Below are 52867 nucleotides of genomic sequence, written 5' to 3' on the forward strand. Positions count from 1 at the left end.
GGTGGAAGGCTCCCCCTCCTCATGCCATCTCAGGGCCCCTTCCCACCGCCACTGCACTTGCCCTTGCTGCCTGCCTCTCCACCGCACTCCCCTGCCTCACTCCCTACCAGGAGCGCAGCAGGCAAACAGGGGCACAAGGGGCAGTGGGTGCAGTAGGAGCCTGTCCTCTCCTACTGTGGAAGGCTTCTAAGGGCAAGGGAGGGCAGGCTCCACCCCCGCCAAGCCACCCCCATCCCCCACCCAGCCTTCCCAGGTCTGTGCTTCCAGCAGATGCTTTTTGTACTTACCTACGAGTCTATGTTAAGGCCCAAAAAGAAACTGAAAGCCTTTCTTCAGATTAAAACAGTGAAATCCTAAACACAGGTACACTCTAAAACCACTGAAGCAATGTACTTAGAAGGGTGCAACTTGGCTTAGAAAGTTCCCAGCACTGATGCCGCAAAACAATAGCAACTCATACTCCATTAAAAGCATGCAAGCAGAAATTCTTAACACTGATGTTCTGCAGTATTTGCCACTAAAAAAACACTTTTAACTTTACTCCCTTCTTGCAAAGGTCAAAGGATCAAGGCCCCATCACAATCTCATGTATAGAATAGGAATTTGAGAAGCTGTTTGGCAAGAAACTTATGCTGAGACAATGTATGTTAACAATTACACATTTATAGATCTATAGCTAACAAAATTGGCAACCAATTTGTTTTAAAAGAATTATAATCCTTTTGTTTCTATAATTTTGATCTCATTGATCAAAGATTTGCTTTCAGGTAATTCAATGGTCAATTCAATATGAATGTTACTTCGGTCCAAGTAGGAGTGCGAGGCAAACAAAATTCCTTAAAAATTCTGTGCCATTATTTTATTAAAACATACCCTTTTCTCAGTTTTAACACCTAAGAATCCAAACCAGCAATGCAAGGCTGCAGTCTAGCACACTAATCTGGAAGCAAGCTGCACTGAGCATAATGGAATGTACAGGTAAATATGCATAAATATTTACAAGCAAACATATATATTTACTGTGGAGGAAGTCCAGTTGAAAGTGATTTACATTTGAATAGCCTTGCATAATATCTGTCAGCACACTACAGAACTAGTGTCTGCACATCACTAGCCTATTCTTTTTAAAACCAAGCAATTGGAACTACGAACTTCCATGAAACTTTATCTTGAAATCTTTTTAAAGAGCACATTATGAAACAAACTAGAAAGACATATTTGGAGTAAATAAGTACTTGGTGGTTAAAAACATAGGCTAATGAATGGCTTAAATAATGCAAACTGTAATAAAACACAACTACCTCTATCCTTTAAAAGTAACTCAACTAGAAATGACGGTAACCTCAGGCAGTATGTGTTTATGTAGTGGAAAAACTAGAATACCACCTGTTAAAATACCACCTCTCTTTAAGTTTTACCATAAGTAAAGATGCAATCCTATGCAAATTTACCTGGGAGTAAATTCTACTGAACAAAGTGGAATTTATTCCTGAGAAACCACTTAACAAAGGAGGGTTTTAGTTCTCCAGCCTGGACTGTGGAATAACTTTGATGTTTACATGTACACATACTATCTTAAATAAAATTCAGTCTCCAGTAACTGCTTCCAGTACATCCTTAGACTTTTATAAAGCCCTTGCTTGGTACTGATGCAGAGCTAGCAAATTCTGTTTGAGCCACCACAAGATAGAATGAAAAATTAGAACTAATGATCAATGCCTGCCCCCTAAGTACGTAGCTAAACTTTCACAGCAGGGGCAGACATGGCTACCATTTAGGGTTCTAGCACCCTGAAGCTATCGCCAACGTTCACAGAAAAATCTAAAATGGTCTTCAATAAGGCACTATAGAAGAATTTAATTCCAGTTCCTAACCCCAACTCTTATTATCAAGATCTGGATATGAGAACGTAATTCAAATTCCTAACCGGAACTATCAGAATATGTATTCAAAAAGTATTGCAAAATTATCAGAATTTGTATGATTAAGAGACAGATTATTTAAAACGCATACTTTTACAACAACTGGAAATCTTTATGATTTTTGGGGGAAAAAAATTAAATTGACTTGTGCAATTGTGCCAATTTTATATTGAACAGGACAATTGAATTGAGTAAATAGTTAAGAACTGAGTGATTAGTTGGAAAAGCATTTGACTAATCAACTTTAAAGATGCAATTGTAATATTTCAATTATGGTTTATTTTTAATCCTTCTTGAGGGTGAATTGTCTCATAATGAACAGAATGTGATCAATATTGTTGTAAATTGCACACTTTTGTTTTGGAAATATGTTTTTAAAGGAATTTCAATGTGACGTCAAAAATTTAAAAATTCTGTGTCCAAAAATCAGCTAGCACCATTAATAGCTGTAGCAAATACAATGTTGTCTGGAGATCTGGCACAAGGCCTCAGAGGCAGAAATAACCAGGACAAAGAGCAACTCAGGGGAGACAAGAGGGCAAAATCAGATTCCTCATTCTAATGTACCATTGCAGGTAGGGCTGTCAGCCATGAAGAAAGTCTGGAGCAGTGTTCCATCTAAGCTGAGTTAATGTGAGTTAGCTCACAATTTTTTAGCCTCCAGCTCACACATTTTTGTCTCAGTTCAGGAAAAATGGCCCTAGAGCAAACTAATTTATGCAGTAGCTCACAACCTTAATATCAGTAATGCCAGTAGCTCACAAAGTAGAATTTTTGCTCACAAGACTCCACAGTTTAGAGGGAACATTGGTCTGGAGATGTGTTTGTATTCTTTTGGGACTTGCTTTGTATTTCATACAGTGATCCTGGAATCAGTAAATTCTGTTACAACAATTTGAGCACCACACAAACAAAGCACTTTAGTAAAATTAGTGCCAACTAGTATTGAGGATTTCACACTGATGGATGATATACAGTCAGGCAATATGGTTCCATCTCGAGACAAGGTGAAAATGAAGGTCAGAATTCTGTTATCTCTCTTCAACAGAAACACTGTGATCAGTTTAAAAAAACACAGATTCTTCAAGACTAGCAAATTAATTATTATAAGAACTGTATTGATATTCATTCCCCTTTCAAACAAAAAAGGACTTGTCATAAAATTTTAAAATAAAAAATAGGAAGCTGAGGACTATTTTATTAAAAACATGAGCTTACTTTGTCACTTTCCAAAAACCTTAAATCCCTTTTTGCAAACATTTTTAAATGCTTAGGTGTTTTTTTATTAAACGGGGGGGGGGGGGGTATAAATAAGTTTTTATTATTATTATTATTATTAAAAACTCTTGTTACTGATCAATGAATTAACCGGACCTCAGAGATGAGGGTTCAAACCCCAACTCAGTTGTTGTATGGGCTTCAGTAAGGCATTCTTTTTTAGCCTTAGTTCTCTGGGCTGTGACCTACCTCATAAGATCTTAGATAAATAATAAGCTATGTATGAATTGCAGTTAACATGAATATAGTTAATAGAATAAATAAATAATGCCAAAGCAGAAGGGCACTACGCCTGTTCAGAATAGGACAACGGCCACTCACTCTATCATAGCCACTGTACCTAAAGAGAATTATTCCAGTCAAGCTGTGGTTGCACACAACAGTTAAGGGCTTTGGATGGGGATGTGCATCCCCTCCTGTATAATAAGACATGCACAGCTAGCTTAACAGGGTCTAGCTTAAGCACAGTAATTACCTTGAGATGCCACACCAATCCCTTCTAGGATTGAAGTGTCTCTTTCAGGAGCACATAGTACCTCAGAACTTCAGTATTTCAACAGAAGACTGTTAAACAACTAGGATCATAACACTGTGTGACTGGAGAGGAAAGACCCATCCAAGCATCAAGCTCCAAAAAACAACTTAAGGACAATGCAATTCAGTCAACAGCCATTATAGTACACTCAGGGTGAAATATTTTATTAAAAAGCTATGACCATCACCACCACAAACTCTTAGTCTTGGTTTTTGTTTGTAGTGCTCCAGAGAGTCAGCATGTCCAGTCTTTCAGTGCTTAAACATCAGTCATTTGCATGGAAATTAAGCACAGTTTGGGAAAAGCCAGTAAGATAACTGGTCAGTCTTTTAATTTTGAGGTATCAGTGCATCCAAGGTTGTTCATCCTTGCTGTTTCTTAATGGGTGACTTCAGTATCCCTTTCTTCCTCTGAATCTTGCTCTGTTATCTATCTTTAAAAATAAATAAATAAGTTAGAATACTGCATTCCTATACGACAACTTCCAGTTTAACTACAGGTGCTTTATTAAAAAAATAACTTTTCTATATCCGTATTATGACAAATAGAGTAGTACCTAATTTTACCTCTTTCCCCAAGCTTAAGACAGTTTACAAAACAGCAATAAAACATAAAAGTATAAACAACATTAACAGACCATCAGCCAGCAACACTGATCTGGAACACTGGGGTATGAGTTGCTTTCAGTGCATCTGGCCAGTTAAAACTCTCATATCTCCTCCCCCCGCTTTATTTGCCAGCATGTCCACAGGTAGATGCTAACAAGGACCCAGGCACAAGATCAGCAGATTCACAGGATGTATGTGCTGCTGAACGATTACTTCAGGTGGCAAATGGGAAATCAAATGTTTAATTGCTCTTCATATAGGGTTCTTAATTCACAACATCAGGATTTTCCCCCTGTAGGATAGATAGCATATTGTCAAATGACCAGTCAACTGATCCCCTATTATTTGACCAGTCAAATATTCTACTGAACAGTGCAAGTTTAATCTGTTATTTCCTTATGATATCAGTTGTTAGCAAGAAGGGGGGTGAGGGCTGCTACTAATGGCACTTTGCACAAGGCATAACAAAACTTCTTCTACTGGCCACCTGTTGTAACTGCAAGCATCTCCAAACTTTTTTTTTGCTTTTAAGTAGGTGCACCTACATTGCTTTATTTCTCTTTCAAGCTCTTTCTTTCTTTCTCTCTCTCTCTTTTGAATTTGTCACAGGACCTCAAAGGCAGAGACAACCAGGACAATGTGAGCTGTTTTTGATGTTCCAGGATAAACCCCCAGAGAAACCTTATCCCACACTGTTAACAGTTGTCATAATTAATTAAGTTAATGTCATAATTTCACAATAACAGAACTTACTTTGTTATTAAAATAAATGTTAAGCTTGTTGGTGGTGATACTCACTGTGGTTGGCCTTAGTAACATTAATGCTTTAAAAATATTGGATCAGGCGATCGACCAAATATTTTTTTACTAGTTAAATTTCAGGAGGAACATACAAGTATTTGGTTCCTCCATCTGCAACATTAAGCAGTATACAGTGCAGCCCTAAATGGAGTTACACCTTTCTAAACCCACTGAAGTCAATGGGCTTAGAACATAAGAAGAGTCCCGGTGGATCAGTCTAATGGTTCATTTAGCCCAGCATCCTGTCTCACACAGTAGCTAACCAGTTCCTCTAGAAGTCCAACAACTGGGCACAGAGGGTGAGTTTAGTGCCTCTGAATGTGAAGGTTTCCCTAAGCCACCATGGCTAGTAGCCACTGATAAGACCAATTCTCCATGAATCTATTCAATTCCCTTTTAAAGCTGTGTATTCCTGTGGCCATCATTACATCCTCCAGCAGCAAATTTCACATTTTAACCACTACCTGTGTAAAGAAATATTTCCTTGGGTCTGTCCTCAATCTACTGCCCATCAGTTTCAATGGGTGCCCTCAAGTTCTAGCATTTTGGGTGAGGAAGAAAAATTTCTCTTGGTCAATTCTCTCCACTCCATGCATAATTTTATAAACTTTTAATATGTTCCCCTTTAGCCATCTCTTTTCTAAACTGAAATGTCCCAGACTCTTCAGCCTTTCCTCATAGGGAAGATGCTTCAACACCCTAATCACCTTAGTTGCCCTCCGTTGTACTTTTTCCATCTCTGCGATGTCTTTTCCAAGATACAGTGACCAGAACTGTACGCAGTATTCCAAGTGAGGCCTAAGCAAAGATTTATACAGGGGTAGTATAATATTGGCTGTTTTATTTTTAATCCCTTTCCTACTTAATTCTAACATAGAGTTTGCCTTTTTCACTGCTGCAGCACACTGAGTTGACACTTCAATACGCTATCCACTATGATTCCAAAATCTTTTTTCTCAGTCTCGGCAAGTTCAGACTCCATTAGCCAATGCCTGAAGTTGGGATTTTCTGTCCCAGTGTGCATCACCTTACACTTAGAAGCATCTAACTCTGTTTAGTCTAGGCATTCAGTCTAGCAACAGCATGTAGCTCCACTAACTATGCATTTTTAAGGCACAGAACCCATCATTAGTTTATTTCTCTCCAGCAGCTACTGAATTACAACCAAACAGCTACACCAGTGCAAATAATGCAAAGGTTATAAACAAACACCTCTAATCTCAAAATGAACATGTTCATGATGCACTGTGAACTGGTAGGTCTAAATATTGCAAAGTTGTAACTATAGCCTTGATATCTGAATTGTTTTTATGCATTCTTTTGCCTGTATTCTATTTTTTAAAAATAAAGCCCTCCTATACCAGGTATCATAGTAAATGAAGTTTATAGCAGCTCCTAAAAACTTACCACAAGTAACCCCAAATTAGTACAGAATAGCAGTTTGGCATAAAACAATGATAACAGAATGCAGCATTAGCATGTAATTATAAAAATATACAAACTAAGCCACATTGGCACCAAGCAGTCAGATCACTAGAAAGGAGTCACAGAAACATAGAACTGAAAGGAACCCCAAAGGTCATCTAAGTCCAACCCCCTGCACAATGCTGGAAAATTCAGTTACTGGCCCCCATTGATCCCTGTTCACAAAAACACAAGAGAAGTCATGTTGGATCAGGCCAGTGGCCCATCCAGTTCAACACTCCATGTCACACAGTGGCCAAAAAACCCAGGTGCCATCAGGAGGTCCATCAGTGGGGCCAGGACACTAGAAGCCCTCCCACTGTGCTCCCCCAAGCACCAAGAATACAGAGCATCACTGCCCCAAACAGAGTTTCAGCAATACAGAGGAAGATTTTAAAAACCTCCATAACCCCTGGGCCAATCTAGCTTGGAGAAAAATTCCTTCCTTATCTCAAAATGGTGATCAACACTGTCATGGTCATATAAAAAAGGGCCACAAGAGTCAAGCACTGGCTTATCTCTTCTTGCCCTCCCACTCTAAATCTGACTAAATTCATACTGAGTCACTGAGTCAGCATTCAGAAAGCCATCTAGCCTCTGCTTTAAAATCTCCAAAAAACAAGAGCTCACCGCCTCCTGCGGAATCCTGTTCCACTAAAAAAACACTCTGTCAGGAAGTTCTTCCTAATGTTTAGCCAAAACCCCTTTTTAATTTCAATTGCTGTTTCCGATTCAACCTTCTGGGGCAACAGAAAACAATTACTTGGAGATGGCTATCATATCACCTCTCAGTAGTCTCCTCTCAAGGCTAAACAAACCCACCTTCTTCAATCTTTCCTCACAGGGCAAACTCCAGACCCCTCACCTTCTTTGTTGCCCTCCTCTGGACACATCCCAGACTCTAAACATTCTTCTTACTGTGGTGTCCAAAACTGAACATCGTACTCAAAGTGAGGTCTAACCAGAGTACAGTAAAATGATACTACCACTTTGCATGATCTGGACACTATATTTCTGTTGATGGAGCTCAAAAGCACATTTGCCTTTTAGCTACTGCATCACACTGATGACTCATGTTCAGTGTACAATCTACTAAAACCATTAGATCCTTTTTGTACGTACTACTGCCAATACAAGTGTCCCTATCCTATAATTATGCATTTGATTTTTCCATTATGTCGACACTACTGTGTAACTGTTAAGCTCTGTGCACCTGTAGAATAAAACTATTGTCAGGGCAGAATCCCAAGGAAGGCCTCTTCAGGAGGTCTCAGTACATCTTGATAACTAACTCCTGAATTCTATTTCCCTGTCACACTTCAATGCAACTTCTGGCAGAACCAGCCCACTCTGACCAACAGACCCCATTCCACCCTGCTCTCCAAGGTTTTTTCCTCAACACCTGGAGAGGCTTTTCTCTCTCTCTCTCTGGTAATCCACTGCCACCACCTGACTTTATAGAATTACCTGCTGGAAGGGTCAAGACTCCCCGCTTCCCTTCCTGAGACCTTGCCTCTGAGTCTCCTGCTGCCCAGTACCTGGTCACCACAGGGACATTTTACTGCCTTGTGCATCCCTGGAAGAATAGTCGCTTGCCAACTGCCTGCCTTCCCCTGGCACTCCTTTTTATATAGCATATCCGAAGTCTATGTGGTACAGAGAACCACTGCCAGCATCCAAAGTTATAACTTATTAAAAAGAAAATGTTCACAAGGATATTTTTAGCATAGCCCCAGACTGAGCAAGGGATTAAAAAGAAATAAGTAAAATACAATTCCTCTGTCCTTCTCTCTATTCATGCCGTATCAGATGTTAAAATATAGGACAGGCCCCTTAGCTTAAGAAGTTACAGATCTCTACAGAGTTACCATTAGCTTGAAGATCCCTCCATCTTTAGATCCAGGCCTGCAGTTTGAATTCAACTCATTAATATTATTTGTACACACAATAAATATTTTAAAGATTTAGCAAAATCAAAATACAATTTTCCATAATATTTCTTCAATTTTTTATTGTTTTAAAGGAAAAACACTGTAGAATATTGCTACTTACCATTGATCTTTTGCATTCAAAAAATGTAACCCAAAAACCTTTGCAGTATCCTTCCCTCAGGCACTGCTTGACACTTTTCCCTTCCTGTATAAAAATACAGTAAAGTAAGCAACTAACATATTTATTCAGCAGGCAAGGAAGTTATTTCACAAGCATGCTCTTTTCAAAGAGGCCATACTTAATACCATAGTCTCTGAAAGAAAATAGTTTGTAAATTCTTTGCTACAGAGCAATCTCAAAGCAAACAGACAAGACAGAAAAGTATTTATTTCCAAACTATAAAAAACAATTTATATTGTGTCAAATTCTTAAACACATCCCATGTGAAATAATATCTTATTGTATGAATGCCAGAAAGGAATTTTAAGGTAGACTGTTTTGTTACTCTAGTGCTTGGTGACAGCCTTCTTATTGCAATGATGCAAAATGAAGACTTCATCCCATGCTCTGCAACTCTAGCAGGTTATAGTTTAACTGTATGTACTCAAAATCAGGCTGCAAACCAGAATTATTCGGTGGCAAGCCTTACTGCAGTCCCTGAAAATCATTTCTTAGCAAATACTAACACAATCAGGATATGGGCCTGTAATTCTAAATGCAACTACAAAGGATTAAGTCCCAGGTAGTTTAATGGGACAGTTCTGAATAAACGATCATGTGCTCCAATTAATTGTATAATTACTCAGAAACGCTCCTCTGAGTTCAGTGGGATTCATAGGAACGAGAAACCTGCTAGGGTCAGGATTTAACAACCCCTCCCACAGGCGTGTTGTCTAAAAGGCCTCCTAAATTTCACCCTCCTCCGCCCGCTTTCCCCACCTGGACGATGCAGAAACTCTCCAACAAGCAGTCCCTCAGATCTTCGCGGACGCCAGCGCATGCGCGCTCGTCCTTCTCTTTATCTTCGTAATACTTGGGCATCGCGGCCGCCGATTTTTCACTTCCCTTCTTTCTGTATCCCACAACTACCCACTGCCGCTCTACGCAGCGTCGCCGGTAAGAGGTTTGCCCCACCTTCCTACAGCCAAGACAACCGCCATCTTCCAATGACCCCTGTAGTCAACACCAGGCACCGTCATTATCACGTGTAGAGGGATTTACCCACCATGCACCGGTCTTGCCCAGGATTGGTAATGCACCTGCGCAGTACTGCAGTTTTACCGGAAGTTGGGGAAAGGGGAAAAGCTACTCAGCTGTTGTGAGCTGGCAACGGCGACCTGAGCGGCGCTGAGGAAGGGCTCTCCTGCAGGCGCCCCTTGCTCGGAGGGGACCAAGAAAAGACCGGAGGAGAAGGGGTGGAGCGGGGGGCCTCCTCGGTGGGTGAGTAGAAGTGGGCGGAACGTCCCGGGAGTTCTGTGCTCGTGTTCTGGAATGGTGAATCCTCTCGTAGCTCCGCCCTAAAACACCTGCCCACGAATCGCACTCCCCCCCCCCCCCGCCGCCTGTGGTGTCACTAACAGGTGATTGTCTGTTTCTTACGTAGAGCGGTTTTATGATTTATTAAGAAAATTTGTATGGCGGTTGTCAAGTAAAACTACAGTAAAGTCATAAAAACGCCAGCGTGGAAACAAGCGCCAGTAACTGCGAGTTGCTTGTTTGCAACCCCATGTGTTGTATTTTAGGAACAAGCGTCATTGAATCCGGTGGAGTTTACTGGGGCAAGAACGTGCATAGGTTCAGCCTTTCTGTTGGCGATCCGCTTTGCTTTGCTAGAAGGCCCTTGCTGGATATTTGTTCAAGGTATGGCTTAGTGGGTGTTTTCCCAAGGGAGGATTTGCTGCGTTTCTCTACACTTGTACATCCTGAACGCTGTAGGCAAAGCACTTCTGCATTATAATAATCTATTTTCTGTTTCTGTCTTCAGGTTGCCTTTATTGATAAGTTGTTTGCCTTTATTTTGCCATTTTCCTTTCATTGCAGCTTGTTAGTGTGTTTCCGTCACAGCCTGTGTGGTTGGGGTTTAGGCCTGCCTTAGTGGCATTCTGTTCATGGAGGTCTTGGAAAAGAAGCAGAGAGTTACAAGATCCAGTGTTATGTTAGACCTTTGGACTAGAATCTGGGAGATGCTGGTTTGAATCCCCTTGGAAGCTTGCTGGCTAACCTTTGCTGGTCCCACACATATCCTAACCTGCCTTACAGGGTGGTTGTAAGGATAAAATGGCGGAGAGGAGAATGATGTAAGATGCTTTGATTCACATTGGGAAGAAAGGAAGGGTAGAAATGAAGTTAAATAAATGTTCAAAGGGACATTTTTTCCATTTAATTCTTCGGCATTTCATATTTTTATTCTTGGTAGCCTTTGTATGGTGGTGAAAGTTGACACTTTAGGGCTGCATTAAGTCTTTACTTAAGCCTAGTTCTATCAAAGGCAGAAAATTTGCATCTCGGCTGTGGCACTTCAGCGTCTAGGAGGAGTTTGAATTTATACTTCACCCTTCACTTGGTGTCTCAGAGTGGCTTACAATCTCCTTTCCTTTCTTCTCCCCACAACAGACACCCTGTGAGGTAGGTAGGGATGATAGAGCTCTGAAAGAACTGTCCTTGAGAGAACTGTGACTCAGCAGCTACATGTGAAGGAGTGGGGAATCAAACATGGTTCTCCCAGATTAGTCTACTGCTCTTAGGTGAACCCTGATGTAATCCTGCGTTTCTCCATATGAAAGAAAACACTTTCACACCAAAACTGATGCTTCCTACATGGAAGGATTTTTTGTATGGAAGAGTGTTCAAATCTCCCCCTTCACCCTACAACTCAGATATCAGTTACTATACAAGTGAAAACTAGGCTCCTCTCAAAGTCAGTAAAAGAGAGGAGAATAGTTGAGGTATCTATATAAAAACAACTATGATGTGTTTTGCACAAAGCTTCACAAGAGTCTTGATGAGAGGTGCGTGGAGGGTAGAAGGTTCAGCTACAAAAACCAGGTTTTAAATCATTAGGTGGTCTTGAACAAGTTACTTATCTCTCAATTTCGCATGGCTTTATAGAGGACAAAATGGGATAATCCCATGCATGCCCAATGTCAGCCAGGGCTTCTTAAAAAGGAGGAGGGGCTGCAAATGTGGTAAAGAAATTTTTTAAATCCACATAAGATGCAGCATGTTAGGATTTAGCATACCTGTGCTGGTGCATGTATTTTGGAAAAAAAACTAGAAGCACATATTGTAAGAAGTCAAAGCATATAAAAGAAAAGCAAGCCTTTGTTATATTAGTCAAACAAGCATCTGATATTGGCAGAAACTAGTGGGCACATGCATGTATGCTATTGCTGTTGGCATTTGAAACAGAATTGGCTGCAGTAGGGCAAAGCTAACAGTATGCAGTCCTAGGCACTTACACTCCAGTATTTAAACATGATTGTTGAGATATATAGATTACAGTACTTTTTTGTAAGTATTATTATATTTACAGTCCACTGCAATCCTGGTATTCATGTCCTTTCTACTCACATGCATCAATCTCTCCCTGCCATCCCACTAACTGCAGCCCTCCCTTACTCTCTGCTGGCCTTTTGTAGATAGAAGAGGGGAGTTCTAATCCAGTGTGCAATCCATTCAGTACTATGTCAGGTTCTCATTGCTAGTCGCCTCCATCCCATTCCTGATTATGAAAAATTAGGAACTCTGAGACTAGAGAAGAGAGTTTTACAGGACTAGTTCTGTGTATGGTTCAGTTTTGTCCTCTGTATGAGTGCAGATCTGCATGCCATTTGTATGTTCAGTTGGGTCATGAACTTTAAAGTGGCATCACCAAGCTTATGTGGCTAATGGTAGATTTCAGTTATGAAGTGTTGGCTTGGAAAGTTAAGATTAGACCATACAGTTACATTATTTTGTTTTCAGGCAGGATTTTTTAAAAAAAAGTTCTACAATTTTATTATTGTTATTTGGTTATAAGCGCAACAAAATGAATTTTTTTTCAAGTAAGCATGTTTAAGATTAGGTTCAAAGAGACCTCAAGTGTTCTTGATTAGCTTTGTTGCACAGGTAATTATACTGACACTCATCTGGCTCCTTGCAAAGGATAAGCTTAATGGTTCAGTTCTGTACAGTGTTTTGATTTATTAGGCCGCCCATTCCCTGCAAGCAAGGCTAAGGGCAACTTGAATCAGCTTGTTAAAATACCATACATAGTATTAAAATACATTAAAACAATTCATCAAAAAAAAAGAGTACCAAACATTATATCCTATGTCCAAGTTGACAGATAGGTTCAGTATCCACCAGCCCACTGGGTGGAGGGAATATGGAGAGGAGAAGGAGGTGGCAGTATGAGACTGCCAGATTGTTGCTGTCCTCAACCAAATGCCTGGCTTACTCCTATCTAAACCCACTGAAACAGTGGGCTTAGATTGAAGTAACTCTGCATAAGACTGAACTGTACATGTGATGCTTTGCTCTTCTGCAGCTGCTTTAAATAAATAGTCTCAATTTTAAAATTCTGTTCTCTTTTCATTTAGCAAAATGTTGCCTACCACATCAGTTAATTCCCGAACTCAAGGCAATGGGGCTTTAAACTCCAGGGATGCTGCCAGGCACACAGCAGGGGCAAAACGCTACAAATACTTGAGAAGACTCTTCCACTTTCAACAGATGGATTTTGAGTTTGCTTTGTGGCAGATGCTGTATCTCTTCACTTCACCACAGAAGATTTATAGGAACTTTCATTACAGGAAACAAACAAAAGACCAGTGGGCAAGAGATGACCCTGCTTTTCTTGTATTGCTAAGTATCTGGTTGTGTGGTAGGTATCTGAGAACTTAGTTCCATAAGTGTTAATACTGTTGAACATCTGTATTAAGCCACTGAATGAGATCTTAGTTCCATAATAATATCCCTCTTGGTTTCTGGGTGCTTCCTCCAGTGGCACCTGGAGACGATTTGCTACCACTTCCTTCCTTTTTTATATTGCATCCAGCCTGTTAGGTACAGACTCCCAAGACTAGTAACACCTGATCTATTGAGTCATGCCAGCTTGGGGCTAATGCCTGCACCGGGAGTTCCCTTAACCCAGTATTGGAAGGGCCAAATGACTAGGAGGAAGTAATCTTGTGGCTACTTACAGCTATGGAACCAGTTATCAGAATGCTGAAATTAGAAGAAGATCATCTGACCACACCATCTCTTAATTTTTCTCAGAGCTTCTTCCACATTTAGCCTCACAGGCTACCCTTGAAAACATCTTGGATGTTTCAGATGGTACATTATATAGCCTTTTTGTTGGGTTTCTTTTCTTCAGCACTATGCAAGTGTGACTTGCCTGGGTCACCTTTTTAAAATGAGAGTAAAGGTTACCGTTGCTCATGTCGTACACAAAAACTCATTAAGGGGCCACAAATAGACCATTTCTTGCCATGTTTATGTATGTATTGAATATAATCCACTTAAGCCAAGTCTCAAGTGACCAAAGTTCCACAGGTCCAATGGAGTCTAGTAACAAGTGAATCTTCAAAAACATATGTAGATTTCTAATGGTGCTATGTGAACCAATGCAACAGTAAAGGTTTGCAAGGTACCAGTGGTGTGACATCCTAGAAACTACACTATTGCACTTCAGGATCCTGGGTATGTATGAACTGACTAACTAAGGAACTTGATTTTTAAAAAGTAAAGGCAATTCAGTCAATTTCTGAAGTGGAATATGATTATATTGCAAGAATTTAAAAAGCTACAAAGGAGTTCAAGTATATCCATAATCTTTCCACTAGTCAGTGGTGTGACAGCAAAGCATTGATTGGAATGCCTCCATGAGAAACCAGTCAGGGTCAATTTGGGAGGGTGACCGCTATAAATTTTTTCCTGTCGCCTTCACCCAGTACCTCGGACACACCAAAGTAAACTGTCAGAAAATAAACTAGGCACCAAACATTTTCATATTCAAAAACCCAAAGATATTTATTGGATCACAAAAAGGCAAGGGAGAGAATGAAAATTATATTAATTTGGTTTGATTAAAAACAAATCAGTTGACAAGCAGACGTTTATCAAAATCTCTTAAACACCAGAGATTGGGCAGGCTGAATTAATATCAACAGGCAGGCTTTAGAAATATTTTTTAAAAAAAAAAACACTTTGAACAGGCAGGCAGTGCCTACTTGGCACTAGGAACACTATGCTGAGATAGAATTATCCCCTAAGCTTGGGTTTCGTAAATCAAAAATAATGGTCACACACACTTTGCCATACACACTGAGGACTTCTGACTTGTGCCAGATAAATATTCCCTCACAGACTTACTCACTAGCATACAGGACTCACACCTTTTGAGTGCTATTACCAGCCCCTCAATCCTGTGTGTCCCACCCAGCTAGAATCCTAGTCTGACTCTTGGGATTCTTTCCTACAGTGTGTTTGAGTGTTCTAAATTCGACCAGGAGCCTGCCCTGATGTGCTGACATCTCCTCAGTTTTTCCTCACAGAAGATGCCTGGTTTTGCCCCCTTCTTCCCAATAACTTTCTCACAGACAGAACCTTTAACTCCGTTCTGTCTCCCAAGGAACTCAGCCCACAGGCTGTTCTCAGCTCCTTCCCAGTTGCTCTCACAACTGAACAGCTTCAGTACCAAGACTGAACTCCAGTACTCAAGACTGTTTCAGTACTAAAGCTGAACTCGACTGAGGCGTTTTTCCCCTCCAAGCCTCCTTGCATTTTGATACATTGTCGTTACCATGGCCGCGGCTCAGCCAATCGGTGCAAGCTGTTCCCAGCTTCCAGGCTAACTGCCTGAATCCATTACAGCTCTTAAATACTGAACTAGGCAAAATAATTTCTATATGAAGAAAGGATATTATTGAGAACATGTCTTCTACTAATCTCTTTAAAAATGGAACAACATTTGAAGATGGGGCACTGTGTGGGCAAAAACTAATTGTGTATCTGTTTCTTGCCTTTCTCTTTCAGTATCCACAATAGGATTTGGCTTTGTATTGGACATGGGATTTGTTGAAACAATCAAACTACTGCTTTGGGTTGTGTTTATAGACTGTGTGGGAGTTGGCCTCCTTATTGCAACTTTAATGTGGTAAGTCATTATAAACAAAAGTGATGCGGCATATGGTTGGATGTGATGGTTACTAAAGAAGCAAGCTACAGCCCTAAGCATGCACACTTGCAAATATGCACCATGGAAATCAGTGGGGTGTTCACATAAGTGCGCACACAAGGTCATGACATGCAGAACTTTTCTTGGGGTGGGTGGGTGGGGGAGCATATTTCAAGATACGGATGAGAAAATTATATATTCCTAGACATAGACTGTTGGAAAAATATCCTCTTTCCTGCATTCTGCTCCAGTAATGGAAAAAGAGAGTTCTTGTCCCATGTTTGCTGTAATTTAACCTAATATGTACCACCGAATCCCAAGCACGATTTTTCCAAACCATTATGTTGTAATAGGAACTTGCATATGTTTTAATTTAGGAAGTAACATTTTCAGCAAAAGTCTGGTGGTGGTTTGAAGTTATTTTCCATCTTTGGCAGCTGCATTCAGAAGCCTGTCTTGATACTTGAGCTGGTACCTATGATAACAGGGCTATGTAGGATTGATACCAAGTATCTCATGCATTCAGAATACTTGATTTATCCTCAGTTATGTACAAGGTCTTTCAGTGTGGATCTCTGAGCCAAAAAACACATTTGGCTTTGATACGACTAGTGCAAACTTAAGGTGAATGGAAATTTAAAGTTAACCTTTAGTTTGGATTCAAACATTCCCTTCTATAAGGACGGATCTATATTTTTTTAAAAACATTTCCCGTTCTAATTTTTTTTGAGAATCACCCAGCTCTCAGAAATGGGGATGGAGAAGCATAGGGGCTGTAGAAGACAGGTGGAAATAGGTAGGATCTATTCTAGTAGCAGAATTCCATTTCTGGTTCTTAAGATCCAGCTCCCTGTCTGCAGTCTGTCAAGAGTCAAGCTGCATTATACTAAAATTGCCTAGGTTAGTATGTAGCTGTTGTTGAGGTTTTTACCCTCTTCTTTTTCTTTCTTATAGGTTTATCTCAAATAAGTATTTGGTAAAGCACCAAAGCAGAGATTATGATGTGGAGTGGGGATATGCCTTTGATGTTCATTTGAATGCTTTCTATCCTCTTCTTGTCATCTTGCATTTCATACAGCTGTTTTTCATTAATTGTAAGTAAATCTAGCCCACACTGATGTGAAGTTTTGTTTTCATGCTATGTACTGATGGAACTCAACCACCCCTTTCTCTTGCAGATGTAATTGTATTGAATTCATTTATTGGATATTTCGTTGGAAATACTTTGTGGCTGATTGCCATCGGCTATTACATCTATGTGACATTTCTAGGCTATAGCGGTAAGTAATGATTAAAGCCTTTAGTAATATGAGGAATTACTTATTTTCAAGAGTCCTTCCTACTGTTCCTCTTGTAGTTATTCAGTGTATGTAATTTATAACATGTAAAAGCACTGAGCAAAAGTATGTATTTAGTAGTAGTATGTAGCATAATGTGCATAAAACATGATCACATGTAGTGCTAAGGTTTTATGATTTTAGCTAAACAGACAGTGTGAGCATAGTTAATGTCTGATTACAATCTAGAAGCAGTTCAAGTTTCACTTAGTGATAGAAGCTAACTAGGTTATCTTGGGCCAGTCATTCAAAACTTACCTCACTGGATTGTTGGTGGGATAACGGGGAAAGATACAAGCTGCTGTGGTGTCCCACTGGGAGGAAAATGGGTATAATTTTTTAAAGTTACATATGTTGCCTTTGCAGCTATAACTAAAGGAACTTTTCATTCTATAAGATGAGACTTGCAGCTAATAGTAGATATCTTTACGTCAACATTACATTTGTTGTATGATCTTGGATGAATGTATATTGCAGCCTTAAGTTTAACAGAATTAGGATAAGCAGTTGTTTCAGCTTATGAGTTCTCAGCTGGTCCAGTAAGCTTCAAAGTATGATTAAGGGGACAGTTCATTTAACATTGTGGTTAGAATGGCAGAGAGTATTTATCATGACTTCTGAAAGCAAGTATGAAGGTGAACCATGATGCTGTTTTACCTTTGATGAATATCTGATGGGCCAGCAGAGCCTAAATCCCCTTGCAGCTTTCCTTGTATTAGACTCAGAAGCAGCAACAGCTGTAGCTTTTGCAGCCTAAAAACACTAATAAGTCCACAGCTCTGTATATCTGCTTTTTTCATATGTAATGATCCTTAGCCTCATCTCTGCCAAAAAGCAGATAAAATAGACATCAATGTAGGGGGAGATATGGGTCTGGGGACAACAGAAAGCTGACAAAGGTACAAAAGCTGACAATTGACAGTAACGGGCAGCTATGTTATTGAGTGGGAAGCTGATTCTTTAACCCAACTTCAAAAGGAGCTTCTACCTACCCTGCTAAATGATGATCCTACACACACCCTTCCATATTATTATATTAGTTATTATGACGAAGGATAGTATCTACTGGAGTATGCTATTAGTTTATATTTTAAAGAACAGCTTGTGATGGAATTCTGAACAGTGGTTCAAAAGTGTTTTTTCTACAGCAGGCGGTGAGGGGGGCTGGTATGTGCTATTTAAGCAACACAAGCTCAGCAGCTTCTTTAACTATGAGGAACTATTTGTGGAGTTTTGGATTACAGACATTTCATTGGCCATAGTAGAAGGAAACCACCATCTTCTCTCTGCTGATGTTTCACAAGGTGTTGAATTTGTGCTCTTATGTACAAAGCCATGACTTCCCTAAAAAAGTAGTGCTAGAAGTGTAGTCTTTGTTGGAGGAAGAGCAGTAGAACAGGGGTGGCCAGCAGTAGCTCTCCAGATTTTTTTTGCCTACAACTCACATCAGCCCCAGCCATTGGCCATGCTGGCGGGAGTTGTAGGCAAAAAACATCTGGAGAGCTACCGTTGGCCACCCCTGCAGTAGAAGATGCAAACTGCTGTTGTACTCCTAGGCTTTTATTTATCAGTGGAAATACAGTCTGCCTTGCATTCTGACTTTAAAGCTCTTCTTCTTTCAGCATTACCATTCTTGAAGAATACTGTCATTCTGTTATATCCATTTGCACTTCTTCTGCTGCTCTACTTGGTTTCACTAGCAATGGGATGGAACTTCACACAAGCACTTTGTTCTTTCTACAAGTATAGAGTGAAATAAACCGGACTCTAACAAAATGGGTTGCTTGTACTTACCTCCTTGTGGAAGTCTCAGAATAGGTAAGAGGAAGACACTCTTGTAAATTTCTGTAAATACATTCTCCTCACTGTAGATCAGTGTGTAAAGTTTTTGGTTTTCTAAAAATTTATTTACAGCTGCAGATTTATTGTAATTCTGTATTCTTCTGTGCTTTCTTCCTAATGGAAAAAACTGTACATTTCTGTAATAAAAAGGGGTTTTTTAAAAAAAAATGAGTTGGGTTTTACTCTGAATATCTAACGTCTGCCCCAGGAGACTTGTTTCACTAAGTGCATTCACAGTTAAGATTTGAAAGAAAGTTGTTCTGGATGACTACATGCATCTGACCATTAAGCAGTTTCTGTCTTTACTTTTGCTGTGTGCTATTAGCTGTAACAGAAAAGTGTAATAGGAGAGAGGGAAATACCTCAGTAGTTTCTCTTCCCCTCCTGTATACAAAGTAACTGGGAACCTCTGTATAATACAGTGGTGAATCATGAGTTTTCAAGGGAAACAATGCATTTATAAGTCTGAGTAGTTCAGTGCTGTGCAATCTGTTCTCATGTAATTTCAGTACCTACAGTTCAGAAGGTTAAAGAAAAATGCTAATTCCAAGAGAAAGATTTATTTCAGTATTTGAAATTCTATACTTTTCTGCAGCAGCAATGTGTAAAAGAACTTCTAGTGAACTTGGAAGCTTAAGTACTTCATTGGTCAGCAAAAATCTTGTGCAGAAGAACAGAGTAAGACTACAGTTTTTTAAAATATTTATTTCAAATATTATGTGGGCAGCTGTGGCACATAGAACATTGATGAAAGGCACAGTTAACATGACCCAATTAGGTTTTCAAATATAGCAGCAAAGTTAACAAAAATCTCTAGCACTTAAAAAAAAATATAGCAAGTAAATTTGGAATGGTTAATGGAAATATGTAGAATGTCCTAGGAAAAGATGATTGTAGGACCAAACTTGCAGATTCCACAAGGACAGGTACAGGGTGGGCAACCATGAAGCAGACAGAATGAAAAAGGGAAAATATCTTTCCAAACAGAATATAGATTACTGTATTATAACTCAGTTATTAAAATCTGAAAGCAGACGCTATCAAACCTGCCTGCAATCATCTTACTCTGGTTGGCCACTGTTAAGGCTTAAAAACATTCAGAGTAGCATATTCAAGCCTTAGCAAACAGCCATACACCATAGTTCAAGTAAATCACAAGTTGTTTGATCTCCCAGGAAAACGGGGCAGCTGAATGGGAGGCCCACTGCATCTTGGCTTTATACATAGCCTTGTATACTTGGCTGGCCTTACAAGCAGTTAATGGATTAACACTTGCTGAGAAGGGAGGTGTGGGAGGGGACACAGAAGATATTCCTTCTAACTTGTAATTTTAGCACCAAAGCTTATCCAGCCCCCACTGAACTGATTAGCAATTAAAAAGCTACATTTACTCCCTTCAAAAACAGTTCATGATTCTTGAATTTTAAATACTCGGTGACAGAGTAGTGTGACTATTTGAGCTTGCAGTTAAACTGTACTTTAAGTGTCAACAGCTCAAAGCATTTGAACTGTCTAGGCATTCCTTAATGCACCACAGTTTAGCCAAATTGCCATAGATCAGGAGGGGGAAGCAAGAGGACACTGAAAGTTTTGTGCAGCAAATTCAGGGTTTGATAGGCAGGCTCTATCTTTCCTGTAAGCAAAAGACTACCATCAAGTATACACACGTGTTGACATCCTGCATGCTTAACTTGTGAGAACACCCTATACTTGTTGACTAAAATTACTTCATTTGAGGAAATATATTCCATTCAGCCAAGCTATGCTTGAAGTATATTTTATATACATATAACAGAAAGCCTCCTAGACTCTGTCCCATGTTTTCATAAGCTAAAACACTGCCTTTCCTGAGCTATAACTGCAAAAAAACTCAATCTGAAAAATTACCTTCATCATAAATCCTTTAGTACATCTGTAAATAATTAACAAAAATACATTCAGAGTCCAGCCAGACCAATTATCCTCAATGAAGACAACACTAATACCAAGGCAGGATGGGAGCTCATGCACAGCTCTGGTAATGTCCCAGCCAAGAAAAATATGGAGGTTTAACATGAGATTTAAGTTTCATACACTGTTCTACTGATTGATCCATCTATATATCTTGCCAGTTGGAGCTGTTCAGTTTGGGTGTACCTGATCGAAGCCCAACTTGCAGTGTTCCCTCTAAACTGGGTGCATGAGCAGCCGCTCATTAACACAGCCCCGCTCAGCAGCACTCTGGAACTGCTCAGGATCTTGACTACCCATGACCAATTTTAAGATTACAGCAATTATATTCCACTCAGGATGTGAACTGCTTCACTCAGTAGAGGTGAAAATTCAGAGGGAACATTGAGCTCAACCCCACAGTCCTTTCTAAATCTGTAATGCAGACAACCAGTACAACTTTATTGCAGTGCATGTTTCTTATTTCCAAGTATACAATACAGAAGACTTCCTTCTATGATCTTTGTCAAATGAACTATAAAAACTGGAAGTGCTTTTTTTTGGGGGGGGGGGTGCCATTTTGCCACTATAACATTAAGTTAAGACATTAAAAAGGAAGCCACATTAACTCCATTTGATCAATTGGCTAGCAAATCAAGGGACAAAAAGGTTGTGTATTCTAACAGGGTTCAGATCTATCAGGTCTCTAAGACTTGGCAAGAGAAGTGTCAAAGTCTAAACAACAGTGTAGAAAATCAGATCAACTTACAGCTCACAGCACCAAAATGTTGACCAGATTCCACACAGTCCCAATTGGAATTAGGAGTTTTATTTATTTATCCAACTTATATCCCACCCTCCCCGCTGAAGCAGACTCATTTGGAAACAGGAATGTTATGTGTGGTCTTAAGGTTCTCCTAACCCACTCTTAAAAAACAGTGATTTGCTCTAGAACCAGAGCTACTTTGTATAACTGTACAGTTTGTTCAGATCAAAACAACCTTGAAGGCATATCATCAAAGTAGCTTAGAAAAACTTTTAAGAATCAACCAATTTCTTCTCTCCAGATCTTCAGACATCATGATAAAGGCCAGTCTGGGACTGGCACAAAGCGCAGGTTGATACTGTACTCAAACTTCGTTTTCCTTCCTTGCATACAGAGCACAACTGAAGGCTTCCAACTTAGCACCTATATTCACTATAACTTCCAAATGCAAATGGCTGGACAAATTGGGTTTGGTTTCTTCTGGGTTTAGAACTCCTATTTGTAGGGAGGAAACAACAATTTGCCTAGCTGCTTGCATTGGATGTCATGGTCCTCAAGTCAGTTATTCCCAAACATCCCAGAATCTGTAGTTATCCCATCCTCTGTTGTTCAGTGTACAGTAAACTAGCAGATGAAAACCTGTAATACTTGAGTGTTCCAAGCACTTCACATATATTATTTCAATAATCATTACAACAACCTTCAGCATTATCATCATTCCTGAACTGCTGATGGAGGACAAACATGGTGGCTTGCCTAAGGCCACTCAGTCATCTCATGGCAGAGAAGAGGTTTGAACCTGGGACTTCCTAGTTCAAAACTCACTGTCATAACCACTAGGCTACATTAGCTAGCAAACATGCATATTCCTAGCCAAATAAGGAATCACAGAATTTAAGCAAAATAATTCCATAAATCTAGAACAGATCTAACAAAAATACAGAATCACAATGTTGTAGAAACATCCTTGCAACTTGATTAAAACAACTGTCATGTGATGGTGATTTTTTTTAAAAAGAAAAAAATGGACAGGCTCACAACAGACTCAAAAAATAAAGCAAGCAGACAACCCAATCACATCAATATAATACATCACATTCTTGAAAGAAGGCAAGACAACAGTTTTTGGCAAAAGCTCACATCCAAGATACAAAAGTATCTAAGAATTAGCTCATGACACAAGCTACACCAATGGAGTAAACTTTGTTTACCTGCATGGGTCACAGATGTGCAGTTGAGGTAAAAGCTCAGCTTCTCATATCTTGGCTGGGGTATGATTTAAGAAAAATCTTTTTTTACAATAATATACTATTGCATGTTTACTGTGCTGCAAAGCACAAAGTGCTTGAACTGCCTCTCTTCAAGGCTACTGACCAGGCAAGCATTTCTCATGTTCATCCTTGAAGTACAAAAGACAACAAGCATTTAGATCTCACTTCAGTCAGCTGGAGTGCAATGCTTTGAGCAGGAGCTGGGCCCTCTTAAGGAAAAAGGAAGCCACGACAACAATGAATTAAATACTCTGACACTCACATTTTAAAAGCTCAGCTGAGGTTATTGTGTATCTCTATTATTAATCCTAATAAAATGGTAATTGGAGTCATTCCAAAAGACTGAACAGTGTTCATATAAAAGGAGATGCAAAAACAATTTTTTTAAAAAAATGCAGACACATCAGAATGCTCTTTTGTCTTGAGGAACAACTTGGGTGTGTTCTGAAGACTCTACAAAGGTTAAAAAGAAATAGCCTATTATCAAAATTTCCCTTTAAGAGGAGATCAATCACACCTCAAGTCATTGCAGATGTAACACCCCCTGCTAAGTACAAAATTTCCTCAACATGCTTTCTAGGATTACATGTTGCGGACTGTGAATATGGGGAATGTTCTTCAACTCACAGCATGTCATGATTTTGCTTTTGAACAACACTACCTTAGACTCTGGACATAACCTACAGGGAACTGCTCTTGTACAAGCCCCTTTAATTTTAACAGACTCACACAAGAGACGTTTCTCAGTAGATTTGGCCCATGGAATGCTACAAAAAGTGCTTCATTTGCAAACTCAGTTTAGCTTTCCTAACCATGGCAGTATATTACAAAATATGGTTGCTTTATTTATCAAAGCAAAATGCAGAGTTAACTCAAAGAAGTGAGGTGATTCATTTAAAAAAAAAAACTGCATCAAGTTATTTCCTGCATAAAAATATGTACTTTTCAAATTATTTTAATAAATTAAATATCCCTAATGTTTTGAATATATATCCCTGATAATCTATAAAAGAGGGTTTGCATTAGCAAAATAAATGAACCTCCAAAAAGTACCCCTTCACAAAATGTATTTTAACAATTATAGGTTTTCATCTTCAAGGAATGTAACAATATGTACAACTTTTACATAGTATGACCTATCACCATTCATAGGTTAAAGAGATTTCTATAATCCTTATGCAGCAAAGTCATGTTCAGATGGAGGAAATTGTGAATCTAGATAAATACCACCAGAAAAGTATCAGTTTTAAGACTGTAATTAACTGTTATTGGATCAGTCTTCCGTCTACAGTAGACTTCACAGGAGGTAGCATTTCAGTGAGAAAGAAGAGTTGGAAATAAGGTGCATGATCAGTGTCTTCGCTCTGCGATTTGAAGAGTTCATAGAAAACTTTACAAAAAGACCAATCTTTTTTTTTCTTCCTTCCTCTTGACTGATCAGTTAGGGAGCTTTTTAATATGAACCTGCAATGCAGAATGAAAGTAGCTGATTAAAAACATAGAATATGTTGACAGGGACTTTCCACCCACATCAACAAAAGATGGTTCACTGTGTTTTTTCACTGAGTCAGCCACATTTCTTTCCTGTAAAATCCAACATGGCCTTTTGAGCACCAATCATTGTGACTTCTGGCCAGCTACTCACCCACATGTTCTTTAAAACAAAAATACTGTTTGCAAGATTATATCATAAAATCAAAAGTGAAACTCCTGAATTAATCTAGCCTCAAGTTTTGCCAAACAGATTGATAAAGTAGATAAATAGAGACTGCAATGTGATACTCCAGTCTAAACTCACTGACTTCAATAGGTCTAGACTAGAGTGAATCTGTATAGGATTTCACTGTTTGTTAGTCTAAACTGTCTTCCAAACAGCATGAAAATATTCTGAGAGAGTTAACATAGCACTGGGAAGTCACAGTTCAAAATCTAGTGATACAACTCTAAGTACACAAGAAGCATGCCAAAGGTGCTGTGTTTTTCACATGGAAACAGCATTCATGTGATCTCAGTACATGTCACCTGCAAGTTGAAGCCACATACACTGACTAAAAAAAAAAAAAATCTGTGTGGATGCACAGCCAAATTCATTGAGAAAATCTTAACAGGACATACAAAATTGCCCTATTCCAAGAAAGCTGGTCTACCTTGGAAAGTACTGCATACTTTGGCTGCAACCTTCCAAAGATGCAGGCAGAAGTTTTTCTGTTCCCTAAGAAGCTTTAGTTGGAGATGCAGGGGTTTGAACCTGAGATTTTTTTGTATACATAAGTTGTGGATCCACCAAAATGACTTTCTTACCTCTCCCTTTCTGCTGCAGTTCAAAATTGCTCCCCCAGCTGCTGTTTCTGGAAGAACAGCTTCCCCCTCCCCCTGGAAGGATTTGGCAAAATCCACCTCCCCCTTCTGTCCATGGAAACACTCCACTAGATCCAACCCAAGGCATGTGCTATATCACTGAGCTATAGCTCCTATTCCAATAAGGGTCATAGGATATCACACCACATGTCTGATGCTTAAAGAAGAGTTGCATTTATACCCCACCCTTCACTTGGGAGTCTTACAGCGGTTTACAATCTCCTTCCCTCCCTCTCCCCACAACAGACACCTTGTGAGGTAGGTGGGGCTGAGAGAGTTCTGAGAGAACTGTAACTGATCCAAGGTCACCCAGTAGCTGCATGTGGAGGAGAGGGGCATCAAACCCAGTTCTCCAGCTGAGAGTCCATTGCTCTTAACCACTACACCAAACTTGCTCTACACCAAGCATAAATGTTTGTAAGTTCAACACTTCTAATAAGAGAAGGCTTTTCTGTTTAAATCTTACCTCATTTAGAATTGCCCAGACAGAAGAATTCTGTATTATCAGAAGTCGGACAGCTGCAATAGGATTTAGACTGGGATCAACTGTTCCTTCTGCTATACCATTTTCAAATTTGCCTTTAAAAAACAACAAAAACAACAGCAACAACATATTCTAATCAGGCATAAGAAAACTGAAGTAAAGTTGCTGACAGAAATTTCACAAGACCCAAGTCCAATGTAAAGTTGGCAAAACAAAGCGCTTCCCTGCATAACTTTGCATGAGCTCAGGATGAACATATGAAGCTGCCTTATACCGAATCAGACCCTGGGTCCATCAAAGTCAGTATTGTCTTCTCAGACTGGCAGTGGCTCTCCAGGGTCTCAAGCTGAGGTTTTTCACGCCTACTTGCCTGGATCCTTTTTAGTTGGAGATGCCTGGGATTGAACCTGGGACCTTCTGTTTCCCAAGCAGATGCTCTACCACTGAGCCACCGTCCCTCCCCAACAAGGATCTTGTTTAAACTGTGCTGCAGCCCATACGAAGCTGATATGTGTGCTCTGTTCGTACATCAACGCTATCTGAAAGGGTTACAGATCTCAGTAGTACAACTTAAGCCAACATAACATTGCTGTTTAACAGAGTAGTTTCTTGTACATCAAAGGGAATAAAACAACTGATGTAAAAAGCTGATATGGCACCATAAAATAATCTTCACACAAGTCCTAAACATGTTACTTTCAAATAACATCATAGATGTCAACGGAATTGCAAGACAGGGGGAAATCTTTTAATCAAAGATCAATACATTTTCAGTTCCAATTAAGAAAGCAACATAATTTTATAAATTAAGAAGAAATATTTTGAAACAAGGTCACAACTAATGTAGGTACTTAGAATTAAAAAGTGCTTTTAAAGTTTTGTTCTTTAGGGAAATCTGGAATCTTTGTCAGCCTATAAAGTTGTTAAGGTGCCATAATAGCACTTTACTATCTTACTAAGACAACTGCTGCACTACTATCTGATCTGTGACTGGCTCTTGTTTCTCTTGCCTCCACTTCCATGGGCCTCTAACAGAACAGCAACCAATAGGACAAAGCCAGAAGATCAACTGCCATAGTTATACAACAAATCTCCAGTAGTCACAATTTCTGTAAAATGTACCAGTATTACCTATTCTGAAATATCCATCTTCTAATCGTTTCTCTTTGGTTTCTTTGCTTAATTCCAAGTCTTCACTCTGGAAATCAAGATGTACAACATAAGCACCAATTTACACAATAAGGTAGCAAGATACAAGCAAGCCCATTTTCTGCAGTATTTGAATGTTTATGGGCCTACTGTCTTGATACATTTTCCGACAGATATGGGAGATCTGGGAGTTCCAGGCTTCCCAGTTGTGCACAGACACAATTCAGATCAGAACCACCACATGAGAAAAGAGCCTCACAATCCAGTTCAGGTTTCCAGACCTGAAAAGGTCCCTATGAGCTGCTATTTGCACATTTCAGAAACTTAACCTGCAATCTGTCATTAGATGCTGTCATAACGGGGGGGGGGGGGGGGGGGTGTTGTAATAATTCTCCAGTTAGGGACAGGGGATTCCCCATTTTTGCATGCTTCTGCCTGCCAGCAGCCAATTGGCCAGTGGTTAGAAATCCTCCCCCCCCCCCCCCAACAATATTGCACGAGATGCCTGTGTTACCCAGAAGTGATGTGGGCACGGCAGAGGCAGTGCTCTGGTTTTCAGGCAAAACTCTATGGTTTGGGGGCAATATTACCATAGAGTTCCGCCCCAAAATCAGAGTGTTGCCCCAACATGCCTATGTCACTTCCAGTGATGTTAGCATGATGTGGGCGATGCTTCTGGCTCCAGGAATGTTCCACTCACCCACCCCTAACAGCATCTCAAACAGACCTGGCTATCCTAGATCCAGCATCATCTTGAGTTGGATCTAGTACAGGGCTTCTGTGGACACAATGATTTCCATCCACAAAGCATGACTTTTGCAGCTCCCTTGGGGGTATTTTGGGGAGCCAAAAGAGGCAGAAGTGTAGGGGGTTGGACTAGATGACCCTGGAGGTCCCTTCCAACTCATTCTATGATTCTAAGTAGTATTTCATGGCTGGGAGCCCTTGTGTCCACAGAAACACCGCACTAAATCCAGTCCTTTGACTGTAAGTCTTGTTTATGTTATAGTGTCTTGAGCTTAATCTGAATCGCATCACCAAACAAAGTGCCTCCAATGTCTCACTCAGATCAGAATTAGAGATTTACAGGAGATGCATAGCTGATGCCAAAATGGCAGCCACACATCTCCTCCTCCTTTAGCTCACATCAATATCTACTAACATTAGATATATGGATGTCTACAAGTGTCTGCTTCATTGGCTTCCATAGGGGATAATTAATCTGAAGCATGATGATGTCATGTTCTGTATTTTTATATTACTATCACAGAAACCCTATAGCAGGAAGTCATCTAACTTCTTCTACTTGGGGAGGTGGGGGGTAATAGTTAAAAATGTTAGCATGGCTATACAACCTGACGTATTTCTGCCAAATACTTTCATTCTTCCAGTTCCATCATCCTCAGACACCCGAAGATCTTCTCCCTTAACTGAATCTGTCCTTTCTCCTTCATGCCCTTTATACCTGGAACTCTCTCCCAGAACACCGTCATGATGCCATCTCTCCCACTTCCTTTAACATCATCTTCTAAACCCAGCTCTTGGTCTAACTCTCCATCTTTATAACAAATTTTGAGTCCAGTGGCACTTTTAAGACCAACAAAGTTTTATTCAAGGCATGAGCTGTCATATGCATGCACATGTTTCACTGTGTTTTGTGTCTGAGGAAGTATGCATGCACATGAAAGCTGACACCTTGAATAAAACTTTCTTAGTCCTAAAAGTGCCACTGGACTCAAAATCTGTTCTACTGCTTCAGACCAACATGGCTGCCCTCCTGGATCTATCTATCTCCTTTATTCACACTGTTTAAGTTTCTGAACAGACATTCTTTCTTTTATTCTATCCTTCATCATCTCCATTCCCATTACTAAAGTAAACAAGGTGCAAGCAGCCAGTTGTTACCGACTCAAAGACCGACATCATATCTGATGTTTTCTTAGCAGACTTTTACAGGGTTTGCCATTGCCTTCCCCAGTCATCTACGCTTTATCCCCAGCAAGCTGGGTACTGCAGCTTACAACTCTGCGTCACGGCATTCTTATCCCCATTACTACCTTTTGTCAAAGTGTAGTTTCCTTATAGTTGTTTACTCGGAAGCAGCATGCACAATGATGGCATTCAGCACTGGTGCTAGGGTATCAGTGCTAGGCTGGCACCCCAGGCAAGGCGCACCCCCCTGCCACTGACTTTCCACCCACCACATGCCCTTCCACCCCCAACTCCACCCAAGCTCAGTGGTTGTGGGCCCCAGTTGGCATGCTGGAGTGCACCACCCACTGCCCTGCCACCCCTGTCAGGAAGGGCCTGGCAGCTCCTCTCTTGGCACCAGCCAGCCTGCCTGTCTTCCTCCCTTGGTGGCGGCAGCAGCAAGAAGAGACTCCTCCGACCACCAACGCAGGTGAGCAGAAAGAGGTGAAGAGGCAGTAGGGAGGAGCTGAGAGTGGACATGAAGATGTGGGCACAGTTCCATCCTTCCCACCACGTCTGTAGGAAGAGGGTGGGGGCACCCAGCACCCTGTAGGTCAGGTGGCTGCCCAAGGCGGCCACCTACCTGGCCTACTAAGATGCGCCGGGTCTGGTGGCATTATGAAAACAGCAGTAACTGACAGGATTGTGTAACATCAGTATCCAGATTGATATTCAGGCACAAGAGTAGTAGTACCACTACCTTGAAAACATTTTCAAATATTTCATTCTGCATCAAGGAGAAGCATCTGTCTCCAAGGGTCAAACAACAATAAGTAACACTGAGGAAAAGGCACTGCCATTTCGCAAAGCTGGACAGCCAGCCCTGATCAAAGCACACAACTCAGAAAAATAATATTCCCATTTATTTATTTATTTTTATTTTATTACATTTGTATCCCGCCCTCCCCTGACAGACTCAGGGTGGCTAACAGCATAGTGCTAAAATAAAATTACAATAAAATCATTAAACATTTCATATAATTTTGTACAATTTAAAACAATCCTTCCAGTTTCAGTTTCATTCCCTAGAGTTCAAAATGATGTGGTTAGTTCTTATTGAGCACTACATGTAATAATGATGTTGGATGTTATTTAACGCTCTACATTTATAATGGGATGGGTTCAAATACCAATGCTGTGGGATGGTGGAATAGTGGTCGCCTCCCCATTAGATGTTAAACGCCAGCCTAAACAATTCTGTCTTTCAGGCCCTGTGGAATTGTGGCAAGTCCCGCAAGGCCCTGATGTTTTGGGGAGGGTGTTTCACGGGGCAGGGGCTGCCACCAAAAATACTCTCGCTTTAGTGGTGGTCAGCCGAGCTTCTTTTGGCCCAGGGATCATGAGATTTTGTGAGCTTGATTGAAGTGCTCTCTGAGGCTCATATGGGGAAAGGCGGTCTCGGAGGTAGGCAAGTCCCAGGCCATATTAATTATTAGGGTTGTGGGTTCCTTGCACAAATACAAATAACATTATGTGTCAAGAAGCCAAGTGCCACAATCTAGTTATGCAATTTTAGTCCATATGCTTTTGTTATGTACATTCTGCATCATTTAATCATGGGGTGGTGATGTTAGGAGTTACACTGTGAGGTAAAAGATGAGAGCTTTTGAACAAGTTGTTATACATCCCTCTTGTTTAGCAGAAAAGAGCAAGAATCCAGTAGCACTAACAAAATATGTCACAGGGTGTGAGCTTTCATGAGTCACTGCTCACTTCTTCAGACTCAGGAAAGCTCATATCTAGACACATATTTTGTTAGTCTTTAAGGCGCTTCTGGACTCTTGCTCGCCTCTTCTACTGCTACAACCAGACTAACACAGCTACCCATCTTGAGCTACCCATCTTGAGCCATCTTGATTATCAACAGTTTTGCCTAAGCTTTGTTTGGTTTAGCAGCTCTCCGCTTCTGAAAATAAAATTCCTTATTTGAACCATAACTTTAAAAAATAAGATTAGTAGCTTATAATTCCAAGAAAATAAACAGCCATATTCTCATACGACAGTAAAACTGTCATGAGCTTTCATGTTACTCTGTTGATAGTGATAATGGACTTATCCGCAACCATACCTTGAAAGGTAAAACTTCTACTGTTGTATTGATGAATATATCGCCTGGATGCTCTGGGTTACCACTGTGGAACAGGTATCTAGAAATTTAAAAAAAAAACATAATATACCCACATTAATCACAACTGAGAAATTAGGGGGGTTGGTGAGGGGAGATCTGAAAGATATTCAAAAATATTTGAGAATTTAATAGTAAAACATGGAAACAGGTTGGATGAACTATGAATGGAACAAGAAAATGAATGGCTCCACCACAGGCCTTTGTTATCCCCTCCCCACACCAGGGTCAGGAGATACTTGCCATGTTGATGCCCATTTACCCAACCTCAACAGATCCCTTTGGAGTGCCTCACAATTCTCTCTGGTTCTCAGCACCCTGAACAATTTAGTGTCATCAGCAAACTTAGCCACTTCACTGCTTACTCCCAATACCAAATCATTAATGAACGTTAAAAAGCATTGGACCTAGTACTGAGCCCTGTGGCACCCCACTACTTACCACCCTTCACTGAGAAAATTGCCCATTTATACTCACTCTGTTTCCTGTTAATTAGCCAGTTTTTGATCCACAAGAAAACTTGTCCTTTTACCCCATTAAGCTTACAAGCTTACTTATCAAAAGCTTTCTGGAAGTCATGGTAAACAACATCTATTGGGTCCCATTTGTCCACATGTTTGTTCACCCCTTCGAAGAACTCTAACAGGTTAGTAAGACAAGATCTTCCCTTACAGAACCCATGCTGAGTCTTCCTCAACAATTTTTGTTCATCAATGTGCCTACTAATTCTCTCTTTAATAACAGTCTCCACTAACTTTCCTGGTATTGAAGTCAGACTGACTGGCCTGTAATTTCCTGGATCTCCTCTGAAACCCTTTTTAAAGATGGGGTGACATTAGCTACCTTCCAGTCCTCAGGAATGGAGGCAGATTTTAATGAAAGATTACATATTTTTGTCAGGAGATCCACAATTTCACCTTTGAGTTCTTTCAGAACTTTTGGATGTATGCCATCCGGACCTGGTGACTTATTAGTTTTTAATTCGTCTATCAGTTGTAGGACCTTCTCTTTTGTCACCTCAATCTGACTCAGGTCTTTCAACACCCCTTCCAAAATTAGTGGTTCTGGAGCGGGCAAACACTTCTCGTCTTCCACAGTGAAGACTGAGGCAAAAAATGCATTCAGCTTCTCAGACATTTCCCTATCCTCCTTCAGTAATCCTTTTACCCCTTGGTCATCCAAGGGCCCCATTGCCTCTCTGGCTGGTTTCCTGCTTCTAATGTATTTGAAGAAATTTTTATTGTTGGTCTTTATGTTTTTTGTAATATGTTCCTCATAGTCCCTTTTTGCCTGCCTGATCACAGACTTGCATTTTGTTTGCCACAGCCTGTGTTTCCTTTTATTAACCTCACTTGGGACTAGCTTTCCACCACTTAAAGGAATCTTTCTTACCTTTTACAGCTTCCACTACTTTGTTTGTTAACCATGCAGGCTTTTTTAAATGCCTATTTGTGCCTTTCCTGACTTTCCCCACTGACTTTCCCCACTATTTTGACCCAAAGCATTTCTAGAAGCGAATCTAATTCTCTGACCTTCTCAATCTTACTGATCTCAATCTTATTCTCTGACATACAAAGCCACCCCACCTCCAACTCTTCCCTCTCTATCCTTCCAATATAATTAATATCCAGGAATCACTGTATCCCACTGAGAAAGTACAGAAGTTATTGTGTTAAGAAGATTAGCTATAGACAATGTATTAGCTAAAAGGCCAAACTGAGTAATATTGGTGTGGGGCAAGAAACCCCATTAAAAGACTCTTCTCGAGTCACTTTCATCAAGTTGAACAATTTTTCTCTTTTTTAATGGGCTAAATCAGTTTTTCCAAAATAGGATACTGACTGAAGGTAGCTATATTGGTTGAAAGCAAAACTGAAACGCAAAAATCCATGTAATACCTTGTATTAAGACAAGCCAAAACTACACAGAACTGTGTGTTTATGCAACATATTGAATACGAATGCATGTTACTTTATATTCAGGATGTCTTTTCACTGGAAAGTGGAGAACTGAACATACATACAGCAATGTACTATGCATAGCAGTGTTAAGTAATGGGGAGAAACCATTATATTATTGCCAGTAGGTGGTGTCTCTGCTCATGAAAGAATGCCTTTTATAGCATCTAAAAAGTGAGCTTGCTTTCAGATTTGAGGACAGCTGAAGCTAATGTTTATCTGAGCACAAAGGATAGGATCACGGATACCTGTATATACAAAAAATGGCTTGGATTTCATGCTAGATCTGCCAGTCAAAGAGGAGTTTTCTTGCCTTCCCCGATGCTTCTCCATGCTCCCTGAAAAGCTGCTTTTGGGGGACAGGGGGTACTCAACAGCAAATTGGATGTCTGAAGTGGGAGGGGGTATCGACAAAAATCACCATTCTTCCATTACCGGAAATTTACTGCAAGATTCCAAACCTACACTAAATTTCACATGAGCTCCAAACATAACAGCAGTTAACAGGGGGAGGGGGGGGAGGAATCCAAACAACATTATATCCAAAGGAATAGCTACATTATTATCCTATAGCCAAAATGACAAGGCATCTTGTTAGCCTAAAGGCTAACAAATTTATTGCAACACAAGCTTTAGTGAGCCAGAGCTTGCCCCCTGCCCTGGAGTCCAATGAAGTAGGCTTTGGCTCACTTTTGCTTATGCCAAAATAAATTTGTTAGCTTTTAAGGTATCATGAGATTTTGCTATTATGCACTTGCATATCTATATCCTACACTGCAGGACCATATAACAATAGAGATTTTATTTGTGCTCTATAAGCTTTCATAGTCAAATGAACTGTTCTTTTGGAAAAGGTCAAAATTCCTCCAGTGGCCTGATTTTTACAATAAATGCTATTATGGCTCCTTATACCAAAGGTGAAATAAAATAAAATCATTGTATTTTCAAAAAAGCAGCTGTACATCTCTGGTGGTCATATAACACATGACATTTTTCTAATGGGGGGAAATATGCACAAAGTGGATCATCATGTGTGAAAACTCAGGAGGCATTTTTTTACCATGTTTGCCTAAGTTTGTTAATTATACTGCAATTATACATGATACCACTTTAGGAATGGCTCCTAAAGAAACAGAATTGTGTTAAGAAAGATGGTAGCAGTCTTAGTTCAATACTATTTCATTCAAAGATACACCCATAACATCACTATATCTAGAAAAGAGTAGTTATCTTCTGAAATTGAAAGATTTTAGTCTGCCTTTTACAAACCTACTACATATACCCCATGCAACATTTGTACATGTGATTATGTTACATGAAAGATGATAAATACAGTATTACAGCCTGCAATAACAGACTAATAAGGTGAGTGGCCACACAACACTGTCAGTTCTCACAGATCCCTGCAACATTCAATGCCTTTGTCCATTATATCCTTCTGAATTGCCTCCTTGCGTTGGAAGCACCACTTTTCTGATGAGTCTATATCTTTCTCAAGGGTGGGCTTTGGAAGACTGAACTGGAAGACTGTTGTCCTTATCTTTAGAAACTTTCCCACAGAGATTCCTGAGATTCAGTTTTGTTCCCCATGCTCCAGCATCTACATGAAACTACTAGGAGTGAATTGCTATAATATTCAAAGAACACTGATCACATTTGTGCCTTGTCATGAAATCCAAGTGAGGTGACTGCTTCCCTCAAGCACACTAGATTTGAGGTGAACTGTATGAAGCAGAACAGACAGACTTTATCCAGTAGAAAGGTATGATGGTGGGTATTCTGTGGACTGTCTAGTGGGCAAAAATGCTCCTTGATAGGAGCACTCATCAATTTGTAAGGCAGATTCATAGCATGGGAATGCTACTAGTCCTAACATTAATGCTGAATTCCCAGCTGGCAAGGCAACTGTGCCCACTGTTATACAACAGAAACCAGGGGACTCCCCCAACAAGAGTTGTCTTTTGATGCTAAATGATGACTTTTCTGCATGGCTGTATGTATGTGTTTTTAAGCAGCAACACAGTTCCGGCTGGCCTTTTTCTACAAAAAAAAAGTTCTTTTCTTCTCAATCACCTTTAATAGGAACTGAAATCTCACAATGCGCCACTGACTCACAAAAATTAGATCAAAAGTATCATGAGTAAGCCCCATTCAGTTGAACAGGTCTGAACTTCTTCAAATCAATGGCCAGCACTACTGCAAGTGATCCCTTAATTACTTGGTTCCTGACTTTGTTAAACTCACAATCTGTTATAGTTTGTTTTCTCTCTCTAGTTTCAAAAATATTGATTTGTTTCTGTTGCAACAATTTTAGAATTCTGAATGCAGAGAACAAGCTGTTTGTGCAATGTGACGAATTCCTTACAGAATAATATGTACATTTACATATAAACAGGTTTTGTAGCCTGGTCATATCCCATCATTTGTTTTCTGGTCATAAATATGTTTGCCTCAAAACTGACTGTGATACAAAAACTGATTGTGATGCAAATAAATGATGTGAAAACGGTTTTGTAAAGTACTGTAAAATCAACCATTTTTAGTTGAAAGGACCACCCTGGATTCGCACTACCTGTTTTTCAGGACAGAAGCCTCTGTAAAGTAGGCTCATTTTTTGGCATTTAAAGATCACTAATTATATTGTCAATGGGAACAAAATCAAAACTGATCTCCTAGAGAGAGGGACATCTATAAAAATTGAGTTTGAAATGGTCATGTTTAAATTACTGGTTAGCTGAGATGGAAAACCTGTGGTTTTAAATCTAATTGCTCAAACTGAATAGAAAATCAATCTTCCTCAATTTGAAATAATGTCCCCCTTTTGCTGAGAGAGAAAACACCTAATTTGTGCTCTGCTTCCCACTGTTATAGTTCATCAGGAGTACTTAAGTAGAGCTACCTGATACAGAACAGGACATATTTAATATTTAGTATTAGGATATTAGAATATCATTTCTGCTGCAATGGAGGAGGTGAATGAGAAGACTGTGGTTGTATTCAGACAGCACAACAACCAGAAGGGCACAGTGATGGGCACAGACACACAGGCTGTTTCTTTCTTTGGGTTCTCCTCTGGCTCCTCCCCGTGTCCACAGCATAGTTTAAAGCTTTTTTGGTTTGGGAAGCCTTTAACCAACCTCCACTTTGTTGTGATGCCCAAATGCATCAATGTAGAGTTCATACAGCACATATCCATACAAACCTGAATTTTAAACCTTAGTTCCAGTTTTCTGCTGGGGAGGAGGGGGAGCTTCAATTCAGCCAAGCACCTGCATTATGATATCACACCTAAATAACATTTGACTATCAGCTTCCCAAACCACAATGGCTTCAATAATGTGAGGGGAGATGCAAGGGCATATGATCACCCCCTCCACCAACAGTAATGTCCATGCATGTAACAGACAAACCTGTTTGTCATGTCATCCAAACACAACCAATAAAAACGGAACTTTTTAACTGTAAAATGGATTTGTGATGATAATGCCTATGCTTGCCAGAAGGTTTGGACAAGAGCTTGATGTTGCACGGCTTCTGTTTTACAACAGGCATTTTCGGGCAGTTTGCAAAGCTTATACTGTTGCCTGCCTGTCTGCCCCTAACTGCTCCATCAGGGAACTCCAAACACCTTCCCCATCAGTGCCCTCAGAACACCTTGCTTAGCTTGCCCCCCTGTCTTAAAAGGACAACCCTCTGTTCAAAAAATATGAAAAAACTAATATTTCAAAAAGGCTAGATGAAGATTATCCAACAGACTCTTCCCAAAATACACACTTGCTTTTTAAGTTCCACAAATAAAACAAAGACAGGACAAGTCTTAGACAGGACAAGATAATTTCAATTAGACCAATAGCTGTTTCTACAAATTTGCAGCAGCCAGAGCAGTCTCTGCTCTATAGAACACCGTTCTGCCACCCCTCACGAAACAAAGGCAGAAGGTCAGTGCCTCAGATGGGACTGAAACTAGACAGCAGTATCAGGAGCTTGCAGAGGAGTGGACTACAGTTCTATTCTTTTAAATTAGAGGTTACATTGCTACCAACTCCGCACAAACTAGCTCAAACATGCATTATGAATCTAGCACCAACCTAAGAAAGTTGTCTAGGGATTTGTAATGACAACGCTCAATGCTCAAGCTTAGAAGCCTCTTTCTCTCATACACACTATACTCAAAAAATTATTTTCTAGGTCAGCCTTAGGACTGTATCACTGTCTCAACTCAAAATTCAACCACTATCAAATTTCTCCATAGCTAGCAACATCCCTCTTACAAATATAGCTTATCTTTCCAGAGAAGGAGTTAGTTATTTTGCAGGAGTGGAAAAGCAGCACCAGAAGAACATGGCTCTATAATGGTTATATGCAAGAAGGAGTACAGAATCCAAGTTTAATCACTGTACTAGATACTTTCAAGATCTCTCTTTCCAGGTGGTTAGTTTTGTCCCAATGGTATTTTAAGAGTATTCAAAATAAACTCCATTTCAAACTGCAAAGCAAGCAAGTGAAACCTACCTCTCTATATTAACAGGCTTGTCAAATTTAAACAAGATGTAGTCCCCAGCAATTGGTGTAACTGCCCAGAAGAAGTCTTCACCCATGTAGGCCTTTTCAAGGGCATGCCCCTGATAGACCTTTAAAGTCGTTGAAACCTCTGCAGGTGGGTTCACGTGAATTTTATGCAGTAATGGTTTCAAGAAGTCTTTGTCCTAATCGAACAGAAGACAAGAAAGGCAGTTAAGCTGGCCATGAACTTTAATTGTTTCTGTATGAGTGAATCAGAGAGGTTTTTTAGATTTTGGGGTTACAACATTTATATTATTCATTTTCTGCATATTTTACTGCAAAACATTTGCAATTAAAGGTTTGAGATTAAAAACACTTTTTAAAAATAAGATCAAGACATTCTGTCTGCCTATTAGCAAACAATTTTACCCAGTAACAATTTTTGTTACAATGTTTTTCCTTTAAGAATTCAGACTTGGATTGCACTGCTGGAACTCTTCACAAATGTATAGGTGGAGTTGCCTTACACCCTTAGTACATCTATATGAATGCTGTCTGCTCTACAGGCAGCAACTCTTCAAGATCTCAGCAGAAGACAATCTGTACCATCCTTTCTGTTCAAGATCTTTTTAACAGGACATGCTAGGGGACTGACTGTGAGACCTTTTGGCAAAGAATGTGCTCTCATACTGAGCTCTCTCCTTCACTCCAGAGGCCACTGCTTGATTAAAGCAACTTAAAAACTCAAGAAAGTCTTTAGCAGCAAACTGCACGTTTCTCCTTTAGGGAAATTCAAAATGTAAAATCTAGTGTTAACAGATACGGACTACAGCACACAATGAAAAAATAAATGCAAACGATTCAGCCTTCTGTATTCTTAACAAAAATAGTTGCAATGGTTAAAGAAAAGCATAATATTCTGGAAAGCCACAACCTATGAGCTTTAAAAAGCACAAAATAAGCTAGAGCAGTGCTTACTTATGCAGAGTTCACTTCTTCAGATATAATGCAACAGTGGAAACCACTTTACCTCATTTTTACAGAAAATTACATCAGCTACAACATCTTGGGCTTATCTACTTGCACATCATTCAATTTAATATATACCATCATGTGCCAAGAATGCCCTTGTCCTGTCTACATAGGATAAATGTGACAGTCCCTACAAGAAAGAATCTATTAAGACAAACCTGACAAGAAACTGAAATAATAAAAAGTGTCTGTTTTAACTTTAATCTTCCCAAACATACTGTTGCAGAGCTAAAAGTCACTGCTCTGAAGGGAAAACTTCAAAAGGAATACACAGCACAGAAGTACTGAATTATCATTAAATTAAACATCTATTGTCCTGGCTTAAACTGAGTTTTGGGATTCCTTATTCATTATAATTTCTAATAATCCAAGATTATTTGTAATACAGACATAAATGTAAAGGAAGGCGGCTGAGCCGTGAAGGTGCTCGGCCCCCTTCCAGTCTGCATTCCATCCCAATGGTGACAGGTGGTGGGGTCAGGTTGAATTACTCGCCTCCGTCACTGGTGTTATGTAATGCCAGGTCCATAAATAATAAGACCTCAGTCCTTCGGGATTTCCTGTGTGAACAGGATATGGACCTGGCATGTGTGACTGAGACCTGGGTACGTGATTTGGAGACAGTAGTGCTCTCCCAAGTAGCCCCCCCAGGGTACTCAGTCTTTCACCAGTCACAGACTAGCGGGGGGAGGAGTGGCCCTATTCATACAGGAGGCTTACTCCTTCTGGGCTCTCCCAACTCCAGAGATCAACGGCATCAAATGTGCAGGTATGAAGTGGGATGTTGGAGAGGGTTTGGCAATCTAACACACCAGCTAGCGCCTTATCATCCCTGATGGAGGCCTCAACAGGCTGGGCATTGGAACACCCAAGGCTTTTAATCCTGGGTGACTTCAATGTCCACGCCGATGACGCGAACTCCAATCAGGCGACGGACCTAGTGTCATCCATGGGTACGCTAGGACTCTCAATTTTTAACACCCACACATCAGGCCGGGCACATGCTGGACTTGATCTTTGCATCGGGGGTACAGTGGCCCGAATTACTGCTGATGCAGTGCCATGGTCAGACCACTATGTCCTGAAGGCCCGTATGGATGTGCCACCCCTAACCCGTTTAGGCGGTGAGCGTTTTTTAGCTTGCCCGCGGAACCTAATGGACCCAATACGTTTCCAGAGGGAACTGTAAGGTTCCTGGCCCCCTGGCGATTTTCTCGATGACATGGTTGAGTCCTGGCAAAATCAGCTCACCACAGCCATTGATGAGATCGCTCCCTGGCGCCCTCTGCGCCCTCGTTCAAAGATGGTGCTGTGGTATAACACAGAACTGCGGTTGATGAAACGGAGGCTCAGACAGCTAGAAAGGCAGTGGCAGCGTACTCATGATGAAGTGACCAGAACATCTTATAGAGAGTATATGAGATCCTATGAGATGGCAGTCAAAGCCACAAAGAAAGCTTACTTTGCGACCAAGATTGCATTTGTGAATTCACGCCCGGCTCAATTATTTAGTATTATTCGGATCCATACAACTCTGCCACAAGGCAGACCAAATCGTAGGGAATTGGACATTGGCTGTGAGACTTTTGCAACCTTCTTAGCAGATAAGGTCTCATCGCTCTGCTGCGACCTCCCTGCCACAATTGAAACAGTATGTGAGCTCGAGGCTCCATGCCTGTTTTCTGGATCGGCTTTAGACAGTTTTACAACACTCAGCCTGGAGGAAGTTGACAGAATCCTTTCCACTGTGCGCCCAACAACGTGTGATTTGGACCCTTGCCCATCCTGGCTGATTAAAGCATGCCGGATGGAGCTTCGATATCCTATATGGGATATTGTAAATAGATCCCTCTCTGAGGGGCTTTTCCCAAGGCCCCTCAAAGAGACAATAGTTCATCTCCTCTTGAAAAAAACAACATTAGACCCGGCTGAATTGGCACACTATCGGCCGGTCTCAAATTTACTCTTTTTGGGTAAAATCATTGAGAGCGCAGTAGCGCTGCAGCTACAGAGCTTTCTGGAGAACACTTCCGTCCTAGACCCACACCAGTCCGGCTTTCGCCCAGGTCATGGGACGGAGACAGTGCTGGTCGCCCTGGTAGATGATCTTCAGCGGGTCGCCAGTGCTGATGTTGTTGGACCTGTTGGCGGCGTTCAACATAGTTGACCATCAGTTACTGGTCCACCGCCTTGCCGATGCAGGGATTCAGGGGTTGGCCTTGCAATGGCTCTCCTCTTTTCTCCTCCGTTGGGGACAAAGGGTGGCGATCGGGGGACAATCGTCCCAGAGATATCCGCTTAATTGTGGGGTGCCTTGGGAGCGGTGCTCTCCCCAATGTTGTTCAATATCTATATGCGCCCCCTTGCCCAGATTGTCCGGAGATTTGGGCTGGGTTGCCATCAGTACGCTGATGACACCCAGCTCTATCTGCTGATGGATGGCCGGCCTCTGCCCCAGAAAATTTAGTCCTGGAGCTGCAAGCCATAGCAGGGTGGCTCAGGCTGAGTCGTCTGAAGCTGAATCCGATAAAGACAGAGGTCCTTTGCTTGTGTTGTGGTGGTCTGGGAAGGGAAATCCCTCTACCAGCTTTCGATGGGGCACCACTGATACCAGCGCCCAAAGTCAGAAGCTTGGGGGTGCTACTTGAGCCCACATTGGTAATGGAGGCCCAGATAGCAGCAACTGCAAAATCTGCCTTTTTCCACCTTAGGAGGGCATGACAGTTGGTCTCCTTCCTGGAGCGCAGCGACCTAGCAACTGTGATCCATGCAACAATCACCTCGAGACTAGACTACTGCAATGCCCTCTACATGGGGCTGCCCTTGTCTCAGATCCGGAAACTGCAGTTGGTGCAGAACATAGCAGCCAGGCCGTTATTGGGTCTCCCTATACGGGAGCACATACAGACAAGGCTGCGGGAACTGCCCTGGCTGCCAATAGTATTCCAGATTCGCTACAAGGTGCTGGTAATTACCTTTAAAGCCCTATATGGCCAAGGACCTGTCTACCTTAGGGACTGTCTCTCCCCACATGTTCCCCTGAGGGTACTTAGATCTGGATCACAGAATTTACTGTCAATCCTCAGGCTGAGGGAGGCGAGACTGAAGGCTACCAGAGAAAGAGCCTTCTCAATTGCTGCCCCCACTGGTGGAACCAACTCCCAGAAGATGTTAGGGCCTTGCAGGACCTTGCCCAGTTCCTCAAGGCCTGTAAAACAGCTCTATTTCGACTTGCCTTTAGTTAAACTACAGTATAAATAGATGCCCAACATCGCTGAATGTAATGGTACCAGCACCAAAAATTGTTTTACATTATTTTAAACTGTTTTAAATTGTTAATTGGTAATGATTGTTAATTTTAATTGTTTGCTTACTGTTCTATTGTTTGGGTTTGATTGTTGTTAGTCGCCCTGAGCCTGTTTCGGCGGGGAGGGCGGTGTATAAATGCGAGGAATAAATAAATATCATAACCCTTCATAGATGTAGGTCCATTTTATCATGCTTCAAACTGCCTCTTAATTAGTTAGCTTCTTTATTAGTTATCTACTGTACCTTCATATATGACAGACTCCAGAACTTCTGACCTTTCCCATCATCCATTAAAATATCCAAATGGCTGAAATCCCCATAGAATCTTATCTGATACTAGGGTTCTTCGTGCTCAACTCCTCCATCTTTCCTTCTCCCCTTCCTAGGGTTGCCTGGTCCAACTCAGGAAATATCTGGGGACTTTGGGGGTGGAACCAGGAGACTTTGGAGGTGACACTAGGAGCAAGGTTGTGATAAGCACAATTGAATGCCTAAGGGAGTTCTGACAATCACATTTAAAGGGACTGCACTCCTTTTAAATGCCTTCCCTCCATTTGGAAATAATGGAAGATAATGGCACCTTCTTTTGGGGCTCATAGAATTGGACTCCTTATAGTCCAATCTTTTTGAAATTTGGGTGGAGGTTTTGAGAAGAGGCACGAGATGCTATGCTGAAAATTTGGTGCCTCTACCTCAAAAAACAGCCCCCAGGGCCTCAGATACCCATGGATTGATTCTCCATTATACTTATGGGGAGTGGTCTCCATAGGGAATAATGGAGTGCACAGCAGACATTCTGCCCCCTCCCCCCGCTTTCTGTTAACCCTTATGTGGGGGGAGGGCCTCCAAACCGGGGGATCTCCTGCCCCCAGCAGGGGACTGGCAACCCTACCCTTCTGCAATTTTCTGTCAAATGAGGTAAACGGGTTTTTTTCTTCCCACTGTATCTGAAGAAGTGAGCTCTGTCTCATGAAAGCTCACAGTGGAATAAATGCTATTATTCTCTAAAATGACACTAGACTTTTATTTTGTTTTGCTGCAATAGACTATCACAGTTATTTCACTGCAATTCTTATGGAGAGACATTTCAACCAGGGAAGTCTATAGTATCAGAAAAGTTTAACAAAAGACAACGTTCTGTTACCACTATCCCATGTTTAGGAATAATTACACTATGCAATTCACACCAGCTTTAATCAATGGACCAGTTACTGTGAACTGACCTAGTAAGGAAGGAAATATATCATATATTTCAAATACTCACTGTGAGCTTCTGAATCTTCCCTGCTAGAGAGGAATGCAGGCCAACATGCTGGAAAAGAGAAGGCCTGAAGCGTATTCTAAGGTTTGATTTCTGCCGATCACAATGTTTCTTAAAAGAAAATTGGGGGTGTTAGAATTAGTCATCCCTTATGCTGAAGGCACAGACACACGTATTACAACTGATGGAAATGTCCTATGATCAGTACTGGATTAAACCCTGTGGAGGCCCCTCAGCAGTCAAAATTTGCGGGGGGGGGGGGCTTTGCAAATTATCTCAGAGTTGGAGTGCCCGCCCCACCGCCTGGGGCCCCCACTGTAGCCTGCAGGCACCTTCTCAGAAGCCCCTTTGACAAAGCTGTGGGGGAGAGGCAGAGAGAGGCAAACTTGGCAGCAATGGCAGCAGCAGCCGCATCAGGCAAGTCGGGCAAAAAGCAGCTCAATTGCTGGCTGCATGTGCAGGCTGGGAAGGCTGCAAGCAGGGGTGAAAATGGGGGGGAGCTGGACCAGGCCCCTAAAGGTGTGGGAGCCCATAGGCCAATGCCTAGCTGGCTTAATTGTTAATCCAGCCCTGCCTGTGATGGAATCAAGTGCACCTATCACTTGACCATCATCATCCTGGAACTGTGTATCTTTCAGATATTTTAGAGTGCACACTAAGCAGCTAACTCCACCTTGCACCCCTGCCCAAATATACCTTTTAATGCCTACAGATCTAAAGAAATTAGAAAATATTTGTAATCCATTGCTTTTGCTATACAATATTGTTTTAAATGTCATGTTTTCTAAAAAGAAACCATCGGACAGAATTCTACCATCCCGTGCATGAAAAGTTAATTTTCCCATGTTCCTCTCAACTGCTGCAGTTCTTTCTGACCCTGGAAATGACCTTTGAGAGACCCACAAAGAGGAACAGCCATGTGGGTTGAGCACGCTGGAATGATGAAGAACAAAGAGATAAAATTGTGAGAATTTGAAGGGTTGTCACTTAGAAAATGTCAGTGACCTGTGCCTGCTGGCAACAGAGGACAGAACTTGCAAAAATGGGCTTAAATTAAGGGTGGGAAGGTACCAGCTGGATATTAGGGGGAGGGGAACTACAGTAAGAGTTGCTCAGCAGTGGAATCAGCTACCGAGGGAGGTGGTGAGCTCCCCCTCACTGGCAGTCTTTAAGCAGCAGCTGAACAAACACTTGTCAGGGATGCTATAGGCAGATCCTGCATTGATCAGGAGGTTGGACTAGATGGCCTGTATGGCCCCTTCCAACTCTCTGAATCTATGATTCTATCCTCCTCTGCAAGCACAGTATCCTTGAAAGGAGGAGAGAGTTATTTCATCCCTTTGCCCCTCCTCAGTCCAGCATGATGGTTCCTCTGCATGCACTCTGCAGCCCTAGGAATAATCTTTAGGGGGTTCTTCTGAATACTGTGAAGGTAGGGACAACAGTAAACAACTGGAAAGACAGCTCTTGGTAATATCTAGCACTGTGAGTAAGCTTGGATTCTGTACTTCTGTTTGCCCAAAATGATCCTCCATTGCAGAGCATGTTTTTCCAGAAGTGCAACAATGGAATAGAACGTGAGAGAACTTGTGTGCCTACCCACACATGGATACTAACCATTTCCATTTAGATTCTACACATGCTAGTGACCAAGGAGCCTCTCACCAATTTCACTGCATAACACATGCTTCCATTTGTAAGACCATATACACAAGACCATAATGGGAAAGAGACACCTCTTCCCTTCCTCTTACACGTCCTTTCTCACATTTACAGCATGTAACACACAGCACCCTCACCAGAAATATTAAATACAGTTAAAATTCAAAGTGAACTTACTGCATCTTTCTCAGGGTTGCAAACTTTCACCCAAAGAATGTGATCCAAGAGCCAGTCGATAGGTTTTTCCTTATAAAACATAAATATGAACTCTACAATGAGAGTAATATCTGGAGATTGGAACATTTTTCCTGCAAGAATTTTAAAATAGCATCAACAACTGCCCTGTGTTTTAAAACTGTAAAACCAGACTGTCAAGAGAAAGGACTAGTTTAACTAAAAGTGTTCTAACTTGAATAATTGAAGAAGTAACCTAGAGGTTATTGCATCTGATAATTTCTGCACTAACATGATCTGTTTAATACTTTTTACATTTCATCAAAAATTCATTTTTAAAAAGGTTGGAACTAGAATCACGTGGGGGCATAAGTACTGCATAGACAGAAGGTCAGGGCCTGAAGAAGAATATAGGAATGGTGCTACACAGACCTTCCTCTTGCCTTTTACATATATAACAAAACAAAAAACAGAGTTCTTCCTCTCTTCAAGGATGTTGGAAAAATTCTTCTTTAAAAAAATGTAGATTCTTAAACTCTGAATGCAAGGTTATATTCTAGAACTTAATGGGGCCTAATGATTACAAGTCTGAATAATTACAAGACTGAAGGCCATTCAAGTCATGTAAGTTAAGAATCTGTCATTTATTTCAGGCCTGCAGTCATGACTATACACATTATTCTGATTTTCAACTGCTGAGTTATATCACAATAATTTACAAACAACCTAACATGTTGAAGTGCAGGATGAACTTTTTAGTGGCTCTTTTAAAAATATTAAACTTATTGCATGTTATAAGAAGCTCTTTACATTTTCATGCTTCATTTTCAGCATAAGACTGTCAATCTAAGATTTCCAGTTGAGCCCATTTCAAAAAGAAATTCCCTTACCAATGAATCCCAGCTGAGAAAACTCAAGAATCATCCAGTCTTCAGAGGACAACTGAAGCGCAAAATTTTTAATTGTGCTGAAGTAATTCTGCTTGACAACGATGTCATCCTCCAGCTAAGGAAACCAAACAGCTACATTAAAAGCAAGACCAGCAAAACAGAGAAGTGGTGAAATGGGAAAAAAGACAAAGCACATTTCAAGTCAAACACATTTTAAACCTACCCATATGACTGGCCTCCAGGGCAATAAACTATGAAGGCATTTGGAAATCATGCAAGGAAGACAATAATTGCTTTATTTTATAATTGTTCACCTACTGATTAAACGAATGCATGGGAAACCACTAAATACATTGAAGGTTGCCTTGCCTCAACCCCACACACTATCTAGTGCTCAAAAACATATATGGCTTCAGCAGGATCTCTCCTACCTAAAACACTTTAGATATTTTAATCAAACAGACCCCATTAAATCATTCTTTTTTTAAAAAAAAATAAGGTATTGATAATAATCCCAAGTAATAAAATAAAATATTAATGGTTCTAATACAGTCTTCCAACTATGCAGGGATCCAACTATGGTGGTAAAAAGATGCAAAGAATAATTCAGCAATGTTCTTATACCATGTCCCTCCGTGAATTTGGTCTTTAAATGGTGAAAGGATACTTTTTGGCTCTCTGAAAAATATTACAGAAGTATTACAAAATTAATTTTGGCAGGCTTTGACTAACTGTGAAAAAGCCTTATTAGATTCACTGGACCAGTTCAAAGCCTTATTAGATGCACCGGCCCAGTTCAAATGTCATGCACTGAGATTACTACACTATGAAGACCACCTCATACACCTGGAGTATACTTCCCCCTCCTAACAAATCCCCCCCTCACTCTTCTGATTAAAAACAACAACCTGGCCCTGGGACATCTGCAACGGGACACTGTGAACAACCAAAATTGATTCTGCTGAATTAAAACCCAGGTTAAAGATTGTAGTGCTCTATAGTTCTTTGCCTGTAAACCCCATTGGGATCAGCTACTGAACAGTGTATAAAACTTAGCAAAATCATCTCAGTCTCTGATTGGCTTTATTGCAGTTCTTATACAAGTGAAGTCTTATTTATAAAACCTAGCCTTGGCAATTTACAGATGTTTCTGGAATTAAAATCATACTCTGAGTTTAGTAGCTGAAATCTTAAAGTAGACCTTGAGTCCTTTGTTAAAAGTTGTAAAATCGAATAAAATCGAATAAATCGAATAAAATAAATAAATAAATAAAATAGTTTAAATTAAAAACCAAGCAAATCAGCGTTGCTTAGACTTAGCTTCCTTGTTGTCTAAAAATAAGTTAAAAGATATGCAAAGAACCTCAAGTTCCAAGCGGCTAGATTTTCTGATTTAATGCACATGAACACCTCAGTGCATACCACCTGTTTTGACATCCTATCTAAGTAAGAAATGGCTAATAATAGTACTAGCCCCACTCACAGTTGCCTTTATTTATTAGTTTTATAATTCAAACCATAATTTACCTGAATGTAGTAAACACCTTTTTTCTGTGCATACATCATAAGAAAACAATAATCCAGATTTTGCTTTGTCCGCCATCTGAAATTAAAGGTAATTTTATAACTTTTAAAGGTTAACATGCCTGTACACATTAAAGACATAAAATAACCTAGAGCATAATATGGGCACTTGGGAAAAACTGTGGAGGGAGGGGACTTAGGTCATTCCACCTCCTTGGCTCCCACTCCTACAGGCAGGAAGCAGAAGCAGTACAGCCTCCCAAAAATCTTCCCATTAGCCGGCTGCCAGATCCTGGGAGGGCTATGGAAACTGTATTGTAACCAGGCTTAAATTTTATTAGATTATGTTTTATTGTATAAATGATGTTTATTGTGTAAATGGTAAAACTGATTATATGTTTCATCAAATGACCATAATAATAACGAATGGAACTGAACCGCTCCTGGGAGACCACCACCACTGCCAGTGAACTAACTCCCCCAGTGCCGTATCATCCACAAAACTTGTCCGAATAACCTCAAAGTGTATAGGCAGAATCAAGAGAACTGCAGATGGTGTTCTGTTCATAGAATGGTTCCCCCCCCACCTGCCTCTTTCAGTTGAGGCCCCTTGTGCCCCCTCCAAAGTTGCACCCTACGGCAGTGACCCCCAACCTTTTTGGCACCAGGGCCTGGTTTTGTGGAAGACACAGCCTGCGTTGGGGACCCCTACCCTACGGGACCCTTGAGAATGGTGTGGAAAAGTGGCCTGAGGAGAGAATGGCTTGGGGAGAAAATGCACAGAGCCTTCTTACTTTTGCCATAAAAAGCTGTTTCCACTTGGCTTTGAAACCAGCCCTCAGAATTCTTCTGTTTGAGGATAACAATTCTTGAACAGTAGCATACAGAATAAAGTTAACATGCTCTTCAACCCTACTTTGTCATACATTCTGTTCATGAATATGATATGCAAATAAACAAGAATCTATTATATCCATTTTTAATGTATCTTATGAAAATGACAAAGAAGGCATATGCCTGCTCCCACAGTCAAAGAAAACCTACTGACCTGACTCTCTCTTTTGAGTCTCCAAATGTCTCTTTTAAGTTTGTTAGGTCAGGATAGTATGATGCAGGTGGGGCTATTACCTCTACTAAGCCAGAACTTATTTCAGCAGAAAATCTATAAAACACAAAAGTTTTTTTTAGACGTATATGAACATATATATTCTGCAAAACACTCCATTCTAAGTTCCTAGTATGGTGCAATGAACTGAGTGTTGGGCCTGTGCTCAAACATCCATTTGGCCATGAACTGGGCATCTATCAATTAAGGTTGCCAAGTCCAGTTCAAGAAATATCTGGGGACTTTGGGGGTGGAGCCAGGAGCAAGGTTGTGACAAGCATAAATAATAATAATAATAATAACATTTAATTTATATCCCGCCCTTCCCGCCAAAGCAGGCTCAGGGCGCCTGATTGAACTCCAAAGGGAGTTCTGGCCATCACATTTAAAGGGACCACACACCTTTTAAATGCCTTCCCTCCATTGGAAATAATAAAGGATAGTGGAACCTTCTTTGGGGGCTCATAGAATTGGGGGGGGGGAGGGTTGAGGAGAGAAACTGAATGCTATGCTACAAATCTGATGCCTCTACCTCAAAAAACAACCCCCCAGATACCCATGGATCAATTCTCTTATACCCTATGAGAATCGGTCTCCATAGGGAATAATGGAGGGCTCAGCAGATATTTCCCTCCCCGTCCCCGCTTTCTAATGACCCTGAAGTGGGGGAGGGTCTCCAAACTTGGGGGATCCCTTGTCCCCATCTGGGGATTGGCAACCTTACCCTACTATCAGCTTACCTACTGATAAAGAAAAATATTGGTTGAAATCTAAAGACCTGAGAGGCGACTTCCTTGGCTTCAAGCCTATCCTCTCATAGCTGATTCCCCCATCGCTTCTGGGGAACATACTGGGGCAGAATGCAACAAAGCACAATATACCCCAAGTAAAACTTAGCACAATTCTCTGGTATGCTAACTGGGCTCTGTGGTCCTGCCCATAATTAATTATTTACAACTGCAACAGATAATCAGCTACTTGCCCGGTCTATATTTCAGTGCCAGCATACTACAGCTAGGCATAGATGCCAAGCAATCCATTTATTTTATGCCAAAGTAATCTGCTTATGTCAAGCTGAATCCTTTAATCTCATTTACAAATAAAACTATTTAGTTGCCCCATTTGATTTCCTATAATATGCAATCCATATACATATACAGTTTTAATTTTACTGTCAAACAACTATGGAAATAAAAATCAGCTCATAATCAAATTAGTTCTATGACACTTTATCTAATGTTAACTTACTCCTTTTCTAGGCTTGCGACAACACCATTTACGTAATCAAGATCAGTCTGAAAAAAGTAATGAACATTAATTAAAGCAACTTTTTCAAGTGAGAGATGTTTTAATTACTTGTATAAATCTTTCTTTTTGTATTCAGGCAACAGTATCACTTTTTGTTCAACTAACAGTTATTAGAAAGTTAAAAACCACATTTGTTAACACAAGACACCAAATGATTAAAATTTCACCCTTAGAAGCTGTTCAGCACAATGCTGATTCACCAGATTGCTTTTACATTTTATAGTTTTACCATATCCTTCAAGATGAGCACATTGCAATGTTAAGGCAGTCAAAGAAGATATTGCCCACATAATACACTTATCTTGACTTGTTTATGAATGGCATATGTGCCATATTTACCCAAAAGGAAAACAACTCCAAACATAAGATGATCACAAAAGGTTGTACACAAAAAAGGGGTTTTAAAAAAATATTCTACATACCTGTAACTCATTTGCAAATTTAAGATAACAAATTACCACAACCCCACTTTCTTCTTGATGGAGCACCTGAAAAAAAACTTAACTTCCTTTCATGCACTTCCTTTCATGTATGTTTCATGTACATACGGTATGTTGGCAAAATAAAATTCAACAAGGACCAGGAAATGTATAGCTTCCTGATTTCAGGCCTTTTGTTAAGAAAAGTAGCAATTTAAATACATATGTGCTATTTATAAATGAAGCATGTATTTTTGATAACTGTATGTTACAATATTTAAGGGTTTGCTCTTTGTGTTGACAGGACAACATTCACTGGATGCTGTTAAAACTTCTGTTCTCAGGTTCATGAGAGCCCATGTCAGGCTGGGACCAATGTGCAAGGGCAGAGGGGGCTTAAAGCTTTCCCCAAATGCCCTTTTCCCTACCTGAAACAGATCCAGGGAACAACTTTTTTCCCACTGAGAAAAAACCTTGCATTTAGTTTATCAGTATGTACAAATTTCCCCCGGGCTTGCATTGGATGACACATGTAACCAGTATATTTTTTAAAAAGAAATTAGAAAACAACAGCAAGTCCACTTTAGGCCTTCTGCTCACCTTGGATGTGGGCACAGATCTGAACAACTGAGAAGAGTGTGAAGAATGCAATTATTTCTATCACCTAGATACATACTGGATCTAACACAGCTAAAATTCATTACAGGAAGCCACTAAAGGAAGTTTTAAGGAAGAAACAATTTTGAGACTTCAGCCACATCCACTACATCAATTATTAAAGCAAAGTTTTTTTTCCTCTCTCCTTCTTTCCCAAACTGCCAGGTCCAGGGCAGCAGCTATAACAACATTTTTTTTTACCAGCTGCTTTCATCTGCCATTGCCACCTGGGTCACAAGCAGTAGCCAATAAAAAATGTGCATCATTGGCACTACGGCACCATACACATCAATAGTAGCAGCAAATAACAACCAGTTTTGAAGATGAATTACTTCCCCCCAATACATAATTTAATGGCCTGTGAACCAAGAAACGTTGATCTCTCCACAACATGTATAGATTAACAAGTAACTAATTATCCTAGCGCTGAGACTGTATTGCATTTAAAATGACTGACTTCTTCCCTCACTGGCAAACCACCCCCACTCCTCTACATGCTATTCAGAAGTAGACTGCATCAAATGCACTCTGCCTAAAACTTTGTGGCTTCTGCTGGCTCAATACCAATCCTAGGTTCTATTACTAAACAAGCAAAAGAGACTGAAACAGCCTACACAAGTATTTGCAGAGAAAGACCTTCTTGATTGATAATCAAGGTGTGCTTTTCCCCAAAAAAAGGTAAAAAGAGCCAGCAATACTCATTTTATTCTGTACAAATTATCTTAAAAGAGAACAATCATGCTTTTAATTATGTTTGTTCAAGCAACCTCTCCCAGGTTTCATTTATGAATCTATATGATCAATAAATCTACACTGAGAATTGGAAGATTTTTTGCAGTTCACCTGGTCATTAAATGGCAGTCTGCGTGGTTAAGCAAGACATGACAACTCCATTTAGGGGTTTACATGATTATCCCACTAGTCCAAAGCCAACAGTACCACATAAAGCATCACTGCTGTTTCCTCATCTCACTTTGAATTTACAATTGCTGATGCCAAATGGTGCAAATCAGGAATTCTCCAGAAATATTTCCATGGATTTGAAACATAAGTGCCATTCTATGTGTATTTTCCTGGGATTAAGTCCCATTGAACTAAGTGGTACTTAATTCTGATGCCAAGAATTAGACAATAAATTTTATTTAGACCATATTCTATTTTGGTTTGAATATTTTACTGTTGTTTGAACTTTGTTTGAACTTTATCCAGATATAAACTAGTTTCAAAACTGATAGCAAAGTGAGCATGATAGTTACCAGATATAAACTAGTTCTGATTGATAGCAAAGTGAGCATGTTTGAATGAGCTTATCAATCATGCAAAAATGTTATCTTTCTAATTAAACAGAACAGCAAACTACAATCTCAGTACAGTAACTGGTTTCAATCTCATATTTAGGTAGGATACTTTCAAAAGTTTGTGCTTGTAAGAGATTGACAAACATTTCACGACCAAATTTAAGTTCAAGTTAATTTGATCTAAATAATACTTCCACAATAAATATATACTAGATCATTTTCCCTTTGGCATAGATGCACTTATAGTCTTTGATATAAATTGGGACCCAGAATAAGAACTTTGTAGATGCCATTTTGCATTCTAATTGACTGCTCTCCAGAAATAAGCCAACTTCCTGGTAGTTCTTAATCAACCAACTAGGCACAATTATTTTTCTTGTGCTATAGCCTATTGACCGATCTTAATTAGGTGACTGAATTAATTAGGTAACTGAAGTGGCATTTATTAAATATGCATGGTGTGGTGTACTCAATGCTTTTTTTAAATGAGAAAAAAGAGACAACTAAGTCTTGTTCATGTTTGTTAAAATACCAATACTCTGTTGAAAGAGACCTCATCACATTGTAACAAATACTTTGCTCAAGATCTTGCTTGGAAAACTGCAAAATGGAAATCCAAATAACTAAAGCCTGAGAACATGTAACTATACTTGTTCATATTAATTCCTGAGTACCCTTTCCTTTCTCCCTTTTGTAATCAACTTCAGTGTTGGATTTTTGTTTGCAGGGTCCCCTGGTGCAGAGGCCTGACTGTATTTTTTGGTCCTGTTATGCTTAAAAGCCGACATTATTCTTATGACAGATTTTTGTGACAAATACATATAAGTATAGTA

General features: G+C 40.3%; 3 protein-coding genes across 7 annotated transcripts; 1 reads left to right on the forward strand and 2 right to left on the reverse strand.

Annotated features, from left to right (window-relative positions):
- Positions 1-3878: 3878 nt before the first annotated feature.
- LOC132590558 (cytochrome c oxidase assembly factor 5-like) lies at positions 3879-10072 on the reverse strand. Its single transcript, XM_060263493.1, has 3 exons — positions 9480-10072; positions 8661-8744; positions 3879-4168 (listed from the first exon to the last, which is right to left on the reverse strand). Exons 1-3 carry the CDS (start codon positions 9579-9581, stop codon positions 4127-4129), a joined length of 228 nt encoding a protein of 75 aa, XP_060119476.1. The 5' UTR covers positions 9582-10072; the 3' UTR covers positions 3879-4126.
- On the forward strand, positions 9804-19049 carry LOC132590556 (protein unc-50 homolog). 5 transcript variants are annotated; one of them, XM_060263491.1, is made up of 7 exons: positions 9804-10120; positions 10283-10400; positions 13121-13404; positions 15561-15681; positions 16657-16796; positions 16881-16982; positions 18662-19049. In XM_060263491.1, the coding sequence occupies exons 3-7, from the start codon at positions 13125-13127 to the stop codon at positions 18796-18798; spliced, it is 780 nt and encodes a 259-aa protein (XP_060119474.1). In that variant the 5' UTR covers positions 9804-10120; positions 10283-10400; positions 13121-13124; the 3' UTR covers positions 18799-19049. The 5 variants fall into 5 exon arrangements, with proteins under 5 accessions (XP_060119474.1, XP_060119471.1, XP_060119475.1 ...); XM_060263488.1 differs by having other exon boundaries at positions 9806-9980; XM_060263492.1 differs by lacking the exon at positions 10283-10400 and having other exon boundaries at positions 9814-10120.
- Positions 19050-22866: 3817 nt separating this feature from the next.
- Positions 22867-49647, reverse strand: LOC132590561 (alpha-1,3-mannosyl-glycoprotein 4-beta-N-acetylglucosaminyltransferase A-like; the record flags this gene model as incomplete). Its single annotated transcript, XM_060263498.1, has 11 exons — positions 22867-24311; positions 25672-25784; positions 26821-26887; positions 30878-30956; positions 37405-37598; positions 43001-43108; positions 44837-44967; positions 45724-45838; positions 47251-47326; positions 48296-48409; positions 49601-49647. Coding segments are annotated over 11 exons (1071 nt in total), but the record flags the coding sequence as incomplete, so codon positions are not given.
- Positions 49648-52867: the final 3220 nt, after the last annotated feature.

The sequence above is a fragment of the Heteronotia binoei genome, unplaced genomic scaffold, assembly GCF_032191835.1.
Source record: "Heteronotia binoei isolate CCM8104 ecotype False Entrance Well unplaced genomic scaffold, APGP_CSIRO_Hbin_v1 ptg000294l, whole genome shotgun sequence".
NCBI classification, from domain to species: domain Eukaryota; kingdom Metazoa; phylum Chordata; class Lepidosauria; order Squamata; family Gekkonidae; genus Heteronotia; species Heteronotia binoei.

What these genes read in the sequence shown, in the direction of transcription:
- LOC132590558 (XM_060263493.1), bottom strand. Translation starts at nt 9,581, where the DNA reads ATGCCCAAGTATTACGAAGATAAAGAGAAGGACGAGCGCGCATGCGCT. An exon ending in AGAGTTTCTGCATCGTCCAG is followed by an intron (nt 8,745 to 9,479) that starts GTGGGGAAAGCG and finishes ATTTTTATACAG; the next exon opens with GAAGGGAAAAGTGTCAAGCA. An exon ending in TTGAATGCAAAAGATCAATG is followed by an intron (nt 4,169 to 8,660) that starts GTAAGTAGCAAT and finishes TTATTTTTAAAG; the next exon opens with ATAGATAACAGAGCAAGATT.
- LOC132590556 (XM_060263491.1), top strand. Translation starts at nt 13,125, where the DNA reads ATGTTGCCTACCACATCAGTTAATTCCCGAACTCAAGGCAATGGGGCT. An exon ending in CTTATTGCAACTTTAATGTG is followed by an intron (nt 15,682 to 16,656) that starts GTAAGTCATTAT and finishes TCTTTCTTATAG; the next exon opens with GTTTATCTCAAATAAGTATT. An exon ending in ACAGCTGTTTTTCATTAATT is followed by an intron (nt 16,797 to 16,880) that starts GTAAGTAAATCT and finishes TTTCTCTTGCAG; the next exon opens with ATGTAATTGTATTGAATTCA.